At 40.3% G+C, this 72,089-nt stretch overlaps 2 protein-coding genes and 1 long non-coding RNA gene across 13 annotated transcripts; 1 reads left to right on the top strand and 2 right to left on the bottom strand.

The window, feature by feature from the left end:
* Positions 1–25,691: 25,691 nt before the first annotated feature.
* LOC142164909 (uncharacterized) lies at positions 25,692–70,346 on the bottom strand. The gene is made up of 6 exons (XM_075223611.1): positions 70,155–70,346; positions 27,080–27,231; positions 26,622–26,849; positions 26,237–26,351; positions 25,903–26,067; positions 25,692–25,774 (listed from the first exon to the last, which is right to left on the bottom strand). Exons 1-6 carry the CDS (start codon positions 70,256–70,258, stop codon positions 25,738–25,740), a joined length of 801 nt encoding a protein of 266 aa, XP_075079712.1. The 5' UTR covers positions 70,259–70,346; the 3' UTR covers positions 25,692–25,737.
* On the top strand, positions 40,076–57,209 carry LOC107801927 (uncharacterized). Of its 11 annotated transcripts, none has more exons than XR_012695742.1 (8): positions 40,076–40,570; positions 41,832–41,966; positions 44,308–44,374; positions 45,328–45,393; positions 51,867–51,933; positions 52,844–52,949; positions 53,595–53,859; positions 56,984–57,209. It is a non-coding gene; the product is annotated as an uncharacterized LOC107801927 (long non-coding RNA). The 11 variants fall into 11 exon arrangements; XR_012695744.1 differs by lacking the exon at positions 51,867–51,933 and adding an exon at positions 43,792–43,976; XR_012695745.1 differs by lacking the exons at positions 45,328–45,393; positions 51,867–51,933 and adding an exon at positions 43,792–43,976.
* LOC107820947 (uncharacterized) lies at positions 53,866–56,977 on the bottom strand. The gene is made up of 2 exons (XM_075223310.1): positions 55,009–56,977; positions 53,866–54,908 (listed from the first exon to the last, which is right to left on the bottom strand). Exons 1-2 carry the CDS (start codon positions 55,207–55,209, stop codon positions 54,681–54,683), a joined length of 429 nt encoding a protein of 142 aa, XP_075079411.1. The 5' UTR covers positions 55,210–56,977; the 3' UTR covers positions 53,866–54,680.
* Positions 70,347–72,089: the final 1,743 nt, after the last annotated feature.

Raw genomic sequence — 72,089 nt, 5'->3', positions numbered from 1 at the left:
TTTTCATGTCCTTTCCATTAGTGATTCCAAAAGAGGGGTATTGAAAGAATTTGCTTAAGGCTCAAAGGGGGAAGCAAGGGTTAAACAATGTTTGGGTAGAAGAAAGAATTGCCTCCGTCATCTCATTATCCAATAAATGCCAAATACAAACAAACAAACCGAATAATTGCCATACTTAAAGAAATTACGCATAATATCTCTTGACTGCCTCTGAATTGATAGCCATGTCGACACATCTACCTTCGACATCTGTCAAACACAAAGCACCGTTGGACAATATTCTGGTCACGATATAAGGCCCTTGCCAATTTGGGGCGAATTTGCCTTTTGCCTCGACCTGATGTGGGAGGATCTTCTTTAATACCTGCTGCCCTACTTCAAACTTCCTGGGGCGCACCTTTTTATTATACGCTCTTGCCATTCTCTTCTGGTACAGCTGACCATGGCACACTGCTGCCAATCTTTTCTCATCTATCAGGCTCAACTGTTCCAAGCGAGCTTTGATCCATTCATCATCATCAATTCCGGCTTCAGCGACAATTCGGAGGGACGGAATTTCGACCTCCGCTGGTATCACGGCCTCAGTTCCGTATACCAACAAGTAAGGAGTTGTGCCTATGGAGGTCCGGACGGTAGTGCGGTACCCCAATAAAGCAAAGGGTAATTTCTCGTGCCACTGTCTGGACCCTTCCACCATTTTTCGCAGTATCTTCTTGATATTCTTATTGGCTGCTTCGACTGCTCCATTTGCCTTAGGACGATATGGGGTGGAATTGCGGTGTGTAATCTTGAATTGTTGGCATACCTCTCTCATCAAGCTGCTATTAAGATTCGCACCGTTATCCGTGATGATCACTTTTGGGATCCCAAATCTGCAGATGATATGGGAGTGAACAAAGTCCACCACTGCCTTCTTAGTTACTGATTTGAAGGTTTTAGCCTCAACCCATTTGGTGAAGTAATCAATGGTCACTAGAATGAACCTATGACCGTTGGACGCTGCTGGCTCGATGGGCCCAATGACATCCATGCCCCATGCTACAAACGGCCAGGGTGCTGACATCGTATGTAACTCTGTTGGCGGAGAATGAATCAAATCTCCATGTATCTGGCACTGATGGCATTTCCTTACGAAAGTGATACAGTCGTGTTCCATGGTTAGCCAATAACACCCTGTTCGAAGGATCTTTCTTGCCAATATATATCCGCTCATGTGTGGCCCACAAACTCCGGCATGTACTTCCGCCATAACCGTCGTTGCCTGCCCGGCATCTATGCATCTCAACAATCCCAAATCCGGGGTTCTTTTGTACAATACTCCTCCACTGAGGAAGAAACCATTCGACAAACGCCGAAGGGCTCTTTTTGGTCCCCAAAAGCATGTTCTGGATATATCCCCACCCTGAGGTATTCCTTGATATCATGAAACCAGGGTTCGCCATCTGCTTCTTCTTCTACGGCATTGCAGTAGGCGTGCTGATCACGGACCTGGATGTGTAGAGGATCAACATACATTTTGTCAGGGTGGTGCAACATTGATGCTAAGGTGGCTAAGGCATCCGCAACCTCATTGTGAACTCTCGGGATGTGTTTGAACTTTACCGATCGAAATTTCTTGCTCAGATCATGCAAGCATTGTCGGTATGGTATGAGCTTTAGATCTCGTGTTTCCCATTCACCCTGAATTTGATGTACCAAGAGGTCCGAGTCTCCCAAGACCAAGACGTCTTGGACACCCATGTCAGCAGCCAAGCGCAGACCCAGAATGCAAGCCTCATATTCGGCCATATTGTTGGTGCAATAGAAGCGTAGTTGAGCCGTAACAGGATAATGCCGTCCTGTTTCAGAAATGAGTACTGCTCCTATTCCAACCCCTTTTGCGTTTGCAGCTCCATCGAAGAAAAGCTTCCAACCCGGTTCCTCGGGTAATTCCAACTCATTCGTATGCATCACCTCTTCGTCAGGAAAATACGTTCTTAAGGGCTCGTATTTTTCATCAACGGGATTCTCTGCCAAATGGTCTGCCAGTGCCTGGGCTTTCATGGCCGTCCTCGTCACGTAGATGATATCAAATTCTGTGAGCAGAATTTGCCATTTTGCTAACCTTCCCGTGGGCATAGGTTTCTGAAAGATATACTTCAACGGGTCCAAACGGGATATGAGATAAGTAGTGTATGAAGACAGGTAGTGCTTCAACTTCTGAGCTACCCAAGTTAGGGCGCAGCATGTTTTCTCGAGTTGAGTGTACTTGACCTTATGTACTGTGAATTTCTTGCTAAGATAGTAGATGGCCTGCTCCTTCCTTCTTGTGTCATCATGTTGCCCCAGTACACAACCAAATGAATTTTCCAAGACCGTCAGGTAAAGGATTAGGGGTTTCCCGGGCTTAGGTGGGACCAATACGGGTGGATTAGACAGATACCCTTTGATTTGGTCGAAGGCCTCCTGACACTCTGCTGTCCAACCTACTGCAGCGTCCTTTCTCAGCAGCCGAAATATGGGCTCACAAGTTGTTGTGAGTTGAGCGATGAACCTGCTGATGTAATTGAGTCTACCCAGCAAACTCATTACCTCTGTTTTGTTCCTTGGCGGTGGCAAGTCTCGGATGGATTCAATTTTGGAGGGGTCTAACTCAATCCCCCGTCGACTGACGATGAATCCTAGCAACTTTCCTGATGGAACCCCGAATGCGCATTTGGCCGGGTTAAGCTTGATATCATACCTCCGGAGTCTTTGGAAAAATCTCCTTAGGTCTGCGACATGGTCCTCCTGATGCCAAGATTTGATGATCACATCATCGACGTACACCTCTATTTCTTTGTGTATCATGTCATGAAACACAGCAGTCATTGCTCGCATGTACGTTGCCCCAGCGTTCTTTAACCCGAACGGCATTACCCGATAGCAGTAGGTTCCCCATGGCGTAATAAATGCTGTCTTCTCAGCATCCTCTTCGTCCATTAGGATCTGATGATAGCCCGCATAGCAATCCACAAAGGATCCGATCTCGCGCCCAGCGCAATTATCGATCAGGATATGAATGTTGGGTAGCGGAAAATTGTCCTTGGGACTTGCTTTGTTGAGGTTGCGGTAGTCGACACATACCCTGATTTTTCCATCCTTCTTAGGGACTGGTACCACATTGGCCAACCACTCGGGATATCGAGTGACCCGAATGACCTTCGATTGCAACTGCTTAATCACTTCTTCTTTGATCTTTACACTCATTTCTGTTTTAAATTTCCTTAGTTTTTGCTTGACCGGAGGGTATGCCGGGTCAGTGGGCAACTTGTGAACCACTAAATCGGTGCTCAATCTAGGCATATCATTATATGACCATGCAAAAACATCTTTGAATTCCCTGAGAGTTTCGATAAATCCTGCTTTGACATTCGGCTCAATGTGGATGCTAATTTTGGTCTCTTGGATGTTATCAGCGTCTCCTAGGTTCACAGCCTCAGTGTCATTTAGGTTAGGCTTGGGTTTCTCTTCAAATTGGCACAGTTCTCGATTTATTTCTTCGAAGGCTTCCCCTTCGTCACATTCGGATTCATTATCACAAACGACCTCTTGCATCATTGAGTCAGATTCAGATTGATTTATTAGACTAGGTCGAAGATCCGCTGTGCATGCCATGTCATTAGGACCAGTAAAAAGAGAACTGTTCAGAAAGAAAAAGAACAAAACAAGAAATTAAAACGGGACAAAAGAAAAGAACTTTATTAAATTTGCAGGATAAAAGGGTTCACACTTTTACAAAACGAAAGTAAAATTGGGATTACACCCTTGAATAATCCGATCAAACAAACAAACAAACAAAACATTAATCAAAGCCTACTACCAAGACTCCCCTCGGACAGGAAGAGGAGTAACCGTCCAATTGTTGGTCTTGGCCTCAGGTCCCACAAATTGTATCTCTGCTCTGCTGGAACCCTCTCCAGCTTCCACCATACTGACATCCGCGAATAGTCTCTCAAAACTCTGATCCAGGTCTTCACTTATGCCGATCAAGGGTCCTCGAATCTTTGGGATCGCTGACCCCTTGGCACTAGCTTTAACAAAAGACCTTGAGAGGCGTGGCACTGGTTTAGGCAGAGACCAGACCCTCTTTTTCATTTTTCGCGCTTGCTTCCTGTCTGCTGCGGTTGGTTTGAACCCCAACCCGAAAGTTTCCAGATTCTTAGGAAGGGAGACAGGTTGGACTATCCCTTGAAGTTCAACTCCCAGGCCTTTTCCCGGCACAAACCCATTACCCAGCATTTCTGATATCATCATGACTATTGCGGCAGCCACCCTAGGGTGCAGGATGATTTCTCCTTCAGAAATTTTGTTGGCCGACCCTGTATCGAGAATCTGGTAGACCCAGGGACCCTTGTCATCAGTGGTCTCTATGAAAGGCACAATGGTTCCGCCCATGGTGCATGTTGTATCCTCGCCGTGCAACACGACCTCTTGTCTTTCCCACTCGAACTTCACTGTCTGATGTAGGGTGGAAGGCACCGCTTTAGCTGCGTGAATCCAGGGTCGTCCTAACAGCAAGTTGTAAGATACCGTGGCGTCCAATACCTGGAATTCCATGGTAAACAGGACCGGGCCAATGGTTAGTTCAAGTACAACATCCCCCACAGTGGCTGTTCCGTTTCCGTCAAACCCCCGGACACAGATGCTGTTCTCCCGGATTCTTCCACGGTCAACCTTTAACTGGTCTAGGGTGGATAATGGACAAATATTGGCGCTTGAGCCGTTATCCACCAATACTCGGGTTACCACCGAGTCTTCACATTTGACAGCTAGGTATAGAGCTTTATTGTGCTCCGTTCCTTCCACTGGCAGGTCATCGTCTGAGAATGTCACTCTGTTCACCTCGAAAATCTTGCTGGCAATGGTTTCCAGGTGGTTTACAGAAATCTCACTGGGTACATGGGCCTCGTTCAATATCTTTAACAGGGCCCGACGATGTTCCTCGGAATGGAGGAGTAATGACAATAGTGAGATCTGGGCAGGTGTTTTTCTCAGCTGCTCAACCACAGAATAGTCTTGTACTTTCATCTTCCTCAGGAAGTCTTCAGCCTCTTCTTCTGACACTGGCTTCTTGGTCGCCACTGGGTTGGTTTTTCTTAACTCCACCGGAGCAAAACATCGACCTGATCGAGTCAGCCCTTGCGCTTCATAACTGACTTCTTCCACCTGTTTTCCTTGGTACGTCACCACTGCTTTTTCATATTTTCAGGGCACAGCCCTGCTGTCAAGCATTGGCAGTTGGACCACCGGCTTTATGGTCACTCGTTCTTTACATACCCCTTTCAACATGACTGCCGGTGTGGGCAGGATCCCTGGTATTACCAACTTGCTTGGCTCGGGTTTGCTTGCTATGATGGACGGGCTCTTCCCCAATATCACTACTGGCTTGACGCCTTCTCCCTGCGACGGTACATTTGTTCCTCCACTGGTTAAGACTTCTTTTGGGGCAGCTTGGATCATCATCACTGTTTGTGAGGGTTTTCTTAATTCTCCTCCCTCACACACCAACTCAATCACGTGAGTTTCGTGGTGCGCTGGCAGTGGGTTTTGGTTGATGTTAGGAGCCTCCGGTGTCTGGACCTCGATCTTATTGGTGTCAATAAGATCCTGTATGGCATGCCTTAACTTCCAACACTTCTCGGTATCGTGCCCGAGCATCCCTGAACAGTATTCACAACTGATTGAACGATCCAAATTCTAAGGTGGGGGATTTGGTTCCCGAGTATGGACAGGACTAACCAAACCCAATTGCTGCAGCTTGTGGAACACAGCGGTGTAGGTTTCTCCCAGTTCGGTGAAGGTTCTTTGCTTCCGCAACCTGTCATTTCTGGCATCTGGATTTCCCCGGAAACCTGCCTCTGAAGGATTTCTATATGCCCTTGGTGGAGGGTAAGTGTTTTGTGGTGGTGCATATATGTTCTGGGGAGCCGGTGCGCGCCATTGTGGGCGAACCGGAGGCTGAGTGTATACCTGGGCTTGGTGTACGGAACAATGTGGTTCTCGAGGTGGATAGAAATTTTGTGGTGGGTTGTATGGGTAATTTGACCTGTGAGGCCTGGGTTGGTTGTAGTGCGGCTTGCCAGCCCTGGACCAACTGCCTGCCTCGATCGTGGCAACCTCTTCTTTCTTTCTTCTTAGCGCACCTCCCGTGCCGCTTTGAATAGCCTGGGTTGTGGCCTTAAGTGCCGAATAGTTTAAGATCTTGTCCGACCTCAAACCTTCTTCTATCATGACCCCTATTTTGACCACCTCGTTGAAAGATTTTCCAACCGTTGTCACCAAGTGACCAAAGTAGGTTGGATCCAATGTCTGCAAAAAGTAGTCTACCATCTCTCCCTCTCTCATGGGAGGATCGACCCTAGCTGCTTGTTCTCTCCAGCGGAACCCGAACTCGCGAAAACTTTCCCCGGGTTTCTTCCCAGTTCTCAGTAACGTGAGACGGTCAGGAACTATCTCCAGATTGTACTGGAAATGACCTGCAAAAGCCTGCGCCAGGTCATCCCACGTGTACCACCTGCTGAAATCCTGCCTGGTATACCATTCCAGTGCAGATCCGCTCAGACTTTGGCCGAAATAAGCTATCAAAAGCTCATCCTTGCCTCCTGCCCCTCTCATTTTGCTACAGAATCCCCGCAAATGTGCCATGGGATCACCGTGCCCTTCATATAAATCAAACTTGGGCATCTTGAACCCAGCCGGGAGTTGGACATCTGGGAAAGGGCACAGATCTTTGTATGCCACGCTGACTTGACTGCCCAGCCCGTGTAAGTTCCTGAAGGATTGCTCCAGGCTTTTGAACTTTCTCAACACTTCATCCTGTTCAGGGGCCTTAACCGGCTTCTCGTCTTCTGCCGGTACTTCCAGATGGGGATTGTAAGCCTGTGGTTCTGGTGCGTGGAATGTGGGCTCAGGGGGATAGTATTGTGTATCGTGAGCCTGAAACAATGGCTCACTGGTCGTTCGCTGCAAAGGGGCTGATGCAGGTCCCACAAAAATGGGAATATTGGGTGTTGGGAGAGGTTGATGGGGTGGTGGAGCTTGGGAATCATGAGGGCTTCTTTCTTGATGATAGAGGGGATTTGGGCGGCTTGTGGAAGTGCCAGAGTGAGGGTGCTCCGGCACGTGTCCCAGTGTCTCAGGGCTCTTTTGCGTTTTGGCCAGGGCTAGCTGCATTGCATGCATCTCTAGTCCCATCCTTTCAATCTTTTCCATTGCCTCTTTTAGCAACTGGCTCATCGGCCTTTCTTCCTCATTACTATTCTCAGAAGTAGTCATGCTTGTTGCTACCGGTCCCTTGGATCTGGTTTGGTATGAATGTGTTGCCAGAATTCTTTAACAACTAACTGTCTGGTATCGGACAACAACAAACTTTGTTAGTGTTAGAGCTTAACAGATTTGATCATAACACATAGAAGATGCAATGCACTTAGGCAGTTAACCGTTTCTACATGCTTTGCTTCAAACCACATGCGTCATTCCGGCTCGTTCATTCGTCTCTTTAAAGTATTTTGCGAAACCCTGCGTTTTATTCTATTTACATTTTCTTTTCTTTATTTATTGAAAGCGGTCGAATCTTATGGGGATTGCCTACGTATCACGTCCCCGCGTGAATCAGACCAGGCGTAGTTCTGCCTTAAAGTAAAGAAACACACAATTCTTGTGAAATCATTAAATTCATTCTCAAAATTTTGCTATTACAAATTACTTCAAGCAAGGAATAGCAATAGTACAGACTCCACAGTTCTTAACCCGTTTTGAAGAAAGGAAAACAACATATGGAAAAGCGACAAAGCCAAATAAACAGGACTCAACCAAAGATTAATTTTCCAACTTAGGGACCCGCGAGGCATCATTCGGCCTTTCCGCGGCCCTTGGTGTGAGGTTCCTCTGCAGGTTTTTCAGCTCATTCATGATTCGGTGGACGCAACCCATGATGGAAACAAGGAGGGTCTTTCGAGGCTTTTGCTCGTATGCCAGGCATCTCATGTAGATGTAATGCCCAATCTCGTCGATCTTTCCCCGAATGTTGTCCCTTTCCGCGAACAACTGCCTTATCTGTCGGTTCTTCAATCCTAGTGTTTGTGCCTTGCTGGCAAGCTGGTCCTGGAACATCTCCATCTGCCTTTCCATTCTGGTCATTGCCTCGTAACATCGCCTTCTGTCGGCTTGGGCATCTCGTGTTTGCTTGAAGATCCTCTCTTGAAGAGAGGCATTCGTTTCCCTTAATGTCCCGATGCTCAGTTCATAATCCCTTATGACTCGCTGCAGGCGCTGCCTCCGAGCTATCGCACCCTTTGCCCACTTGGTTCGCAATTTCGCTGTGCTGTCCCTGGCTTTTTCCAAATCTTCTCGGCATTCCGCAATCTGATCCTTTAACCCTGCTATCAATCTTTTATCTGCCTGGCTTCTCAGCTGGCTATTAGCCTCTTTTTTCATTCTCCGGATCTGAGCTTTGATGATCTCGCCTTCTCTGATTAACTGGTTCTTTTCTCCTTTGTGTGCAGCAGACTGTAATTGGCACTCAAACTTTATATCCTGGATTTGTTGCTTCAGTTTGCCTACTTTGGCAAGATATTCCTGCTCTTTGGCCAACCAGCCCCACTGTTCTTGTGAGGATTGGGCAAATTCTTGCAGGTGAGGTCTTTTGGTCGGTCTTCCAGGTGATGTCTCCCCTTTGTACCAGGCCTGATACCCGGGCGAAACTTCCCCTTTTGCCTGATTCATTACACAAGTATTTGCTTCTAAGTATTGACATTGGCTCCAAATTTGACGAACCCTTGCTTCAGGAAACTGGCCGTCGGGACTGATCTCGATTACCTGGATGCTCAGATCCTCGTCTTTTGGCACTATCTGATACCTCCCAAGTTGCCTTAAAACCCGATGCGGCGCGTATGGTTGAATGCTCTTAAGTCCCATTAAGAGAAAATGGGGCCTGGCTGCTGGCATGTATATGACTTCGTCGATCGGTAACCATCCTAGCGCCCACTGTATTTGACTGGCGTTGAGGGTATGGAAATATGAGGTCCATGTTGTGACTCCTTCTGGTAGGTAGGTTTCATTAACTCTGGTATAGAACTCCTCTATGCAGGTCTTTCCAGCGGATCCATGGCTCAGAAACTGGGCTCGGTGACATAGGTGTTCGGTCATCCACATTTGCAACAACAAATTGCAACCCTCGAAAAAGCTTCCTCCGGCTTTGCAAGAAGTGAGTGCCCGGAATATATCAGATACTATCATGGGTGCCAACGTACTATCACTCTGTGTGAGCAACGTACTGACGACCCCTGCTATCTTTATGTCAATATTCCCGTCTTTTCTTGGGAATACCAGTAGTCCTAAGAAAGCTATCATGAAAGCAATCCGTCTATGTTCTTCCCACTTTTGGCGATTACCTTTGCTGCACAACTGGTTTTCTGGCTTGTCGAATCCTCCTATGTGACCATATCTTTGATATACGAAACTTATGCTGCAAAAACCTTTTGCCAAGTCAGGGTTATGAATTGTTCTGACTATCTTTAAAGAATCCAGGAACCTGTGTATTGCTATAGCTCTTGGAGCAATCAGATATTTGTGCCTCAAAGGAGTCTCAGTGCTGCCGATATACCCTGCTATTTCTTCTAAAGTTGGGGTAAGTTCAAAATCTGAGAAACGGAAGACATTGTGCGCAGGATCCCAGTGGGGGACTAGTGCCCTTATGATATCTCCTCGTGGCTTGATATCCAACAAACTCGTGAGGCCTTTCAGATACTTCTTGATTTCGTCATTCCCTTCTTTGCCCAAATCATTCCACCAGAGCCGCAATTGGAGGGGGATTTTATTCATGATTGAAAAGGGTTCATTCGGAATCGTGCTCATTCTGCACATTTATTAATAAGATTTAACAAACGACACTTATCCTGATAAAAACAAAAATATATGCGATTTTTTGTGAATTTTGAATTTTCGTATATATATAAAAACTTTCCAAAGAAGTCAATAACGGAAAATATTTTGGATTTTTGTTTCGAAAACTGGGAGCCTGAAAGGACTTTTCTAGACCTTTAGCAAGACAAATATTTTGCCACAAATAAAGATATATATACATTTTGAAGTAAAGCAAAACTTTTGAATTTTTCATATATATATATATATATATACATATATTTGCAACAAATAATAAAAGTAAAGACAACACAAGACTCTTTTTATTATTATTTTCATAAAAAAACCATTTTAAAGATAGGGTCTTTTTTTGACAAGAGAAACTATATATTTCTATTGATATTTTATTTTTGAAAGACAGAACAACGACTTTTCAAAATTTTGGCATAGTTTTGACAGTATTTGTTTTTTTTTTCTTTTTTTTTTTCAACAATAAACAATCAATTCCTAACCGTTATTTCCCTTTTTTTCACAATATTCCAAATATTCAAACACCGGTCAGCATGCGGGTATGAGACAAATAAATGCACGGAAAATAATAGGATGCATCAGAATGGTCTTTTCATATCAGGTTGCTAGTCCTAGACGGACCCAACCCCTGTGTTGAGTCCCCTAAGTCATATGCAACATGATGCAAATAAGCGTTCCTACTAGGGATCCGGCATGAAGTCACGTTATTCTATGCTCAAAACCTGGGTCGGTGTTCTAGACAGTGTACCCGAGCGGACAACTCGAGTTGAGGAAGGAGCTCCTTTCCGGGAACCAAAAGGCCAGCCGGCTTAGAAACTTTCCGAGCCTCTTTTACTTAGGGTATGACACTAACAGAATAGGGAGTCTCAACCAGTGAGCACATCCCCGGAGGTAAGAAGAGAAAGGTTCCGGCACAGTTTATATACAGTTCAAATAATATCAAAGCGGTAACAGCAGCATTTAGCACATTAGTCTCAAAAACATGTAATAATCAGATAATAAATAAAGCCAAATAATAACAATTTATTCTAAGCTCGAATACTTAACCCTAAACCATTGGTTCTGGGTTAAGGAATCCCCAGCAGAGTCGCCAGAGCTGTCACACCTCCTTTTTCCGCACCAGAGAAGGTGCAAGGGAGTTTTTCCAATTAAAGGACAATCGAAACGGGATTTATTTATTTATTTCAGAGTCGCCAATTGGGAGATTTAGGGTGTCCCAAGTCACCAATTTTAATCCCGAAGCGAGGAAAATAATGACTCCATATTACAGTCTGCGTACCAGAAATCCGGATAAGGAATTCTGTTAACCCGGGAGAAGGTGTTAGGCATTCCCGAGTTCTGTGGTTCTAGCACGGTCGCTCAACTGTTATATTCGGCTTGATTATCTGATTTTATACAAGTCTGAACTTATGTGCAAAATTTAACTTTTAACCGCTTTTATCATTTACTGTTTTTATCAAGAATTGCAACATTGTGAAAATGTATCTCGAACCGCGTTACAATCAATGTACCCGTGGTCGTCGACACACTTTGACTCCGTTGAGATTTGGATTTGAGTCACATCAATGTGCACCCGAGTTTAAGGAAATTAAATTATTAAAGGCGCACCTAAAGCGACTAGCGTATTTATTTTGGGTAGGACCGTGGAATTTTACTAAACGGTCCATCCCGAAGTCTAAATAATTTTTAAAGCAAATATTTACTGAGGGCCCCGCAATTTGTATTTTATTTGGCGAGGCTCATCTCATTCTTATTTTTTTCAAAATGAATTTGCAACGTCATGGACACGCATCTCGAACCACGTCACAATCAATGTACCCGTGATTAGAAACACATTTCGAATCCGTCGAGATTTGGATTTGGGTCACATAAATGTGCACCCGAGTTTAGGAAGGTAAGGTTTATTAAAGCGTGTCCTAAAGAGACTAACGTGTTGTTATTTTAGGAGGGTTGTGAGATTTGCTAAACAACCCGTCCTGGAAACTAAATGCTTCAATAATTTACATTTAACAAGGGCCCCGCATCTGCGTGTTTTGTTTATTTTCATCGAGGCTCATCTCGTTCTTATTTTAAAAGGATATCCTATAGCAACTACGTTTCTTGTCGTGTTCGTCTCTATCAATTGAAAACGGTAGATAGTCCTAATTAATTACATGCTTGCAAGTTGTTTGTAATGGAATTCGGAAATTCTTAACAACAAGTCGGGACCGAAGCTGCGTGCACAGTCGGCCAAACAAATAATCCTGGGCCCAAATCCAGCCCACGCGCGGTTGGCCAGACCTGGGCCACTGCTCGCTCGATGCGGGCCTGCCTGATCTGTCCTCGACCTGGGCTCGACCCTTGTGAGGTTGAGGCCGTGAACTTGTTCTGGGTTCTATTGGCGTGGTTTGTCAGTTATAAAAGGATCGCCTATTAAAGGGAAAGAAATTAACTAGTAGTGGATAGTTTTCATGCTTGGCCTACATTAAAGAATATACTGCACAGTTAAACTAAGTCTAAGATACAACCTATTACATTGGGAATATTTTCACCTAACAACATACATATATAAACTAACATTCAGCTAATCTACATTGATATATACTGGGCATACAGGCTACTTCCATTATCAAAACAGGAATGAAAACTATTATACAGTACATGATATCTAATGTAACAATCTGTGTATAAAAGTCACTCTTCAGGTCTTTTCTTTTGTATTCATGCTCAACTTTCCAATTATATTTGACAGAGTATTAGTCATGTACCTGGTATAGAGAAACAAAAGAAGAAGGAAATGATCAGCTGAGTGGTACGCAACAAGCACAGCAGCAGCAGATAAATGGCACAACACAGCAACAACCAAACAACCACAAAGATGAAGTTCACACGTTGGTCGAGCAACAGACTAATAATCCCAGGAAGACAGGATAGGAAACAAAACCAGTCGAGAAAGGAAACAGAATATTTTGTGCTATAGCCACAGAAGTTCGATAACCACCAAGGCTCAGCAAATAACCAGCACAGTTTCGACAATCAAGGAGACTAAATCTCAAACCAACAGCACACAGAAAGCTCAGTGTAGCAACAATCACAGCAGAAGAAACACAGACTTCTCTTAATGGAACAAAGAACAATCCCAGTTAGGATAACCAACTTGGTTTCTTTGTGCAATTCTTGGACAGTGTTCAGTTACAGTATTTCTGGAAATTTCTTTCTGTTTTTTTTCAGTTTTCTTCAACTCACAAGACCTCTCTTCCAGACTAAAATTTCCAGCCTTTTCTCTCTTTTTCTGAAGACTAAAAGTCTAGCCTAAGACTCCAAACTCCAGCCCTCTCTTATGTTCTAAAACAGCTTCTTTATAAGCTAATCGACCTAGTGCAGCTAAGTTGCCTGCATCCTCAACTTTGCAGTCTGCCCATCCCTATTAAGCCCATCCTAAGCATCTTTTGATGCCAGCCCTTTTTGTTCCCCACGCCTGGCTTTCTTTAATCAAGAGTTATGGGTTCATTTTAGTATTCATTTTAAATTTCCATGCTCTTATGTCTTGTTCCCCATTGGCATTAATTTAATCCCAAATTAGTACCCTACTTGTCAGCTCATTTAAACTAATCATTTTTGTTCTTTTCAAACCCCAGACTACCCTTGCTAGCCCTTGATTATCACTGCCCTGCCCATTGCAGTATCAGGGCACTTTGGGCTTTAACCATTCGATTTCAGAATTGCCCCAGCCTGGCTTTTTTAATTGCTTACAAGGTAGTTACAAACTAATATTCATAGGCAATGCCCAATTCAAACCACAATACAGGCTTATTAGTCATGCGACATTATTAGTTCGTTCGTTTCATTAGTTATAGAAAACTAATCGACGACATTTATCGAGTCGACTATACTAATTATAGCAGGTAATAATCAATCGCTCACATAAACAATACATTTAGGGACCTAAAGGGCATCAGTCAATTTTTGTTCAATTACTGGGGCCTATATGAGTTAACTTATCTGACGATTAAACTAATCGACGATCATGTTTATCACAGAGTACATTCAGAATCATACACAGAACACAATCGACCAAATAAAAAGGTCTTTACAGAGATGAAAGAAATCCGAATGAAAAAATAACAAAAAAAAATAACAAACAAACATAATGACACATGCTGACCACTTAATCAAAACTATCACAAAAGAAAGGAAAACTTACCGAAAATGTTTAAATCAAACAGACCCAAATCTGATTCAACTTCGAACTTTTGAGGCCGAACAAACTTTAACCAGGGTGTTCTCACATGAGAACACCTTGATTAAGGTCTATTAGACCTCAAACCCTTGTCAAGACTGGCCGGGTTCCCCAGGTGCATGTGTTTCAAGTTCTGGATTTTCAGATCTGGATTTTTAGGAGTTGTGGGTAGATTCGGACCAAACCAAGCTTGGTTTGGTCACGGGGAAGGTCAGGGGGGTGTCTGGTATGAAGATGGGGTAACTTGGCATAGGTACGGGTTCGACTCAAATCTTCAAATGAAGATTCGAGACGAACGAAAGTGATTAGAGGCAAATGGATAGTAGATCTATGTTCAGGAGAGGGAGGGGGTCTTAGGGTGTTCAGGAGGCGGTCACCGGCGTTCGTGCCGCCGGGTTCTGGAGAAAGGGAAGCTAGGGCGGCTGCTAGGGTTTGGGGGGGCTTCAGTGTTTGGATGAAGACGATGAGTGGGGGGTTAGAATAGGGGGCGTGGGGTATGATAGGAGGCTTATATACGGGGAGGCTGATTCAATCCTGGCCGTTGGATTGATTAAAATTGATGGCCAGGATTGGGGAGGCTAGACCATACGGTGCCGTTTGGTTAATCGAGGGGTCGGTCAAAAAACGGGAATGGGTCGGGTCATGAGGGCTAATAAGGGCCATCGGATCAATGGAAATGAACGGCCCAGATTAACCGTCCCTGAAACGACGTCGTTTCAGGAGGTGCCTGGGCAGGCCTGGTCTGGACCGGACTTGTGCTGGTTTGGGCCCATTTTTTGTTTTATTTCCTGGGCCTAACCCGATTTTCAATCCCTCTTTTTGTTTTCTATTTTATTTTTTTCTTTTAAAACAAAAATGAAATAACAAACAATAAAATAATGAAATTAAAACCAACAACAATGCAACATTTTAACACAATTATCACAAAAAATATTTCGGTAAGTTAACTAAAAGCCTAGAACGAACGATGCACATATATTTTTTGAATTTTCTTTTACTGACCGAATTATGGTTTAATCACCCTGACATGCATATTTTGTATTTTGTTTGTTAATGATTAAATGCAAAATGGACAGATCCACAAATGACTAACAACACATGTCACGAAAAACTCGAACAATTGTACAGCGAAATCATTTGTCACTATTTTTATTTTCTTTTGGAGCGATTGCTCGTAAAGCAAAAATCACGTGCTTACACCAGGTCGTAGGGCTACGAGAAGAGTGAAGGCTCCTACCCTCTCTTTTCGTCAATCAGGTGCATCGTCGGGGTCTCTACTCACTACGACTACAGGCAAGTCTATATAGATTGTTGCTTCTTCTCAGACCCAGTCCCTACGCAGACCTAGACGGCTGGCGGTTGCCTCATCTGTGGAGACTTCGACTTCTACTGTACTACACTTAGTGGACAAATCATCGACCAGTGAGGAGGAGAAGGCTCCGCTAAAAAGGCGGAGAGTAGAGGTCAACGACGTGACAGTTGGAGCTGAAGGGTCAACAAGGGGCAATCATGAGCTGGCCACGGCTGCATCTGAAGGCGACGTGAGTTTGAACATTGAGACTTTGCCACCTGTAAATATTGTAGAAACTGCTCTTTCGCGCGAAGTCATCGTCAAAGAAAGGGGCGAGCAGAGGCGGCGGAGGCCGTTCCGAGGAGCTATCCGTCAATTTCAGGGTAGGCTGACGTTCCTTCATCAGTCGAGGAGAGAGGGAAGGCTATGGCCTTAGACGGCTATGAAACCGGTTTCGACATCGACCCCGAAGAAGTACAGATGTTCAATGAGGGGTTTACTCGGGTAGACCTGAGGACGGAAGGATCTACTCGCACCATATTCATTCCCTTGGACAGCGACTTATTGGTGAATACAGAGAGCGTGGTTCCTTCTTTGGGTCCTCTTTGCTCTAGCGCCGAGGACAGGACTTTACATATATTTGATGGTGTCGCTCTATCGTTAGGCATATCCGGAATGGCTTTGAGGGAAAGTTTTTGTTGTTGTTATTTGTTCTCGCACCTTGCGTTCTTTCTCTTTCTTTTTTGTTTTTACTGACTTTTTATTCTGTTCTTCCTTTTTCCATTAGACCCTCATTTTGGAGATTGAGAGCACCCGCTGAGAAGAGAAGTGGAGGGCTATTTTCAAGAGAATAGAGTCGAAGTATCAAGAGTACCTCGCCAAGCACCGCGAGATGTGCGCCCGATTTGGTGCCGATGGTAATTTCCAGTCTCTTAGGGACGAATTAAAGCTGAAGGATGATGAACTCGTGAGGGTCATTGGCATTATAGTGAGCTTGAGGAGGCGCTTAGATTCAAGGAGGACGAGCTCGAAGTGAGCAAGGGGGTCGTGGTTGAGTGTGTCGACCTTCAAGCTTAAGTGGCATCCCTGCGGGCCGAACTTGACCCGAGCTCGATCAGAGCTAATGACTTAAGTGATGGGTTGGTCAAAAAAGAGGCAGAGTTGGAGAGGGCCAAGGAGGCCAGGGCAGCGTCTGTGGTGAAAGTGGCGGCACTAGAAGATACTATCCACATCTTCCGATCTAAGCGGACAAGTGATGTAGAGACGGTCAGGCTTAGGGAGGCAAGGCTTGACGAGCAGATTGGTGGGCTTGAGAAAGAGGTTTCAGACCTTAATGAGTGGATCGACGTTCTTGAGGCCGTAAAGGTGCAGCTACTGGCTCGACCATCTTCATCTAGCACTTCCACCTATCCCGATGTTCCACGGGCTCAATTGGACATATTCAGGGACTTGATGATAGCGGGGAGAGTTTCCGAGGCTATGTTTGAGGATGCTGGCGCTAAGGCACGCATAGCTCGGGTCGCATGTGGTTATGATCCTGCTACGCCGGGGGTAGTAACGGTGAAGATGACTTGGACGGCTTTGAGTCAGGTGACTGGTATAAGGACGAATACCTAATGACAAGGACGATGGTGGGGGCGATACTGCCGAGTAATGCATTTTGTAATCTTTTGTGTTTACTTTTGTGGGCGTCTGCTCGGCCCTTGTAAGATACCTCTTGATTTGAAATGCGATTTTTGCTGTTTATTTTCGAGTCTTCTATTTTTTCCTTGAATATTTACCTTAATTGATTGACTTGATTAAAAGAACTGTCTTGGTAGGTGTTAGCTCGAACGTGATCGAGTGTCTTTGATTAGTTCGAGCAAAGTCAAACGTCGCCATAATTAACTCGAACAAGGTTAACTGTTAATTAAATTCAAGCTAGGTACGAGCGAGGTTGAATGTTACTCTTAATAAATTTGAACGGGGTCGAGAGCGAGTTAAATTCGAGCGAGGTCGAATGTTACTCTTAATTAATTCGAAGAAGGTCGAAAGTGGGCTAAATTCGAGCGAGATCGAATGTTACTCTTAATTAATTCCAACAAGGTCGAAAGCGAGTTAAATTCGAGTGAGGTCGAATGTCACCCTTAATTAATTCAAATGAGGTCGAATGTGACTTGATTCAAATGAGATCGAATGTTACTCTTAATTAATTCGAACGAGGTCGAAAGCGAGTTAAATTCAAGCGAGGTCAAATGTTACTCTTAATTAATTCGAATGAGTCGAAAGCAAGTTAAATTCAAGCGAGGTCAAATATTACTCTTAATTAATTCGAACAAGGTCAAAAGCGATTTAAATTCGAGCAGGATCGAATGTTACTCTTAATTAATTCGAACGAGGTCGAGTGTGCATTGATTCGAGCTAGATCGAATGTTACTCTTAATTAATTCAAACGAGGTCGAAAGCAAGTTAAATTCGAGTGAGGTCAAATGTTACTCTTAATTAATTCGAACAAGGTCGAAAGCGAGTTAAATTTGAGTGAGGTCGAATGTCACCCTTAATTAATTCGAACAAGGTCGAATGTGAGTTGATTCGAGCTAGGTCGAATGTTACTCTTAATTGGTGCAGCGTTAAGCTTGGTGGAGACATAGGCGAACATCATGTACTTCTATGCTTTGCTTATGTATACTGGAGAAGTTATACATGTTTTTTGGGCTGGTATTCTCGTCCCAGTCTATCTAGTCCCTTCATCGGTTGATCTGAAGAAGTGTTCAAGTGGTCGGGCAATAAACTGACTAACTTACATTCTCACCCCGCTCGTGCTTAGCTTCGAAATGTACTCCTCATCGCCTCGTTAAAAACCACCCCGAGAAAACCCAATTGGGACAAAACTCGGATGAGGAAAAAAGAGTACGGCTTGGAGAACATTTTTCCTTATAAGTTGAAGTACTTGAGGTGGGCGATGTTCTAGTTGTTTGGTAGTAGTTTTCCTTCCATCATTTCCAATTGAAATGACCCTTTGCTTGCTGTTGGTGTAATTTTGTATGGGTCGTCCCAGTTTGTTCCTGGCTTTCCTTCCCGTGGATCCATGCTCGCTTGTGTTTTGGCCTTGAGTACGTAGTCCCCGACTTTGAGTGTTCTGACCTTAGCTTTTTTGTTGTAGTATCGCTCTGCTTGTTGTTTCTGGGCGACCATCCTTATGTAAGCCATGTCTCTTCCTTTTGCAGCCTTATTGAGGTCTTGCCTCATGCTCTCGTAGTTTCCGGACCCTCTCTCACGGGAGTACCTTAGACTTGGTTCTTCGACCTCGACTAGTATTACTGCATCAGTCCCATAGACTAGTGAGTAGAGCGTCTCTCCTGTGCTTGTTTTTGGCGTTGTGCGGTATGCCCATAACACTTCCGGCAGTAGTTTCAGCCATAGTCCCTTGGCATTCTCGAGCTTTTTCTCCATAATATTCAGTATTGATTTGTTGGAGGATTCAGCTTGCCCATTGCCCGTGGGATGGTATGCATGGAGAGTATCCTTTTGATATACCATTTCTCGAAGAACTCGGCGATCGTTTTTCGAGTGAATTGAGGTCCGTTGTCACAACTGATTTATTTGGGGAGGCCGAAGCGGCACACAATATTCCTCCATATGAAGGCGATCACCTCTTGCTTGTGTATTTGGGCGAAGGCACCTGCTTCTACCCACTTGAAAAAATAGTCAGTTAAAACTAAAAGAAATCATACATTACCTCGTCCTGCTAGGAGGGGGCCGATGATGTCCATTCCCCATTTGATGAAAGGCCAAGGCGAGGTGACTGAGTGGAGGTGCTCGTTTGCTTGGTAGATCATGGGGTTGTATTTTGGCATTGTTCGCATTTTTTTACGAAGTCGGCGACCTCTTTTTTCATGGTGGGCCAGTTGTAGTCTGCTCGTATTGAGGCTTCTGACTAAAGCTCAATTGCCAAAATGAGCTCCGTAGTGACCTTCGTGGACTTCTTCTAGAACGCGTCGTGTCTTGTTTGGATATAAGCATTTTGCTAAGGGACCACCATATGTTCTTTTGTACAGGTCGTTGTTTATGACGTTGTACCTGGCCGCCTGCATTCGAAGCTTTTTGGCTTTTTTTATCATCTGAGAGCATGTCGTCCTGCAAATATGTAACAATATAATTATGCAAGTCCCAAGTTAGGTTTATAGTTCGTACCTTGATTTGATCGATCGATGAGTGGAGGAGAGTGACCACGTTCCCTTCTCCATTTTATGCGTTTAGTGGCTGCTGCTAGTTTGGCAAGGCCATCTACTTCGATATTCTGCGCTTGAGGGATTTGGTCGAGCTGGCATTCATCGAATTCGGGCAACAGTTTGTAGATCTCGGCCTGATATTTTTGTAGTCTTTGTTCCTTGATTTGAAAGTCCCCGTGACTTGATTGACAACGAGCTGAGAGTCGTAGCGTGGGATGACTCACTTCGCTCTGTACTTGAGTGCTAATTTTAGTCCTGCAACTACAGCCTTATACTCGGCCTCATTGTTAGTCATATCTTGGCATCTTATGGACTAGCGAATTACTTCGCCTGTTGGGACCTCGAGCACGAGTCCCAGTACAGACCCTGATGCATTAGAGTCACCATCAGTGTAAAAAATCCATAGGTCATGTATTTTGGGAGAGGTACAGGCGGCATCTCTTTCGACTTCAGGTATTATTTTTGTGCTGAAGTCGGCGAGCACTTGTGATTTTATCGTCATTCGCGACTGATAGGTTATATCATGCTCGCTCATATCTATGGCCCATTTAGCTAATCTGCCCGGCAGCTCGGGTTTATGCAGAATACTCCATAGGGGAAATGTTGTGACCACCGAGATGGGGTGGCACTGGAAATAGGGTCTAAGCTTTCGTGAAGCTATGACCAAAGCCAGGGCCAGCTTCTCGAGGTGTAGATACCTCGTCTTAGCATAAACCAAGATTTTGCTAATATAATAGATAGGAGATTGCGTACCTTTGTTTTCTCGAACCAAGACCGCACTCACCGCCACATCGGACACGGGCCCGGTAAATGAGGAGACGTTCTCCAGGATCTACTTTAGCGAGTAGTGGGGCAAAGATAGGTACGCCTTTAACTCTTTCAAGGCATCGACACACTCGGAGTTTCATTGGAGTCCATTTTCCTTCTTGAGTATGCCAAAAATATTATGGCACCTGTCGGAGGACCATGAGATGAATCTTGACGGGGTGGCTATATGACCGTTTAGCTTTTGTACCTGTTTCTTACTGGTTATTCCTTCTATAGCTTTGATTTGGTTGCGGTTGACCTTGATGCCTCGTTGTGATACAAAGAAGCCGAGGAACTTTCCTGAGGTTACGCCGAGTACGTGTCTAAGAAGCTTAATAGTTCGTGCCCGACCGTTGCATCAATGAGCTGGTCAATATGGGGTAGTGGGAATGAGTCTTTCGGGCATGCTTTGTTCAGATCCGCGAAGTCCACGCATGTCCGCCATTTTTCGTTCTTTTTTTTCACCATGACCACATTAGCAACCCATTGAGGGTACTTTGATTCTTTGATAGAACCATTTTCCAGCAGTTTTTCGACCTCCTCGCGGACCGCATCATTTATTATGGAATTGAACTTCCGCCTAACTTGTCGTACTGAGGGGTACAATGGGTCGACGTTCAACTTGTGTGTCGCTATCTCTTTCGGGATGCCCGACAGATATGCATGGGAAAAGGCAAACAAATCTACATTGTTAGCTAAAAATTGGTGGAAGTTACCTGGCTCCTGAAGCTTGTGGCCGGTGTAGGCCTTTTTGCTGTGGTCCTCTTTGTCGAGTTGTACTGGGTCAAGATCCTCTACGGTTGATCCCGTGGCCTCTATGATTCCGGGGTCCCTGATGACATATTTCCCTTCGTAACCACCCGACCTCGACCCTATTAATTGTTATGCTTTCTTAGCTTTGCCCTTCAATTGCTGGGTGTATGTGCAATCTTGGGCGATGCGATAACATTCTTGGGAAGTGGGTTGCTATCCTCGGATGCTGAACACTCCCCAAAGGGGGGGAAATTTAATGACTTGGTATAAGCTGGAGGGGACAACTTTCATGGCATGTATCTAGGGTCGTCCTATGATGGCGTTGTACGCCGTGTCTTGATCCATGATGTGGAATGTGGTCTCCAAAGTGACGCCGCCAGCCAGGATGGTTAGCGTAATTTACCCAGACATCTGCTCAACTGCATTGTTAAAACCCATCAGTGTGATGCAATGTGGCACTATACTATTCTTGAGTTTCATTTGCGCGAGAACTAGAGAGTGGATAATGCACGCGCCACTTCCATCATCGACCATAAAACGTTTCACATCAGTATCTAAAATGCATAAAGTAATAACAATGGTGTCATAGTGAGGAAAGACCAAACCGTGGGTATCCAACTTATCGAAGATGATACTTTCTTTGAGTTCGTCGTACCGTTCATAAGTGATTGTCCATTTTAGCTTGTGGGTGGTCATGAATTTTACACTATTGATTGACGCATCGTCGCCCTCTCTGATGATCATTTGGATGGTTCGAGCTGGAGAAGGCGATTTTGGCAGACCCTGGTGCTGTTTACGTCCTCGAGCAAAGTTTGCCCTTTCTCGATCGCTCAAGAGTTCCTTCAGATGTCCTTGGTGAAGCATATTCACGACCTCTTGCCTTCAAGCGATGCAGTACTTGGTTTTGTGACCTCGTTCCTGGTAGAACTTGTAGAGGGCATTTGACTTTCTGGTGTTTGGGTCGGATCTCATCTTCTGCGGCCACTTCACTTTTGGGCCGAGCCTCTCCAGGGCATAGGCTATTTCTGAGGGAGAAACACAAAAATTTTGTAGCAAGGGGGCATAGCTCTCTTACTTCGGTGAGTCCCTATTTGTGGCCTATATGGGCCGTCTCCGTGGTGGGGAGGCGGGATGATTGCAGCTCTGACATATGGTTGTTGTCATTTACGGTGGGGTTGCGAGCCTGCATGGCCCCTTCTATTTTTGTTTTTCCGATCTTTATTGGATTCCATTTGCATTGAGGTCAACCGTTGAGTTGACCCGTTGAGGTCGTCTTTGTTAGTTCGTACTTCGGCGCAGTAGGAGTTGTGTATCTCGTCCCAAGTGGTCGTGCGATATTTCATGAGTCGGCTCAACAACGTTTTGGTCACTTTTGAGTCGCTCCTGTTTAATCCATTCTAATAAGCTGCTACTGCCATTCCTTATTATATATTTGGTAAGGTCATCCTCACACAGTTGAATCGGGCGAGGAGGTCTCTCAGCATTTCACCAGGTGACTGTTTAATGATGAATATGTCATTCACCCTCGCCTCTGCTTTCTTAGCCCCGGCATGGGCAGTTACAAACTTGTCGGCCATTTCCTCGAATGTCTCTATGGAGCGTGCAGGCAGCTATGCATACCAAGTTAAAGCTCCCCCAATGAGGGTTTCACCAAACTTCTTCAACAATATGGAAGACACTTATTTTTTAGTGAGGTCATTGCCTTTTATTGCGGTGGCGTAGTGGGTCATATGACCCTCACGGTCCGTCGTACCGTCATATACTTTTAGGTACGACAACATTTTGAAGGTTTTGGGTACAGCGTGAGGTGCAGCTTCATCACTGTATGGCTGCTCAACAAACCGACTAGCATCCTTTTATGGTAAGAGTTTTGGGGCGACTGGTATTTTGTCTACCCTTTCTTGGTGCTCTTTCATTTGGTCACGGAGCAGGTTGTTCTCATTTTCCATCTCCTCCATCTTTCTCAAAATGGCCATGAGGGTGTTGTCACATGTATTATTAACGTTGTGAGTAATACCTGTTACGGGAAGAGGGTCATGCTGCTCATCTGTCAATGGTGCGATGCAAACTCTCGCATTCTATCTATTCGTCCTTTGGGCGAGTTTTTCAAGGATACTGGTTAGCGTGTTCGTCAACCACGCTTCGAGCAGCTTTTTCACCGCTGGTGGTGCCTCTTCCATTGTGGACGTAGAGGACCCCTTTCCGTGTGAGGTTGTGATGCTACCGTGTGGAAGGGGTGAACCACTCCACATGGGGGAGGCGTTTGGTGTCACATCCTCAGCATCTATTTCAGTGACCTCGTTGATGGTGTTTAGGAGGTTGGCAGTAATGTTGGCCACTGCCTTCATCCTTTCTTCTCCATTACCTGCCATGTTAAACTATGCACGCAAGAAAAAACAAGATTTGGTGTTGTGTTCTTTTAGATCTGAATGGCAATAAGACTTTGACTAGGAAATCCCCACAGGGGGCGCAAAATTGTTTGACCATAAAATAATAATCTTTGGTTAAACTAATTAATCAGTTATTAAAGCTTATTAATCCTAGTTAAAGCTAGTAAGTACAGATCTTAGACTAATGATGTGAAAAGAAAGTGGGCAGTGGAGAAACAAATTTAATGTGTAAGTATTAAATGTGTTGAATTTAATAATATGTTATAAGTATCAGGTGTTAAATAGCAATAAATGACACTAAATGTAAATAAAGATGAAGATTCACCCAATATTGAATGAGGGGGATGATTCTTTCCTCTGACAATGATGAATGACAAGAATATAACAAAAATAGTGAGCACTTTCTCTAATCTGGTGAAAATGACAATGGATAATCCAAAAAGGTCGAATCTCTTCAGAAAGTTGTTCCTTGTATTTATCTAGAGAGCTTGCTTTTCAAAAGAGTTATTATCGTATGGAATATTACATGACTTTTGTCTTATCGCGGATACTCCCTCCGTTTCATATTAGATGAGGTACTTTCCTTTTTAGTTTGTTCCAAACAAATGATACATTTCTAAATTTGGAAATAATTCAACTTTAAACTCTTCAATTTACCCATTTACCCTTAATGAGGAGCTTTTATAGTCACACAAATGTCATGGCCCCACAAACCTTTTACCCCTTAAGCTTTTAAGACCACAAGTTTCAAAAGTCTTCTTCTTTTTTCTTAAACTCCGTGCCGAATCAAACTACCTCATCTAATGTGAGATAGAGGGAGTACTATTTATATGGGATATTCCCAAAGAACCCTAAAAAGTACAAATAGAGAGAAATATTCTCTCTGAAGATGCCAAAGTAAAACTAGTCGTTACTTCTATCTATGCTACTCGACCTCGGCCCTGATGAACTATTCAACGGCTTGTTCTGTTGATCAGTGATCGACCTCGGCCAAACTGCCCATATTGGTTTGCAAGTCACTAATGACAATCGTCTGCGCGTGCCAAATTTCTTTAGTCTGATTTTGACCCATACAGTAACAACAGAGTGAACTTATGTTACTAGCAAGGCGGTCTCCAGGTAGTTGATTTATTCTAATTAAATCAATGTTTAAAACTTACACTAGAGTATATGAACAGTAAACTCATTCGCTGTTAAATTAAGAGAGCTTTTTACTACAACAAATTATAGAATATTGGTTCTTAATTCAAGATAATCCATAAACTCCCCAAAAGGGAATCGTAAACTCCCCGTATAAGGAGACCACCCCCTTCATTATCGATGTGGGACTCAACACTTTGAAGCATTCATGTGGGGTACTACTATCTTTTGGTTACGAGTTAGAAAGAATGGTGCGAGGTTATCTTCTTTTATAGTAGGGCATTTGCGTTTGGTTTGTATTAAGAGTGGACTGACTTTAAATAATATAGTAAGAGAGAGTGAAAGACTTGCTTTGTTGTGTGAGCTTTAACTTAGTTCCAGACTGAAGCGAGATTGACTATATTAGCCAATAAGAGAAACAAACATTCTTGTCAAATCCAACCACTAAGTACTGATTTCAAAACAAAAAAAAAAAAAAAAAATGAAGGCATTTCCCGAGGCTCAAGTAATTCTTTCAATATTCTTGAAGAATTCTTGAAGAACGGATATTTGTATATTTGATTATGAGTTATATCCCGTGCATTGACAGTGTAAAAAGTTTTACGTTATCAAGTTAGGTTAATCTACAACAAGTATAGTTAACTCTCAACATCAAGCCTGATATGGTGAATTGAAAAATAGAGCAGTAACTTACTATAGTTGATTGAATTCTACTAGCAGTGAAAAAATCTTTGCAGTATATAGCTCAAAACTCTTTGATTTTTTGTGTACTAACTAACCATACAAATTCCCAAGGCATCAACCACATGAAGGATTATGTATATACTAATATGGATACTAGTGTAGCATTACAAGTGCAGCTCATAATCCATGGCATTTTACACTAGTTAGATAGCATGTGATCGAGTACATATACATGGTTCAGTTGTACGTACAATAAATTCTGTTGCTTATCCTATTTTTCCAATTTATATTTTACAAGTAGATATGTGGCTTGATTGTTTGCCCTGTTTCTCAAAGTTTTGGGATAGTAATCTGTAAAAGTCCGTCCCTGCATTGTAAAACACTCATGAATTTCAGAATTTTGATACAAATATTTATGTAATGAAACATTCCAAAGATCTTTCTTCTTGACTCAAAATAACAGGTAAATGATACTAACAAGTTTTGACAACTTACACAAATTCAGCTGAGACGCTATCCTTGTTGGCATTAGTTGGAAGAGGCCAGAAAACCCGATAAGGTCCCTGTACAATCTCCCTTTTGTGATAAGACGATACGGAGCCATTCGAGTATGTTGCCACTTTTGACCATTGTGTTGAACGATTTCCAGAAACTATTAAGCTGTCGAGGAAATAACACTCGTCTATTAGACGAACACGAATTCTGAATTCAACGCTGCCTCATTGCAGAAGATGCACTTTTAAGATGAACTTTATGTAACATGATCATCCCTTATAATTAAGGGATGACAGTGGAACAAAAGACTAATGGATAATTGCAAGTTATTTACCTTTTATCACTGATTTCTACCTTTATATCATTGATATTGACACCAGGAAGTTCTATCAATACGATGTACATGCATCCAGATTCTGCAACATCCATCCTAGGACACCATTCACTTCCTGTATTAGCAAAACAAAAAGTGAACTTTTAAACATTCTGAAGAGGCTGTACGTAACAGCTCAGCCCACACGACTTTAAAACGCGTCCCTAGGGTCTAAGGACTGTCTACTTATATATCCAACATCTCTCCCTCCCGTGTTTTGTCAATGTGGGATTCGCCTAGGGTGTCACATTGTACCCTCAATTTCCAGAACAAAAAAGCACTACTGCAATACATTATTAATTCCAGCAAAAAACGCCAATCAAAGCAAAACATCATCTTTGTTTACCATTGGATTGAAGTCCATTTCTTCTTTCTTTCAATTGGGAGCGCGACTTTTCATTAATTCCTGTACTTGGCCTAGATAATTTTGGAGCTTCTGCTGCAGTTTGATTGTATTTGCAACCTTGTGCAACATACTGGAATTCCTTATTAGTAGGTCTAGAATACATTGGTCCTTCAGAAGTAATAGAACTCCTTTTTGTACAACCATTGGGCTTTAAAGGAGATGCAGATTCTTTTTTTCTTTTTTTTATCAAATTCAGTACCACTTCCCTGTCCCACGACAGAAAACGAAGTAAAACATATATATAAGGTTGCTGAAAAGATTGCATAAAATCATTGAAACTGAGGAATGATGTTTCCATTTAGTTATGGACAAAGTAGTTCGGACTCTCCGAAAATATGGCCAGATACGTGTCGGATCCTCTAAAAGTAGTGCATTTTTGAAGGATCCCACGCAGGTACGGCTATATTTTAGAGAGTCCGTGCAACATAGGTTACGGAACTGTTCACTTGAATTGAGCCTCATGAAACAAGCTTGAGAAGTGGAACTTTGTCGTGCATAATTCATTCTGTTATCATACCTAGGAATCGCAGAACTCAGACTATTGCTACAGCTCCGACATTTAAGAAAGTAAAAAAGCCAAATATTACATAAACAAATAACATAACAACAGAGAAAAGAGAGTAGATTTCATTAATAAAATACAAGTTGATATTGCTTTCATTCGATTTTGCTAATAAGATGAAAAGCCTAATACTAATTTGCCACTAACGCTTTAAAAAATCAAAAATCAAAATGAAGAAAGAACCTAGAGCACGTTCTGGTTTCTTACCTAGAGTTTTGGTTTAAATTTGGCCACACTAAGTGCACCAATACCCCACTCTTCAACCATCATGTGTCAAATAATATTTAATTAATACTTCACTGAAATAAGTTACTGAACTAACATGTTTAAGTTTGATCAAGTTCATGAAAATTGAATTCATAACAGAAAACTAGAATTAATGAAGTCAAAGGGCAGAAGAATGATTTAAGTAGACAGGGGAAACGAACAATTCTAGTATATTTACCCAAATAGCCGGTCATATTAATGGTTTATTTTTTCTAGCCATATACATGGATTATACACAATTATATATATATAAATTATGCTTATATTAAACATTCACCGGTTATATTTAGTTTAAGCGGTAGGGTGAGTGGCTATTTGGGTTAATTCTTCTAAATTAAAAGCAACTTTGTTTGGTACTCGTTATAGTTTTTTAAACAAAACTAGGGGTGGCAATTTGAGCACAAACTCATTCAACTCGCCCAAGGTTAGGCTGGTTATTGACCCATTCATTTGTTCAACTCAGGCTGAAGTTTGACTGATTTTTAGGTCAAATTGATTCACGAATAACTTTTGGGCAGCTCATTGACTCATCAATTTATTGACTCAGTCCATTTGGACTCCCCCAAATCAGTCCAACCGGCACATTTGGCACCGATCTAAGGGAAAAAGAGTTGATAGAATATATGAGTCCACCAAACTATATAGAGACCAGGTCCTATATAGGTTTCCACAAATAAGGCTAATGCAACTGTAGATAAATGGAACATGGAACTTTTACGTGGAAAAATCCCTGCTCAAGGGGATCAAAAAATCACGACCGACATTGGTAGGATTTCAACTTCACTATGAGAAATCTTTAGATTACAACCTATGCAACCTAGGAATTAAACTCTTAATCTCTCACTAACTTGTAATACACCTATTACAAGCCACTTTGCAATACACCTATTAGAAAGACTTCAACTCATGACTAACTCTAGTCACGACACAAACGCTAAAGGTTTATGGTTTACAAAGGGTTCCGAATTAAAGCTTCTAGATAATCAAAGTAGGAATTACAATGAAGAACAATTACAAAGTTACAACTCAACTAAGGACATACAAGAGACTTGCTGTAGGAACTGGTCCGTAGTGGTGTTGTACTTTGTTCTTGATACACTTGAGAATTGAATGCTTGATTGACAAATGCTTAGAATGCTTGAATGAATTCTCAAGTGTTCAAGTGATGTTTTGTTGTAATATTTATTGTTAATACAACTTGGATGATATCACTTGAATGATGTAAATACTTGGTTTGTACAAGGTTCTTCCCAATGAGAAGTGACTGCTACACTATTTGCGTGTACAGTACAGGCAGACACTTTCCAGCTGTAGAGAGTTGACTTCGTACTGCTTTTAGGGGAACCCAAGGGGATCAGGTCCCTGTGTTGATTCTTTATCTTCTGAAGTCATAGCAACTCACATTAGCTTGAGTTCGTTGATTGAATTGTGTACCAAATGTATCAGGTTCATTATCTAATTCTTTGACAGTAAATTTATTACATCATCAAAACATGAGTCTATAAACCCATAAATTTCCCTCTTTTGATGATCACAAACTTAAAAATTGACAATCATATTTAGAGCAACAAAAACCAAATAAAGTAACAGGAACTTTACAAGTTTCCCCTGACTTTGTGCTTCCTCCTTTATCAGTCCATGCTTCTTCTTTACTCCTTCAATTTTATCTACTTACTTTTCCCCCTTTTGGCATCATTAAAAATACACAAACAAGCAAATAACATAAAGAAGTCTAGCCTAATTAACTCATATCACTTATGTGCACACAAACATGATAGAAAAGAGAAGCAGAAACACATAAGCATTTACAGCAAAAGAATGAGAGTATTCATTAAACAACAAAAAACATAAGCACTTGCCTTTACAGTAAAAACAGATTTGGACTGTTTACACGGGAGCAGCACTAGTGATTTCTATCCCTAAACCAAAAAAAACAGCCACCAGAATCATCATCAAAACACTGTCAAGAGAGATAAACTGGACACTGGTCACTGAGAGATATGCCTAGGGGACACTAGAGGAAGAGGGCTTGGAAGAGGCAGCAAGCGTGTTAAGAACGAGATCTATCCGAGCATTGGCGGGCATTTGCTCAGCAAGCAGTTTCTCCCTCAGGTTCTCAATGTTGCCTGAGATCAACATTCTCCTTAGTCGGACGAGCAACCTCTGCATCTGAAGAACTGAAGGACCCTGGTGCCTCTTGGGCCTGGCTGAGCTGGGTCTCTAATATGGCATTCCTTGCTTTCAACTTTATAATCTCTTCAGTAGCACTATTTAGAGCATTTATAAGCTGGGAGATCGTTGAAGTGCTTCCTACCCCTCCAAATTTTGTCTATACACTCACATTCCTCTAGAGTAGTTTTAGAGATAGTCTGCTTCTTAGTCCCCATCTTAGGATGTCCCAAAGGCACTTTAAAGAATTTGAAGACACGCGTGAGGAGAAATCCATAAGGGAGACCATGATTTCCATCTTTAAATGCTGCCACCTTTTGCATATGCTCAATCATTATGGCTGGCGGATTAACAGTTTGGAACTCATTCAATGCTTCTACCAGATACAGATCAGCCTTGGATGTGATGGACCTCCTCTCAGCGCGAGGAAGAAGGACCTTGTTCACCAACTCAAAAAGCAGCTGATAAACAGGAAGCAAAGCTTTCTTATGCATCTGTTCCCCCTGCTGCACTGCTCTCTCCTTGATTATAGCATGCCTAAAGTTTGAGCCACAGGCACCACTAACAGAAGATAGACCTTTAATAGGAACTTTAAGTATGTCTCCTAACACAGCAGAGTCCATAACAATGTCTACGCCATTTACCAGTGCGCAGATGTGATCAGATTTAACGGTAAAGAGGTCTGCATAGAAACTTTGAACCTCTTCCTCATAAACCTTGGGCACATCCACCTTGAATAGGTTTGTCCACTGTTGGAACTCAACCATCTCAAGCACTTGACACATTCCAGCCATCTCAGTGATCTCAGGGTCAAAAGTATGACCCACAATATTTTCTGATACCTCAACCTTTCTTTACCAGATATACTTCCACTTCTTGCATTCTTCACAGAACTAGGTTCTTTCACATCCTCCAGTTTCCTTTTCACAGACTTTTCACTAGACTTAACTTTCCCACTATACTTCACTTGCATATCGCAGACACAGACTCTTCTACCACCACTTCCTTCAACTTGCCACTATCCTTTACTAACTTTTTACTGGGTGTTCCAACAACATCTTTTGAAGTACTCTCAGTAGATTGCTTCTTTTTCTGAGACTTCTTGATCAAAGAACTTGGTTCCTTTGTGGCTTCCTCATCAACTTCCACAACTGGGATATTCTTGTCACAAACAACTTCACCATCCTTCACTAGCCTTTTCTTCTTCTTCCTGTTACTTCTCTTACTCTTCTTAGCGCAGACTCAAGAGTCTCCTTCTTCTGCAACCTTGTGGTAGGTCGCTTAGAAGGGGGATCAGGAGTTGCTACTGGACTCCTTACAATAATGAACGCACTCATAGCAACATCATCTTCATCATCATCATTGGACCTCATAACAGGAACCACTACTTTCAAGGGCTTAGCATCAAAGTGAGGAGAAGAAGCAGGGTCAAAACTGACCTGGGAAGATGATTCCTGACCTATTTTCCCAGAAGAGGGGTCAGGTCCATCAAGAGGGGTCCCAGTAGCCTCTTCTGGTGCAGGTTGTTCAAAAAGCACCATTACTCCTTCTCCCACCAAGGAATGAGTTTCTTCCCCCTGAGACTCAGGCATAGTAGAATTTTCCTTCCCAATAATTCCCTCAGCAGTAATAGCCAACATATTTTCTATGGGCATCCCTCTCTTGAGGTTCCATAGGAGCAACAACAAAAGAGATAGGAGTACCTGTAGATTGATCAGAGTTTTCCTTAGAATAGAACCCTTAGCACTTTTAGGACTGATCGTTGAAGCTTTTTCTATTGATGGAGACTTACTTTTTTCCTTTAGAACTGGAATGTCATCTTTACTCTGGTCTTTGAGTGTCTCAGGCAACAAGGAAGACAAGCTTTCATTCTCAGGGTTGTCTGAGTTCTCAGCACTTAGAGGATGAGTAGAGTCGGCGGGAGTAGAGAGAGGGATGGAGGTTGAAGGAGAAACTAGTTTAGGGTTATCTATTTGAACAGTGGTGGAAGAAGGGATGACTGGTGTTGTTTCTATAGAAGAAGACTCGAGGTGTTTCTCTTTAGTGGTAGGAGGGATTGTTTGATCCTCAGCCATGGTAGAGGATTTAGCTTGAAGGTTCTAGAGAGACTGAGGTGACATACAGAATCTGGAAAGGTTGATAATGTGGCATTATTTTTGTTTTCTTTTGAGATATGTATGAGAAAAGCAAAAGACTACTAACCTGTGGCACAAGAACCGGGTTGTTGACCAGTCTTTACAAAATGCTCAACCTTCTTTTACCGCCCATGCATTACCTCAGTAGCTTCTATAATCATCATGCGTGTCTACTTGTAATAGTATAGAAGTGAGTTAGACTTGGCCGGAAAACACTTTAGCTAATCTTACCTATATGCGATTTTCATAGTATATGGTAGGAATCAGGTTCTCAATTAGGCTTTATTAGCCCAGTTCCAGCCTGTTTCTCTTAAAGTATTCTTTGCTTAGGGCTTTGGTGAAGATATATGCAATTTGGTCTTTTGTGCTGCAAAACTTCATACAGATAAGCCCTTTTTCCACATTATCTCTGAGAAAAAGATGTCTCACATCAATGTGCTTGGTTCTTTTATGCTGGACTGGATTTTTGGCCATGTTGAGTGCACTTGTGTTATCACACAGAAGAGGTACATAGTTAGTATACACTCCAAAATCTTCCAACCGTTGTTTGATCCATAGAAACTGAGCACATCAGGAGGCTGCAACAACATATTTTGCTTCAGTTGTTGAAAGAGCTACTGAATTTTGCTTTCTTGTGCCCTATGAGATAAGACATGATCCCAAGAAGTGAGCCATACAGATGTGCTTTTCTTATCCACAAGATAACCTATATAATCAGTATCAGCATATCCAATAAGATTAAAATTATCACCTAAAGGGTAGTACAGAACCATGTCCTGTGTTCCCTTAAGTATCTCAGGATTCTTTTGGTAGCCTTCAGATGAGATTCCTTGGGGTTTGACTGAAACCTTGCACATAGTCCCACACTAAAAACAATATCTGGCCTACTTGTAGTAAGATAAAGGAGAGATCCAATGATCCCTCTATACATTGTTTGATTCACAGAAGAACATGATAATTATAGACCTGAACGAATCCGGTCTACTTGTAAGTGATTGACACTTACATTGCCACTGCTACTTGTCAATTTTTCCTCTTGCAAAACCATTTTCTAAGCGAAACTTTGACAACCTCTCATACCAAGCTCGAGGAGCTTGCTTTAACCTATACAGTGCCTTGTCCAATTTGAACAAATATTCAGGGTGTTCATGACATTCAAAACCTGGAGGTTGCTTTACATAGACTTCTTCCTTGAGGAAATTCAGAAGTGCACTTTTGACATCCATTTGGAACAGAGTGAATTCTATATGTGATGCAAAGGCAATGAGGATTCTGATAGCTTCCATACGCACAATCGGAGAAAAAGTCTTTTCATAATCAATTCCTTCCTCCTAATTGTAGCCTTGGACCACTAGCCTTGCCTTGTTCCTTATAGTATTTCCATGTCCATCAAGTTTATTCCTGAATACCCACCTGGTCACTATGATGGTCCGATCCGAGGGTCTGGGTACCAGGTGTCATACTTTGTTCCTTTTAAATTGATGCAGCTCATCTTGATTGGTTGTGATCCAATCTGCATCTTTTAAGGCTTCCTTAATATTTTTGGGCTTTATTCGGGAGAGAAATATTGAGAAGGTAAGTAAATTTCTGCTTTTGATTTGGTTTGGACTGTTGAATCCAGAGGAGTAGTTATGTTTTCGAGAGGATAGGAGCTTTTGTGTTTCTAGTTGGGCACTTGAATTTCATCTGTAGAGGAGCTGGGTAAGCCTGACTGGTTCCCTTGTATCTTTCTTTCTGCTACCCGTGGAGTACTTTGAACTGCATCAACCACTCTTTCTTCAGCTTCAATGGTTATAATTGTAGTACATGGTTCCTCTCCGGCTGATGAGGAAGAGATTGCATTGTCTTCACCTGTCTCCTTCACTTGACTCATCATATTTACCTTTCCATTTGCTATATCAATGACCTCTCCTATAACCAGCAGAGGCTATCCATCTTGATCATCCTTCTTGCTCTCCTCACATGAGAGATAGGACTCGTCAAAGATTACGTGTATACTCTCCTTGTCACACCTAGAACCTGGGAGGCGAGACCGGCACTCGGTGCCTCACTTAACCTAGTGTACCAACTTGCGACTGATGGACTCTGAATATATACAATGTCATACTTTGGCCATGGGGCCACATTGCAAGACAATTTTCGAAGCAAAATATAAAACTGAATGGAAACTAGCGCTGACTAAATATCAATATAAAGTCGAGCCGACAAGGCCGTCATAGCTACTACAGTTGACAATCCAACAAAATATACAAACAAGGCCTAGAAGCCCAATATACTGCACTAACTAACAGGATATGTCTACAAGCCTCTACTGATGGATGTACAGTGATTAGAATAGGGCCCCGACCTACCCATAACATATATACATATATACACAAAATGTACACAAAAATCTAGACCCGACAACTCCGAAGGACGTGGAGTTTACCGATCAGGTTGAACTCGGGCAACACCTACTGAGGAGGTCTACCCATCTGTTTGTCTGCACCTGCACGCATGAAATGCAGCACCCCTAGAAAAGGGACGTCAGTACGAAATAATATACCGAGTATGTAAGGCAATAAAATAACTGAAAGCTGAAACTGAACTGATAATATGATAACTGAAAGTAACTGGGAGACAAAGATGATCTGGAGATATACTTACCTACTGATAATGAATCAACTCTCTCAATATAGTAAGTAAAATAAATGTCCGGCCCTATAAGGCTCGAAACGTGTAACTACTCTAACGTAGTAGGCTCGCTCATAGATGCTCGGCCATACTAGGCTCTGTATCTCGGCCATTCTAGGCTCGCTCATAGGTGCTCGGCCATACTAGGCTCTGTATCTCGACCATTCTAGGCTCGCTCAGAGGCGCTCGACCACAGTAGACTTAGTATATAACTTACGATCTAATCGGAGGTTGCCCAATAGGGGCCTGCCCACCGATTATAGCTCGATGGTGGTGAAAATATTGTAATAATATATATATATATAGACTCTCTGCTCTCTTGGATGAAAGAAGAAATTACTAAACAAAATATAAAATCTCGATAAGGGAGAATACTATACACACCCTATGATCTCTTGACTGGAAGAAGACAATACTCAATTGAATATAATGTCCCGATAAGGGAGAATATTGTAACTTATGAGACTAGGATAATGTATATAAATTCGAGAGTATGAACTTCTCTTTATGCCTCATCATCAAACACATCTAGTTACGAGATCATGCCAAAATGAAGGAATGGCTTAGCCTTAACATACTTTATCACAATTTTTCCAATCACCAAGTTGAACTTGCCTCTTCTCACCTTAATCTACAACAACGATAATAATAATATCATTAAGTTGCAAAAGGTACAACTATCGCACAACGAACGACAAGCTTATTTTTTATAAAAACGGGCAGTATCTCCCCTATAATCCTTACTTCCTCCAAATTCAAGATAACACAAATAACACAACAAAAACATATATACATTAATTTCCAGCTTTATATACACCATAAAATACTACAAAACATCCCAACACATCACAATCTCTTCATACAAAAAAAAACGACCACCGTAGTAGTGTCAAACGACCAGGAAATATATTGACGAACGACCAGCCCACAACTCTACATATATATGGTGTTTCTCCACACCCTTCCTCCTCCAAAACTCCACAAAATAGTAGTAAAACATGTAACCCAATTGCAACACAAAACAGTCTGCTACAAGTGAATAACTCGAACTCACGGCTACCGATCACCATTCCTAGATTTCTTACAACTATAGAATGACTTACCATGAATTTACAGCAGAAAAAATGGATGAAAGAGAGCAGTAAACTTACTTTGTTTATCAGATAACTCAGCTCCTATCTTGGTTCTTAAAACTGTAGGTTTTGCCTCTAATTAGAACTTGAAAGGGAGAGAAAACCAATTAGGGTTTGTGGGTAATTTTTGGGAGGAAGTTTGCAGGGGTTTAGGTCTATTTATCTGTGATATATAATGAAGTTTATATTGCAGGAGATAATCCCTTAAATGGGATCTTCGGCTGACCCGAACTTGCCTCTTTTTGGGCTCTCATTTAACCAAGTAGGTGACACACCTACTTGTCACCAAGCAGCCTGCACAGTCTCGCAAAAATGCATGTATCTCTCTCCGATGTCGTAATGATAAACGGTTTAATGCGTTAGAAAATAGACTCATAGAGCTTCAATTTGATGGGTGGAACACCCTATAAATCTAAGTATATTAGGAGAAAATCATAGTTACATTTGACCCAAATTTTCAGTAAAACTTATGAATGTAACTTGTGATGATTTTCATCAACTTTTGTTCCACAACTCGCTTGAATTCAAAACAAAACACACGACTACCATACGACTAACCTAATTCATAACATAACCTTCTTATCGTGTTAAAAACCCTAGTCTCACCCCAAAAGTACATGTTATAACATTCCTATCTTGTCGACTTTCGACGAAACATTATTTTCTTCAATTCCTTTAGCTTCTGAACCTTCCAACCCTCTTGGTACTTGTTGTTCATGATCTTCAATATATGTAACCTCCGAGGTAGCATGATTAACTTACTTTATCTACTTTCAAATATTATCATCATTTTTAGTCCTACATTAGCTTGCTTACGATGCACTTTTACGTATGAAAGTATAGGGTATAACAGCATTCCCCCCTTGGGAACATTCGTCCTCGAATATTTACTCTTGGAGACTTTGGAAAATTCTGCTAGGGTATCATCTGTACACTAGACTAAAACCAACTTGCACGCAACCAGATAACATACTATGCTGGCCACACATGGCCAATGTCTTTAAATAACAACACTTTTCCTCACACAACCGTAAATCATAAATACTGAAAGTCAAAAATAAGAGCTTACCTGATGACCTTATAGCGTGAATAGAGTTGTGTTGTAGCATCCTATCTCGAGCCATATCTTCAGTTTGAAATAGATGGGGGTATTTAAACTTCATTTCTTCCTCTGCTTCCCACGTCATCTCTTCCATATTGTTGCTTCTCCACAAAACCTTCACGGAGGCTACCTCCTAATTTTGTAGCTTACGGATTTGTCGGTCTAGGATGGAAACTGGAATTTCCTCGTATGACAAGTCCTCTGTAATCTGTACATCATCCGTGGGCACCAATCGGGTAGGAATGCCAGTGCACTTTCGTAGCATAGATATGTGAAAAACTGGATGGACAAACTCCAATTATGAGGGCAACTCTAACTCATATGCTGCTTGGACCACTCTCTGAATGATCCTATAAGGCCCAATATACTGTGGGCTAAGCTTGCCTTTCTTGCCAAACCTCATCACGCCCTTCATAGATGATACCTTTAAGAATACCCAATCACTAACCCCGAACTCTAAGTCTCGTTGGCGCACGTCAGAATATGACTTCTGATGACTTTGAGCTGTCAACAGTCGCTCCCGGATAAGATTTACTTTCTTTATAGCCTGCTGAACCAGGTCTGACCTATGTAACCAGATTCTCCAACATCAAACCACCCTATAGGAGATCTACACTTACGCCCATGCAAAGCCTTGTACGGAGCCATCTGGATACTGAAGTGGTAATTGTTATTATATACAAACTCGATAAGAGGTAGATGTTCATCCCAACTTGTAAAATCCAACACACATGCTCGTAACATATCCTCGAGCATATGAATTGTGTGCTCGGCTTGTCCATTTGTCTGTGGATGAAAAGTTGTGCTGCGATTCACCTAAGTCCCTAGACCTCTCTGAAATCACCTCCAAAAATATGCTGTAAACTGGGCCCCACGGTCAGATATAATAGATACTGGTACTCTATATAGCCTCACTATCTCCTTAATATATAACTTTGCATAGTCTTCTGTTGTATATGTAGATCTAACCGGCAAGAAATGGGCTGATTTCATGAGCCTATCGACTATCACCCATATAGAATCGAACTACGATGAGAACGAGGTAAACCCGTGACAAAGTCCATGTTTATTGCCTCTCATTTCTACGTCGAGATCTCTATAGTCTGCATTAGCCCTCCGGGCTTCTAGTGCTCAACTTTCACTTGCTGGCAACTAGGACATTGGGCAGCAAACTCAATAATGTTCTTCTTCATATTGTTCCACCAGTACATATCCTTAATGTCCTGATATATCTTCGTCGACCAAGGATGAATGGAGTACCACGAATAATGTGCCTCTGACATAATCCTGTCTCGTAGCCCTACTACATCTGGAACACACAGATGACCTCTGTATCGGAGAATCCCATCTCTTTTGAGCTCTAACAACGGATTCTTCTGCTGCGGAACTCGCTCTCTCAACTCGACCAACTCTGGGTCCTCGTACTGCATGTCCTTGACTTCAGCTATGAGAGATGATTTTGCTGTGTTTTTTAGTACAACTCCACCATCGTCAGAATCTACTAACCAAACCCCCAAACAAGCCAATTGATGAATCTCTCTAGTTAATTGTCTTTTCTCGGCCTCTACATGTGCTAAGCTACCCATAGATCAGCGACTTAAGGCATCTGCTACAACATTAGCTTTCCCTGGATGGTAGAGAATGTTAACATCATAATCTTTCAATAACTCAACCCATCGCTTTTCTCACAAATTCAACTCTTTCTGCTTGAAGATATATTGTACGCTTTTATAATCTGTAAATACATCAATATGAATACCATATAAATAATGTCGACATATCTTAAGTGCATGGACAACCCCATCTAACTCGAGGTTGTGGGTCGGATAATTCCTCTTGTGCTTTCTCAACTACCTTGAACCATACACAATTACCTTCCCATGTTGCATCAGGACATATCCTAACTTGACACCTGAGGCATTACAATATACGGCATAACCCTTTGGACCCTCTAGAAGTGTTAGAACTGGCACTGAGGTTAACCTGTTCTTAAGCTCTTGGAAACTCCGCTCGCAAGCCTCCGTCCATTGAAACTTAGTTGCTTTCTGCGTCAACTTCGTCAATGGTGCCGAAAGGGAAGAAAAACCTTCTACAAACCTCTATCGGAGTGATAGGTCTAGGCCAAGATTTCACGTCCTCAATCTTCTGAGTGTCTACTTTTATACCTTCATCGGATACAATATGCCCCAAGAATGCTACAGACTTCAACTAGAACTCATATTTAGAAAACTTAGCATACAACTTATGATCACGGAGGGTTTGGAGTACTGCTCGCAGGTGGTCCGCATGCTCATCCTTTGAACGTGAATAAACCAGAATATCATCAATAAATACTATCATGAATAGATCTAAAAATGGTCGGAATAGGCTATTCATCAAGTCCATAAATACGCCGGGTGCATTCGTCAACCCGAAGGACATGATAAGGAACTCGAAGTGCCCATATCGGGTCCTGAAGGCTATCTTCGAAATATCTTTCTCCCGAACTCTGACCTGGTGGTACCTCGACCTCAAATCTATCTTTGAAAAGCATCTAGCCCCTTGCATCTAATCAAACAAGTCATCGATCCTTGGAAGTGGATACTTATTCTTAATAGTTACCTTGTTTAGCTGCCTATAATCGATACACATCCTCAGCAAGCCATCTTTCTTCCGCACAAACAGTACCGGTTCATCTCAAGCTCCACTGGGCCTAATGAAATCTTTCTCCAGCAAATCTTTTAACTGCTCCTTCAACTCCTTCAATTTAGCAGGTGCCATTCTATACGGAGGGATGGATATTGGTTGAGTTCCCGGAAGCAAATCGATGCTAAAATCAATCTCTCGCTTTGGAGGAATACCTGGAAGCTCATCTGGAAACACATCTGCGTACTCTTTGACTACTGGAATAGACTGAAGTGTAAGTATCTCAGCATATGCATCTCTAACTCACACCATATGATAAATGCACCCTTTTGCGATCATTTTCCTCGCCTTCAGATAGAAAATAAACATACCTCCACTACTAGAAAATGGGCCTATTGGAACGGATGTTTTTGTGACGGTTCAGAAACTGTTCCTACATATCAGTTATTGGAACAGTTCTAACCGTTGTAATATTACATAGGTGATACTAGCACACTTTGGCTATAAAACCGTTGCCATTAATTAGCAACCATTCCCATAGGGGTTTATTTTTTGCAACGCTTATGCTAACCGTGCAATAAATAAATCTGTTGCCATGGATCTTGAAAAAAATGCAATGGGAACGGTTGTTATTTCCCTCCTAAAATTTTGGCCCCTTTGAATTTTCGTAAAACTCGCGCTAGAACCCCTATTTTTACATAAATTTCTTTTTGTCTTAATTAATTTCTATACCTTATAAAATTATAAAAACTAAAGACTATCGAAAGGTCATCCCTCTCAAAAAGGACTTCACCCAGAACAACGACACTGTAACAACCATCAAAAGGCAGCCATCAACCGCCGAATTTGCCACCATCCCACCGTCAACGTCCGCAGTAGAACCTCCGACTATGTAACAGCTATAGCCATCAACAACCACCTCCTTCTACTGTCGTAAAAAAAAACCACCATCCCACCATCAACAAAATCGTTCCAGCTCTTTGACTAGTTCTAAGATTTGATTTTCTTTTTTCTTCACCCATAAACTTTATCTCCTCCGCCTGAAAAAACCACCTCCTTCTATTAATCCAAGCTCCACATTTTTAAATAGCCTCAAAATTTTAGGGTTTTTTCTCGACTAAGCTCGACCACCTCCTTTTGCAATTTCTCAATAGTTGAGCCATAATTTGCAAATTTCATTAGTGAGGAAGAAATTGCAACTGATAACCGTGGGATAAATTGCGGTAAGATTTTTTAATCTCTTTTTAATTTAAATTTTAGATAACTGCATTCGGTAGTTGTGTTTTTGAATGAATATTTTAGTATTAATGTTCGTTATTATCCGATTCAACTGATTTTTATTTTTCGGAGTATTTGAGCGACATAGTATGATTGAATGGAGATTAAACACACTGGTGCATGTCTTCTTATTGTCTTGAAATTGTGAATTTCATTGAAATTATGCTTTACGTAGGTACAATTGATAGGTTTTGATTCTATATTTTGTTAGATATATCATTGTTTGATTTAGTTGTCTTTGTTAATTTTTTTTTCTTGTTCAACTTAACAACTTTAAAGCTGTGAGTTTTTTTTACTGAAGCTTTTAATCTAAGTTAGAGTTCTATTAGGTTTTTATTGTACTATAATTTCTCCCTTTTTATTCTTGATATGTATGAGTTCTTAGCATATATGTGACCTTACTTAGCACAGTTTAATATCTTTTCATTATATTCTGAAGTCAAAAGGTGAGCAAAAACCTGAATATGCTTGTTTGTTACAGGTAGATATCCATATCCCTTATTTTGCCACGCAAATAATTTTTCTCATTGTTAGCAACCATAAGCCAGAAACTAAGGGATATAGTTTCTCATTGTTAGCATCCATAAGCCAGAAACTCCAATTTATGTGTTTGTCATTGTAACTTACCTTCAATTGATATGTTATAATGTTGTCCGAATAAGTTGTGTTAACTGGAAAATGGTAATGGCTTTCAATCGCGAAATCTTTTTTTGATATAATGTTGACTTGGAATTTGCTAAGGAGCAGATATATGCTGCTGCAACTTTCTTTTATTTTAGAACACTCTGAACTCATAGCTGATATGATTTCTTATTGTCGAAGTAACCATTAAAATTGTATACACAAAGTAATACATATCTCTACGTAGGTTAAACTGATCATATGTTTTCTTCTCAATGTGGAAAGTACTAACACTATTTGGAAATCATGAGCTTCTTGATCAGTTTTAGATTCCATCCGGAGTTATTTTTGGGCTAAATTTTGTAGGCGAATTGTGGTTATTTATATTACATGAACTCACTTATAGGTGAGTATCTGATATAAGCACATCTAATTGCTATCTAGTACATCAAAGTAAATAAAGAGTCCAAGTAATCAGGTGACTATCTAGGTTTTCGCATTATACTTAATTTGAGCCTAATATGGATAAGAGTTAACTTTGCTTACCTTGAATATTAATTTTGGTGATTTGAATATGTTATATAGGATAATTATGGATTACGGTGACAAAAGTTAGATGAATCTCCTAAGATGGACAGATAAGTTGTAACGACCCGATCGGTCGTTTTGAGCTCTGGCGCGTCATTCAGCAGTTTGAGGCCATGAGCGGCTTCATCTCAGGTATGTTGACTTGTGTGTATGGTCAGAATTAAAATTCAGGAAGTTTGGAGTCAAATCTAAATAGAAATTCTCATTTTGAAAGCTTAAAATTGAAGAAATGAACTAGGATTAGAATTTTGAGTAAACGACCTTGGAATTGGGATCTGAAAGTTCCAGCATGTTCGTATGATGATTTTGGACTTGGGTGTATGTCCGGATTGGGTTTTGGGTAACCCGTGAGCATTTCGGCGTATATTGTGAAAGTTAGTACTTTAGAAGAATTTCATAAATTTGGGTTGGAAGGCATTTCAGTGTTATAGATGTCTGTTTGGGATTCCGAGTCTGGGAATAGATCCGTATGGTGATTCTGGAGTTGGGAGCGCGATCAGAAGTGAATTCGGATGTCCGGAGGTCATTTTGAAGTCATTTGGCTAAATATAGAAATTTGAAGGTTTTTGAGAAAATTCGACCGGAAGTGGAAATTTTGATATCGGGGTCGGAATGTGGTTCCGAAAGATGGGGCAAGTCCGTAATGTCGAATGTGACTTGTGTGCAAAATTTGAAGTCATTCCGGAATGATTTTGGTAAGGTTTGAGACACTTAGTCTCTTTTAAGGAGGTTTAAGTTGGAAAAGTCAACCGAACGTTGACTTATGTGTTAGAGGGCTCAGATTTGAATTCCGATGATTCGGTTAGCTTCGGGGGATGATTTGTGACTTAGGAGTGTAATCATAAGTAATTTTGGAGGTCCGGTGTAGAATTAGGCTTGAATTGGCGAAGTTAGTATTTTGGCGAATTCCGGTTGATAGGTGAGATTTTGATCCGGGAGTCGGAATGGAATTTTGAGAATTTCTGTAGCTTTGTTATGTCATTTGTGATGTGTGTGCAAAATTTCAGGTCATTCAAACATCGTTTGGTCGGGTTTTTGATCGAAAGTGTATTTTCAGAAGTTTTTGGAAACTTAGGCTTGAATTCGATGAGTTTTGGGTAATTTGATGTTGTTTGAGGTGTTTTGATAATTTTAGCAGGTTTTAATGATGTTATGAATTATGTTGGCATTTTTGGTCGGGGTCCCATGAGGCTCGGATAAGTTTTGGAAGAGTTTTTGGAAGATTTTTGTCGTTTTGAGCATAAGCATGTAATGATCCAAGGGTCCATTTTTAGTTCTAGAGATCCAAATTTGATTTTGAGACTTCCAGAATTTAAATCATGAATTATAGGACTGATCTGGAAATTTTGGTTTAATTTCATCAAGTCGCGATTGGGTTTTTGACGTAAAATGTGAGTTAATTGTTTAACGAGCGAAATGGGTATTGAACTGGGCAAACGAGCTTCGAATTGAGTTTCGATTGAAGGGTTGTGTTTGTATTATTATTTGTGACTCATAGGAACAAGAATCGTCTAATTCCAAGTTTGTATGATGGAGTTAGAGCCTTTTTAGTGAAAATAAAAGCTGCTGCAATTTCTGCTGCTAAGCTGTCTTTGGACAGCAATGTGCAGTCGTGGAGCGTACTTCGGAGACCTATATCTTTTGATATATAAGGAATTTTGAGATGATTCAAAAACAGAAGTTGTAGACCTTCGTATCTAATTTCCAGAAAGCTAAAGAAATTGTAACTTGGACATTTGTAGAGAATGTTATGATTGATTGAAGATGACTGGTGGAGCAGTTTCTCCAGAAATTTTCAGATTTCATGGAGCCGATTTAGAAGCTCATATCTCAGGATATATAAAGAGTTATATGGTGTACAACCTATCGAATTAAAGATCGTTTGAGTCTAGTTTTTAAATCTTCAAACCGTTTGTCATTTGGATATTTATACAAGACGTTATGGGTGTTTAAACAGAAGGTGTCCGACAAGGAACAATTTTAATAGGATGTACAACTTGTATAGCACAAGTGCAAGGTACAACTCGACGAAGCACGGGCAGATTCTTTTAAACACGGATTTGGCTTATTTCTTTCATTTCTTTCATTTGGCTTGGATTATTTTGGAGAGAATTTCAAGGGGGATTTCATCAAGCATCAAAGGTGAGTTGTTTCTACTTATTTCCAAGTTAAATACATGGATTAAAGCTGAAAACTCAAGTAATTTATGGACAAAAATGGTGGTTTAGGGCTTGAAACTTAAGAGAATTAAATGGTGATTTGAGGGGTCAAATGAACTCCGATTTTTGTGAATTTGGTATGTATAGACTCGTGGCGAGATAAGGGTCCTATTGATGTAAAAATTTCTGAATTTCGAGACGTGGGCCCGGGCTCGGGTTTTGCTAATTTCGGGATTTTCGACATTTTTCGAGTCTTTTCGATTGGGTTATATTCCCTTAGCCTATTGTAACGTATTCGTTGTGGTTTTGACTAGATTCGACGCGCGAAGAGGTCTATTCAAGAGGAAAGGGCATTGCGGACTAGTCTACGGCCGGTTAGAGGTGAGTAATAGATGTAAATGCTATTTCTGAGGGTTTGAAACCCTGGACTTTCACATTGTAACGCTATATTGAGGCGTGACACGCACTCCATGGCGAGTAATGGGTCGGATACTACTGGGGATTGTGACTTGGTCCACCCCGTGTGATGTTTATACTATACTGGTGATTGATACACATACTTCATTGATATTACTGGGCTTGATGCCATGTTTGGGGCCTTGTGTCGATTTGTAAAATCCTTCGAGGATTGATATTACTGCTTAGCATGATTTGCATATCATTTAATTTCAGTCCAAGGTTTTAAATGCTGTTTTGCAAACTCAGCCATAATTCTAAGTGTTGAAAACTTAAATGATATTTTTAAATGTATTCCGGGCTGGGAACTTCTGTTTTGTAAATGCCCAAGGGGCTTATTATATTATTTTCTGGACTGATTATAAAGTGACTTGAAACAGTGGTAACAATGACACTGTGTGATATACTTGACACAGTGGTAACAATGACACTGTGTGATATAGTTGAAATAGTGGTAACAATGACACTGGATGATATACTTGAAAAGTGGTAACAATGGCACTGTATGATATAAATTGGTCAGGTAACAATGGCTGATCGGTCAGGTAACAATGACTGACCAAGATATTGCGCTTGGGCTGTAGGAGCCCCTCCGGAGTCTGTACACACCCCTAGTGAGCACCGTCGACGATAAATAAATATGGATGGCTCGGGCTGCACGCCGCAGTGGGTACTGGAATGTACCATCATATGCATTGCATTGCATTCATGTATTTGTATTTATACTGGTGTTTAGCTGCTCAGTTCCATATGTTGTTGTATATTTGGATTTTAGCTTACTTTGTGTATTTACTGGATTTTCTTATCTTCGGACTGTAGTTACTTTTATTGCTTACTGGGTCAGAGTACTCACTTTACTCTCTGCACCTTGTGTGCAGATCCAGGGCAGTCTCAGGCTCAGTAGATCCAGTTGATCAGCAGATCCAGCCTCTGGGAGTATCGAGGTAGCTGCACGGCGTTCGCAGCCATTGATCTTCTCCCTCCTATCCTATCTCTTTATTTCCGCATTATCAGACTTTGGATATACCATGTATTAGGATGATATTCTGTATTCTAGAGGCTCAGATTCGTGACACCGGGTCCTAGTGAGATTATGTTGTGTATTTTGTTAAACTCTTCAGTACTTTGATCTTGAATTAATTGATATTTCCATCCGCTATTTTTGATAAATTGGGTTAAGTATTGAATAATGGTCGGGTTTGCCTAGTAGTGTGTTGGGCGCCATCACGACCGGGATTTGGGTCGTGACAAGTTGGTATCAGAGCCTAGGTTACTTGGTCTCGCGAGTCATGAGCTGGTTTAGTAGAGTCTCGCGGATCGGTACGGAGACGTCTGTACTTATCCTCGAGAGGCTGCCGAACCTTTAGGAAAACTTCACATTCTTGAATTCTTATCGTGCGTCCTTGATTCAGCTTGAAAAGAAACTTTTGAAATTCCTTCCGCGTGATCGTATGCACCAACGGGCGCTCAGTATCAGATGTGTCTCGATGGCTTTGATTCCCCGATCGAGGGGCGAGGTGTAATCTCTGTGAGTTTGAAGTTAGACCAGTCTGGAGGACTTGAGGCCAAATCTTTGCCAATGGCTTGAGCACCGAGGTGCTGATTTTGTGAGCAAGTGTTTTGAACTCATATGTTCATTATTGTCCTTGTTAGCCGGAATGGCGGTTGGATATCCACGTGATGAGTATGTTAGTGTTGCGAGGTGTATTTGTATGACTTGGTAGTGGCGAAGAAGCCTACTGGATAGTAGATGAACTGTTAAGTGATTCGTTTCTTATTGTGATTTGTTGAGTAGCCCGAGTTATGGGCGCGTGAAGAATATTTTTCGTGTCTCCTAGTTAGATAAGTCTGGGAGCTGAGATCGCTTCCGTAAATGTATTATGACGAAATCGTTGAGTCAAGGAGACCACCTCGAAGGTCGAAAATATTAAAGGAAGAATATGTTCCTACTTGGTTGAATAGCCCAATAATGGAGGGTTGAAGGGTATTTTCTATATGTTATGATTCAAATAGGTGCAACGCATGTCCATGTATCAATTTAGATTTATGTAATTGATATGCATTGTGATGCTTTGTCAAGTTGTGGATGTGTTGTTAGGATGGTTTTGGTGATTCTCTGGCAGGTGGATAGGACCAATTACAAAGGAGGCTCTGCCAAAATTTTTGAAAAATTTAGGACTTAGTAAGTGGGCTTAGCTGTTGTGTGAGTAAATGCAAGAATTGCAGAAGAGTTAAAATTCCAGATGATTCGTGTTTCCACGAGCTTATGATGGAGTGAGTTTAATCTCACCATGATATTACGACAGCAATAGAGTATATGTGTTGTGATCTATGGCTTCGAGCCAAGTTGGGGAGCTTGCTGTTGATTAGCTGATTGCATGGTTTATTACCTGCGTGAATTCTGGTTATTGGCGTATTGGTGGGTTATTGCAGCTACGGAAAAAGACCATGAGTGGTAATTTGAGTAAATGAATTGTTGGATGCATGCTATGGTTAGCCTTATTGGCTCATGTTCAGACTTGAGGGAAGATTCATGATTTATGCCTCGTATAGGTGCAGGCTTCGAGGGAAGTGATCCCTCTGGGTGCTTTATCGAGAGGGTATTCATATGTTATAAAATTCAGTAGAGTTGGTTGCATTCGAGGCCAAGTCAGAGCTGGGTGGCTCTCAATAGCGGTCCTAGTTAATTCAAGAGGTAAAGTGTGGTGCCTAATGATTTTGAGTCTATAAGTACGGTTAAGAGTCAAGCTTTTGAAGCAGCTTATGAAGAAAGGCACAGAATGTTCTATGATGTTTTGACTTACGGTGTAGCATTTGAGAGACATGAAATGGTCATGGTATTTGAGACAGCATGGTCTCATTATTTAAGGTCACTCGGGGTGAGTTTAGTTGAAATAAGTTAGGTGTTAAAGGGAGATATTATTATTTCTAAGGCAATCAAGGATAAATTGGAAGGAAGTAGATTGATTAGCCATAGTTGAGTTGGTATACTGGTGTCAGTGATCGGTTCGTCCAGCGTGATCGAGTTATGCATGTGAGGCTTGTCGGCCGCAGTGATTGATATTATTCTGAAGCATGCTTTTGTTAGGGCCTATTATGAGTAGGCGGATCCCAGAAAGTGTTATGGTGGCTTGGAAAACTACTTAGAGATTGGCATATTCGACGATTATGAGGATTCGCCTGTATGCTGCTATAGTTCTCCTGAAGTGAGTTAAATGAAAAGTCTTATGTGATGAAGTATTAGCCTATCGGCGGTTCCAGAGTTGTGATGGAAATCGCGTCTATCGTATATTGGCACGTGAGGTGCAGTGAGTGGTATGGAATTTAAAGTAAGGACCAAGGTTGCAGTTTGGTCAATGACTGTGATGTCACGATCTCGGATGAGCAGTATATGAGTTTCAGTGTTTTGAGTAAGATGTGTATTGACGTCAGTATCAGCTGAGGTCGGTGTTCTGTGAGAAAGGCTTTGCATCCTGGTTAGGGATTCTTGATCGCTTTTCAGCGTTAGTGCAGTCGGTGGTTTGAATGTGCAGACCCGTTAATTATTTCGGAAGATGGTGGGAGCTTGTCCCACAGGAATATTGTATAAGTGTGACATGTAGTCACTTGATTAATTAGAAATTTAAACCAAGTATGAGGATTTTGGTAATATCATCCATTTGAGAATTTATGCTTGGAGGACACTCTGCTTATTGGGTTATGGACCTGTGAAATATTATTGGCCTAGCTTGGCACGATCAGGATCGACTAGAGATCGGTGGATAGATTTAAATGTGGAAGTGAGCCTTACGTCAGGCCAGTTGTGTTTATTTCAGCAATTCTCTCTTTATGAAAGGATAGTCACGGTCTTATTTCGTGGTCAGCTAATTTATGTAATGATATATTGCGTCGTATGAGTTGTGAGACAACTTGATAAATTCCTTTTGTGTTGAGGTTCCGCTCAGCGGTGATATTATATGAGCAGGATGGCTCTTGAGACTTAGATCATGTATCGCACAGTTGTGCTTGAGTTTGTAGCCTATATAGCTATATGTTTCCTTGGGAATGGTATTATGCACCTTAGTGTGTTTATGACCGATATCCGGTGTTTTGATGTGATGAGCTTTTCAGCTCAACGTATATCTCTTTATGTGAGTTCTATATGTGGATCGGGTGGCACGCCGCCATGGGTATGTTGTTTGGATCGGGTTGGGCGCCGCAACAGTGTGATGTTCAGTTCATTGCCCATATTTGCTTTTATGTGTTCTGTTTCCCTGTTTTCTGAGGAAGTCCATGTTAGTGTGCGAGTTGAGTAGTTCCTCCCAGAGTTCGCCTTCCTTTTGTATCGCGTTTGAATTGGTAGCCCACTGGCACATTGTGGCGTCTTGTGGGATTTTTGATTATGTCTGAGGTGACTTATTGCCTGAGCAGTTCGTACAGGGTAAGACGAGGTTACTAGATTTAGGGTCAGTGCAAACTGATTATATGAAGTATATTATGGAGCAAAGATCATTCTTTGGTTTGAGACAAGGTAATGGAACTTGTCAGGAGTATAGATCCAATGAATTGTTGATTCAACGGTTGATTATGAATTTCGGCACATCTCTTCAGTCGTATCGGTGTTGTAAAAACTAGAGCAAGACCTATGTAGGTCATGAGATGCAATGGGAGCATCAGATTTGTGGAATTTTGACTATTATGTTTAAAGAATGTTATTGTGGTCCTATGAGTAAAGTGATGCAAAGTGTGAATTCAGCAAAGTTATGCAGTCATGTTGGGTACAACGTGTGGAGATTGATATGGTGGTCGTATGATGGAAACAGGCTTGGCAGGAAATTCAGGATGTTGGAATTGGACCTAATGGCTTATTTGCTTGAATAAGAGAGTATACCTACAGAGTTGTCGAGCTAATGTGCTCAACTGAGTGGTGGTAGCACGGGAAGGTGCATGAGGTGTTAAACAAGTGATTTCAGACTACTTTAGTGTAGTTCTTAGCACATTCGAGGACGAACGTATGTTTAAGTGGGGGAGATTGTAACGACCCGATCGGTCGTTTTGAGCTCTAGCGCGTCATTCAGCAGTTTGAGGTCATGAGCGGCTTCATCTCAAGTATATTGACTTGTGTGTATGGTCAGAATTAAAATTCAGGAAGTTTGGAGTCAAATCTAAATGGAAATTCTCATTTTGAAAGCTTAAAATTGAAGAAATGAACTAGGATTAGAATTTTGAGTAAACGACCTCGGAATTGAGATCTGAAAGTTCCAGCACGTTTGTATGATGATTTCAGACTTGGGTGTATATCCGGATTTGGTTTTGGGTAACCCGTGAGCATTTCGACGTATATTGTGAAAGTTAGTACTTTAGAAGAATTTCATAAATTTGGGTTGGAAGGCATTTCAGTGTTATAGATGTCCGTTTGGGATTATGAGTCTGGGAATAGATCCGTATGGTGATTCTGGAGTTGGAAGCGCGATCGGAAGTGAATTCGGATGTCCGGAGGTCATTTTGAAGTCATTTGGCTAAATATAGAAATTTGAAGGTTTTTGAGAAAATTCGACCGGAAGTGGAAATTTTGATATCGGGGTCGGAATGCGGTTTCGAAAGTTGGGGCAAGTCCGTAATGTCGAATGTGACTTGTGTGCAAAATTTGAAGTCATTCCGGAATGATTTTGGTAAGGTTTGAGACACTTAGTCTCTTTTAAGGAGGTTTAGGTTGGAAAAGTCAACCGAACATTGACTTATGTGTTAAAGGGCTCGGATTTGAATTCCGATGATTCGGTTAACTTCGGGGGATGATTTGTGACTTAGGAGTGTGATCAGAAGTAATTTTGGAGGTAAGTGTAGAATTAGGCTTGAATTGGCAAAGTTAGTATTTTGGCGAATTCCGGTTGATAGGTGAGATTTTGATCCGGGAGTCGGAATGGAATTCAGAGAATTGCTGTAGCTTTGTTATATCATTTGTGATGTGTGTGCAAATTTCAGGTCATTCGAACATCGTTTGGTCGGGTTTTTGATCGAAAGTGTATTTTTGGATGTTTTTGGAAACTTAGGCTTGAATTCGATGAGTTTTGGATAATTTGATGTTGTTTGAGGTGTTTTGATGATTTGAGCAGGTTTTAATGATGTTATGAATTATGTTGGCATTTTTGGTCGGGGTCCCATGAGGCTCGGATAAGTTTTGGAAGAGTTTTTGGAAGATTTATGTCGTTTTGAGCATAAGCATGTAATGATCCAAGGGTCCATTTTTAGTTCTAGAGATCCAAATTTGATTTTGAGACTTCTAGAATTTAAATCATGAATTATAGATCTGATCTGGAAATTTTGGTTTAATTTCATCAAGTCGCAATTGAGTTTTTGACGTGAAATGTGAGTTAATTGTTTAACGAGCGAAATGAGTATTGAACTGGGCAAACGAGCTCCGAATTGAGTTTCGATTGAAGGGTTGTGCTCGTATTATTATTTGTAACTTATAGGAATAAGAATTTCCTAATTCCGAGTTCGTATGATGAAGTTAGAGCCTTTTTAGTGAAAATAAAAGCTGCTGCAATTTCTGCTGCTAAGCTGTCTTTGGACAGCAATGTGCAGTCGTGGAGCGTACTTTGGAGACCTATATCTTTTGATCTACAAGGAATTTTGAGATAATTCAAAAATGAAAGTTGTATCGCTTTATATCTAGTTTCCAGAAAGCTAAAGAAATTGTAATTTGGACATTTGTAGAGAATGTTATGATTGATTGCAGATGACTGGTGGAGCAGTTTCTCCAGAAATTTTCTGATTTTATGGAGCCGATTTAGAAGCTTATATCTCGGGATATATAAAGAGTTGTATGGTGTACAACCTATCAAATTAAAGAACTTTGAGTCTAGTTTCTAAATCTTCAAACCGTTTGTCATTTGGATATTTATACAAGACATTATGGGTGTTTAAACAGAAGGTGTCCGATAAGGAACAATTTTAATAGGATGTACAACTTGTATAGCACAAGTGCAAGGTACAACTCGACGAAGCACCGGCAGATTTTTTTAATCACGGATTTGGCTTATTTCTTTCATTTCTTTCATTTGGCTTGGATTATTTTGGAGAGAATTTCAAGGGGGATTTCATCAAGCATCAAAGGTGAGTTGTTTCTACTTATTTCCAAGTTAAATACATGGATTAGAGATGAAAACTCAAGTAATTTATGGACAAAAATGGTGGTTTAGGGCTTGAAACTTAAGAGAATTAAATGGTGATTTGAGGGGTCAAATGAACTCCGATTTTTGTAAATTTGGTATGTATAGACTCATGGCGAGATAAGGGTCGTATTGATGTAAAAATTTCTGAATTACGAGACGTGGGCCCGGGGCTCGGGTTTTGCTAATTTCGGGATTTTCGACATTTTTCGATTGGGTTATATTCCCTTAGCCTATTGTAACGTATTCGTTGTGGTTTTGACTAGATTCGACGCGCGAAGAGGTCGATTCAAGAGGAAAGGGCATTGCGGACTAGTCTACGGCCGGTTAAAGGTGAGTAATGGATGTAAATGCTATTTCTGAGGGTTTAAAACCCCCGGACTTTCACATCGTAACGCTATATTGAGGCGTGACATGCACTCCATGGCGAGTGCGGGGTCGGATACTACTGGGGATTGTGACTTGGTCCACCTCGTGTGATGTTTATACTATACTTGTGATTGATACATATACTTCATTGATATTACTGGGCTTGATGCCATGTTTGGGGCCTTGTGCCAATTTTTAAAATCCTTCGAGGATTGATATTACTGCTTAGCATGATTTGCATATCATTTAATTTCAGTCCAAGGTTTTAAATGCTGTTTTGCAAACTCAGCCATAATTCAAAGTGTTGAAAACTTAAATGATATTTTTAAATGTATTCCGGGCTGGAACTTCTGTTTTGTAAATGCCCAAGGGGCTTATTATATTATTTTCTGGACTGATTATAAAGTGACTTGAAATAGCGGTAACAATGACACTGTGTGATATACTTGACACAGTGGTAACAATGACACTGTGTGATATACTTGAAATAGTGGTAACAATGACACTGCATATACTTGAACAGTGGTAATAATGGCACTGTATGATATAAATTGGTCAGGTAACAATGGATGACCGGTTAGGTAACAATGACTGACCAAGATATTGTGCTTGGGCTGTAGGAGCCCCTCCGGAGTCTGTACACACCCCCAGTGAGCGCCGTTGACGATAAATAAATATGGATGGCTCGGGCTGCACGCCGCAGTGGGTACTGGAATGTACCATCATATGCATTGCATTGCATTCATGTATTTGTATTTATACTGGTGTTTAGCTGCTCAGTTCCATATGTTGTTGTATATTTGGATTTTAGTTTACTTTGTGTATTTACTGGATTTTCTTATCTTCGGACTGTGGTTACTTTTATTACTCACAGGGTCGGAGTACTCACTTTACTCCATGCACCTTGTGTGCAGATCCAGGGTAGTCTCAGGCTCAGTAGATCCAGTTGATTAGCAGATCCAGCCTCTGGGAGTATCGAGGTAGCTGCATGGCGTTCGCAGCCATTGATCTTCTCCCTCCTATCCTATCTCTTTATTTCCGCATTATCAGACTTTGGATATACCATGTATTAGGATGATATTCTGTATTCTAGAGGCTCAAATTCGTGACACCGGGTCCTAGTGAGATTATGTTGTGTATTTTGTTAAACTCTTCAGTACTTTGATCTTGAATTAATTGATATTTCCATTCGCTATTTTTGATAAATTGGGTTAAGGATTGAATAATGGTCGGGTTTGCCTAGTAGTGTGTTGGGCGCCATCACGACCGGGATTTGGGTCGTGACATAAGTATATCTGTGGAGTGAATAAAATTAACTAGCAATAGTGATTGATGATTATCTTTGCTTTGTACTATTGTGGAGTGAAAGAGTGCAAGCAAATTGTGCTAAATCAGAACAATCAACCCATAGGTCCTACTGATGAAGAGGTAAATGAGTTGGGTAGCTTCCTCGGTACACTGGCAAGGAATGCAACCTTTTGTTCTTTTAATGTGTTTAATTGGAGGAAACTTGAGACAAAAGAAGATATGTGGAAATATATCAAGGTTTGAAGTTCACAATATTTAATAGGTGTGTGTGGATATTTCATATTGTTTATACTAACCTAAATACATTAAATTTGTAGGGAAAATATGACATTCATGAAGATGCAAAAAAGTGGATTTTTCAATCAATTCAAAATGCTTGGAGAAAGTATAAAAATCAGTTAAAGAAAGACCATTTTGAACCCTATGAGAATGACGAGCTTCGAATGGAGAATGAATCCAGGGTTACGGTTTGATCCTAACATGCTAGCTTTCAATGCTCGTTCACCTAGAGAAGCTTCCTTTGCACAACAAGCTGCTATGTAACTAATCAATCGTCTATATCTACTGGGACTAACAATCAAGGTCAGTACATACTCCAAATGTTACACCCTTTCTGTTGCTTTTCTACCACTACTCTCTCGCGCTCTGTTCTATTTTTTTAGAGGGAAGTTAGTAAGATGGATAAGTATGGTTAGTTTAGTCATTTTCTAACTTCGCCTCTGGCCTTTTATCGTTGCGTAGTTCTATGGTTGCCTTAACGACTCTTTGTTATTGTATACTTGCAAAGAAAGATGTCACCTTTCTCATCCTATTTTAGCTCCCAATCACTACTTAGCCAAAAGAAACAGAGGATGTTAGCTTGAAGAAGTATCACAATGATCAGTCCTAGTGTTTTGAAACTTTTTAAAGAATATGATCTTTCAAAGTAAAACAAAATCTAATGCAAATATCATGATGCCTTAACTTTTGTTTCCTTCAAATTGTAGAACGTACGGGTTCATAATGCAGTTTCTTCCCAATCTATTAGGGAGAATTCTACTTCTAGAACTAAAGAATTGAAATATGAAATTAATATTAGGAACTCAAAAGTAAATGTCTATGGGAACAATTTTTGTCTCCATAAAGTTATCAGAATAGAATACTGGAAAATACATTTTATATTTATCGAAATTTCTCCTCCCGTATATTTGAATTTTGGTAGTTTTTCATAAAAGCTGAAGTGTTCTACATTAAATAAGTACTTACAATTATAATCTACTAAAATTCTCTAAAAGACTAGTTGTATCATGTAGTAAGTATAATGTATCAAGATTTAGGCTTCAATCACTCTCCTTCGAGGAGATTTTACTCTGTATACATGTTCTTCTCCTATGCATTTATCTACCTTAACAATCCAATGTCCTCTATTTTTCATCCCCTGAGTCGTAACCTTTTTTCGCCTTTGCACCAATTCTGGTCAGCAGCAGCCCTTCTCCTACGACACGTCCTCCTGTTTGTTGAGCTGCTGCCGCCAGTGCACGGGTGGTGGAGTCTGCAACATTTGCACAAGCAACTACCATAAGTTGTACATTATTTCCTACGGCGAGCGCGGAGATGAACTCTGCTTCGTTTGGTTCTATAGCTCTCTTTCCCTGAATCAGATCAACATAACATTAGTAACAACTTGAGGAGAAAAAATCATTTGAATTGTATATCAGATTACAGATATGATAAGTTCATAATTGTACTTACCATGTTCATAGTTTTAAGAAAAGCTTTAGTGGCATTTTCAGCAGACCAACAACCCATTTTCTGTTTCTTTGTAATTTTCTCTTGATATATTTTTTCCAATTTTTGAAAGAAGCAGAGAGCTAGAGATGCATTTAAGCCTACTTGGGTTAGTTTGGTAAGGCATCTACATTTATATATAGGGCAGGTAGAAACTATGTCCATGTGGATTTTAATTAGTAAAAATTCTCCAGTTGGTGTTACAAAATAAAATATACTGGATATTAATAAGAAAGGACGGCTTTTTCTTTAATATTCATGGAATTAAGATCCATAGGAGAATTGCATAATGTCAAAATGTCATGTTTCTTTCTGATAATGTCTTGTTTCTTCCTATTTAAAAACCTAATAATGTCCTGTTTCTTCCTAAGCTGCAACGTAACAGTAGAACTACAGCAATTAAAAGTTGAAATCTAGGCTGTTTCTTAGCGGTTTTCTGCAGTAATTTTGGTAGCAAATCTGCACGGGTGAGCTCTCAAGTTAGCTGTTTTTTTAAGTCAAATCTGCACGAGTGGATATGGTAATATCCTTTTTTCTTCCTATTGATGTGCCTATTTCAGTATTATTAGTATCCAACTTCTCTATGTCCGACTGAGAGTCAATGGTTGAGGTTTTAGTTGTGGTTGGGACTTGGTACTTATGTGTCAAACTTGATTGTCTTGTTTGGGGTTCCTACATTTTCGGGCATTGTACATTGCTAAGAAGTAGCTCTAAGGTTCATTCTTGTAGCAATTTTGGATTAGTGCTGCATTATATGTTTAGAATTGGACAGTGATATAGATATGTGTCTAAGTTTGTTGAGGACTTCACTGACTTGGTTAGAATGTGTATCAAAATCACACCTTCTAATTGGTATGTATCTTAATAATCATATCCAATATTCTTATCTCCACCACATATATCTGAATAACAAAACGTTTGAACATTTAATTTAACATTAATTGACTGAAACACTAAGTTCTTAACAAATTAAAAACTACAACATGTTGCAGACTTTCTATATAAAATTAAAAGTCATAGTATAAATGTGTTTTTGTACTTAAATAGTCTCCAACACATAGGAATTACTTCACTTGGAGAAAAAATATACCTCTGACCTTTCCTAAGCTCCTTTTCTTATCCCTCTTGTGAGGTTAGTCATCACAACAGATCCCACAACCGTGGCTTGACCACCAGAGTAACCTGTAATTCATAACAACAAGAATGGTAATAATGCTAGGATATATAAAGAACAACCTCCAAATAAAGCCATTACCCAAAATTTAAAGTTTACTCTTAACATTATCTGCAGGCTTTTCAGCCTCAGCTTTTAATAAGTACTACTGTAAAGTTGCTAGTTGCTGCTTCATTTTTCAAAATATTTTAAGTCCAAAAGTTGTTGCCTTTACATATTTAAGTGGATAAGTGTAATAATCTTGATTTCTTGCTTCATGTTTTGACTTGTTTTAGAGGTTTCTAACTTTGTCAAATGTAATCTTGGAATAATATTGGAAGAAATTGAATTTGTAAGTTGCTTCTTCTATTGTCTAATATATATAGTCCAATGACTTGATGTCTTTATATATTTACCTGGGTAAGTTCAAAGATCTTGATTTCTTGATTCATATGTGCCCTTTCTAGATGTTTATTACTTAGTCAATATACTCTGTATCAGATTGGAAGACTTGATTTCTGAAGCTATTTTTTTTAATTTTTTAATATATAGTTCATAAAAGCTAGCTGCTTTTACAACTTAGTTGGGTGTAAGTGTAGTGATCTTGATTTCTTGCTTCAAATGGAAGAAATGTACAATCAGATCATGTCGTTTTATTCATAAAAGTTAGCTGAAGTTGTTCCATTACTTTTATTCCTTTGAAAAAGTAATGGAAGTACAATCAGATCATGTTGTTTCATTCAGAAGTTTAAAACTGTTAATAACTTTATTTATTCTCTTTTGTAGGTGGAGTAGATCAAGAAATGGATGATGAAGAAGAACTAGACCTTACTTGAGATAGAATTTTAAATTGTTATAGATGAATGTTCTAGGAATCTTTTGTTATCAACATTTTTGAAACTTACTCTCTTGAAATGTACTAAACTTATGCACTTTGGGTACAACATTTGCTTTATGGATATTATTTGTTTGAAGGATAATTTTATATTATTAATAGTTTTATTTTATGATATATTTAAAAACTAGTGTTATTATTATTTTGTTATATATATATAAATATTTATTTATAACAGGTGTTATATTTTTGTTTTAATTGAACTGATACAATAGCCTACCAAAACCGTTGCAATAAGACACAAATGACGTTCCAGTAGACAATGTATACCATTGCAATAGATCCTATAAAATATTCCAAACTGATCTATAAACCGTTCCAAATACAAATATAACTGTTGTGATAGCTTACAGAAACTATTGTTATATCCATACATAATCTTAAAATAGCTTACATAAGTGTTGTTTTAAATAATATGGTAACGGTTAAGAACCGTTGTGCAAACAATATAGTAACGGTTTTAAAATGTTCAATTGAAAAAAATAAACGTTCCAACAGAGAAGGTGAAAACCATTGGGATAGACGTATCTATAATCACGATGATGCAAACTGTTACAAGCACCGTTCCAATAGGCATATTGGCATGCGAGCGGATGTAACGGGTTATAAACTGTTCCAATATACCTATGGCAACGGTTTGAAATTTTATGGGAACGGTTGTCCAACTGTTACCGTAGACCAATTTTTCAGTAGTGCTTTGGGTGTCGCTGTATTACCTACCCATTCAAGGACTGGCTTACCCGGAAACTGAAATTTGGCTGCCTTGCTCGACAATCAACTATGGCATAGCAAGCTGCCAACCAGTCCATGTCCATGATAGCATCAAAATCCAACATCTCTAGATCAACTAAGTCGGCTGAGGTTTGACGATTGCAAACTGTCACTGTACAACCTCGGTAAACCCATCTATCAATAATCGGTTCTCTGATCGGTGTAGATATTGCAAAAGGATCACTTAGTATTTCAGGTACTATACCAAACTTCCGCACGACAAATGGGGTAATATATGATAAAGTAAATTCTGAGTCTATCAAGGCATAAGCATCGTGAGAGCAAATGGTCAATATACCTGTCACAATGTCCGGTGAAGACTTTTGGTCCTGTCGACCTGCTAAAGAATAGATACAATTCTGATTACCACTTGAACTAGAACCTCTACCTCTGCCTCAACCTCTACCAGCCAAAGACTAAGACTCTTGCCCTGAAGGATGCACGGACATAGATGATCTTGTTGCTAAACTCGATGGTTATGCCATCCCCCAGAATCTCTATTTGGGAAATCTCGCGTCATATGCCCTGGACGCCCACATGTATAACAAGCATCAGAACCTGCTCGGCATTGGCCCAAGTGTCCTCTACCACAGATGTCACACCGCAGTGGAAATGACCATATTTGCCTTGAACCTCGTTGTCACTGCAAACTTGACACTCGTGAGCATGATTGAGCATAATGGTCATACCTGTAACCCTGTAACTGAGGTGGCGGAGGCCTAGGTGGTCGTTCGAAGTACTGGGGCCTATAACTACCTTGAGACTACTCTTAAGACCTGGCAAATCATATCCTATTACGCTGCCCTTGCTCAGTCCTCTCTATACCCTGCTGCCGATGCCTACCCCTTTCTATATTCTAGGCGAATGCCTGAATCTGGGAGATATCCATACTATCCTATAATGAAGCGGTGGCACGTGCCTCGGTCAACTCTGGGGACAACCCCGCTATAAACCTATGAATCTTATCCCGCATAGTCGCAACTATGGATGGTGCATATCTGGCCAATGAGTTAAAACGGAGACTATACTCTCGAGCACTCATATTGCCCTGCTTGAGGGCTAAAAACTGATCGATTCGAGCCTGTCGGATCTCCCACGGTAAGTACTAGTCAAGGAAGGCATCTAAAAAAATTTCCCAAATAGCTGGAGGTGCATCACGTCCCCTAGACCTCTCTCATCCCTCGTACCAAAGGATGGCTATATCTCGGAGTCAGAAAGCTACTAGCTCAACTGCCTCTTTCTCCGTGGCATGCATAACCCGAAATATCCTGTGAAGCTGATCTATGAAACCTCGCGGATCCTCCCTCTAATCTGTCCCCATGAACTCTGGGGGACTCAAAGCAATAAACTCTTGGACCCTTGAACTCCTAGACCCCTCAGAAGATCCAGCACTAGTTGATGCCCTAGCTTGTTGCTGGGTGGCTACTAAATGTGTCAACAAATGCACCATACTCCTCAAGTCCTGATTTGATAGACGTGGAGAGGGAACTGGATGTGCGACATCCCTAGGAATCTCCTCTCAAGTAGTGGAGGAGCCGGTAATGGCTGAGTAGGGGTCTCGCCTTGGACCTCATATTGGGCCCCATCTACTAGGGGTACCCTGTTGTCCCCCTCAGCTATTGTTGTATCTCTCCTCTAGCTAGCCGTAGTCTTCCTAGTCATCGTCATCTATGCATGCAAATACCAACACGTAAGTAGCACGATTTAGATTTGAAACAAGGGTAACCAACTTCTAAATGGCATGTAGTTCCCTGCTTATATAATGTGGTGCAATACACATCTATAAACAAGGCTCTACTAGACACGACTTATAAACCCTCTAGAACAGAACTGCTCTGATACCAAGTTTGTCACGCCCTGAACCTGGGAGGCGAGACCGGCAATCGGTGCCTCACTTAACCTAGTGTACCAACTTGTGACTGATAGACTCTGAACATACAATGTCATACTTTGGCCATGGGGCCACATTGCAAAACAATTTGCGAAGAAAAATATAAAATGGAAACTAGTGCTGACTAAACATCAATATAAAGCCGGGCCGATAAGACCGTCATAGCTATTACAGCTGGCAAACAAACAAAATATACATACAAGGACTAAAAGCCCAACATACTGCACTAACTAACAGAATATGTCTACAAGCCTCTACCGATGGATGTAGGTGATCGGAACACGGCCCCAACCTACCCATAACATATATACATATATACATAAAATGTACACAAAACTCTAGACCCGGCAACTCTGAAGGACGTGGAGCTTACCAATCAAGCTGAACTCGGGCAACACCTACTGAGGAGGTCTACCCGTCTATCTGTATGCACCTGCATGCATGAAATGCAGCGCCCCCAGAAAAGGGACGTTAGTACGAAATAATGTACCGAGTATGTAAGGCAATAAAATAACCGAAAGCTGAAACTGAACTGATAATATGATAATTGAAAGTAACTAGGAGATAAAGATGATCGGGAGATATACTTACCTACTGATATTGAATCAACTTTCTCAATATAATAAGTAAAATAAATGTTCGGCCGTATAAGGCTCGGAACGTGTAACTGCTCTACCGTAGTAGGCATGCTTATAGGCGCTCGGCCATACTAGGCTTTGTATCTCAACCATTCTGGGCTCGCTCATAGGCGCTCGGCCACAGTAGGCTCGGTATATAACTTACCATCTGATCATAGGTTGCCCAATAGGGGCCTGTCCACCGATTATAACTCGATGGTAGTAAAAATATTGTAATAATGTATATATATATATATGTGTGTGTGTGTGTATATATATATATATATATATATACTCTCTGCTCTCTTAACTAGAAGAAGACAATACTCAATTGAATATAAAGTCCTGATAAGGGAGAATATTGTAACTTATGAGACTAGGATAATATATATAAATTCGAGAGTATGATATTCTCTTTATGCCTCATCATCAAACACATGTAGTTATGAGATCATGCCAAAATGAAGGAAGGACTTAGCCTTAACATGCCTTATCACAATCTTTCCAATCACCAAATTGAACTCGCCTCTTTGCACACAACAACGATAATAATAATATCATTAAGTTGTGAAAGGTACAACTATCGCACAACGAATGACAAACTTATTTTGTATAGAAACGGGTAGCATCTCCCCTATAATCCTTACTTCCTCCAAATTCAGGATAACACCACCAACAACAACATATATACATTAATTTCCAGCCGTATATACACCATAAAATACTACAAAACAGTCCAACACACTGCAATCTCTTCATACAAAAACCGACCACCGTAGTAGTGTCAAACGATCCGGAAATGTTTCGACGAACGACCAGCCACTGCCCTACATCTATATGATGTTTATCCATGCCCTTCCTCCTCCAAAACTCCACAAAATAGTAGTAAAAAATGCAGCCCAATAGCAACACAAAACAGTCCACAAAACAGTCCGCTACAAGTGAATAACTCAAACTCACGACTTCCGATCACCGTCCCTAGAGTTCTTACAAATATAGAGTGACTTACCATGAAGTTATAGCAGAAACAATATATGAAATAGAGCAGTAAACTTACCTTGTTTGTTGGATAACTCAGCTCCTATCTTGGTTCTTCAAAGAATAGGTTTTGCCTCCAATTAGAACTTGAAAGGGGGAGAAAATCAATTAGGGTTTGTGGGTAATTTTTGGGAGGAAGTTTACAGGGTTTTAGGTATATTTATTTGTGATATATAATAAGGTTTATATTGCAGGATATAATCCCTTAAATGGGCTCTTTGCCTGACCCAAATTGCCTCTTTTTGTGCTCTCATTTAACCAAGTAGGTGACACAACTACTTGTCACCTAGCAGCCTGCACAGTCTCGCAAAAATGCATATATCTCTCTGTTCCAATGTCGTAATGATAAACGGTTTAATGTGTTAGAAAATAGACTCATAGAGATTCAACTTTATGGGTGGAACACCCCATAAATCTAAGTATATTGGGAGAAAATTGTAGTTACATTTGACCCAAATTTTCAGTAAAACTTATAAATGTAACTTGTGATGACTTTCATCGACTTTTGTTCCACAACTCGCTTGACTTAAAACAAAACACACGATTATAATACAACTAACCTAATTCATAACATAACCTCCTTATCATGTTAAGCACCCTAGCCTCACCCCAAAAGTACATGTTATCGCATTCTCATCTTGTCGACTTTCGACGAAACATTATTTTCTTCAATTCCTTTAGCTTCTGAACCTTCCAACCCTCTTGGTACTTGTTGTTCATGATATTCAATATCTGTAACCTCCGAGGTAATATGATTAACTTACTTTATATACGTTCAAATATTATCTCATTTTTAGTCCTACATTAGTTTGTTTACGACACACTTTTACGTATGAAAATATAGGGTGTAACACTCCTCAACACACTGAGTCCGTTTTTTGTATACCTTATAGGCTTTACTTTGAGAAGAGTACCCCAGAAAAATTCCTTCATCACTCTTGGCATCAAATTTTCCAAGCTGATCCTTTCCATTGTTGAGAACATAACATTTGCACCTAAATGTTCTTAAGTGAGTCAGCTTGAGCTTCCTTCCATTCAGCAACTCATAGGGAGTTTTGTTCAAGAAAGACCTGATCATGAACCTGTTCACCAAGTAGCAGGCAGTGTTGATAGCTTCAGACCAGAAGTTCTTAGCAATCTCACTATCGATCAGCATTGTTCTTGCCATTTCTTCAAGAGTTCTGTTCTTCCTTTCCACAACTCCATTTTGTTGTGGAGTTCTGGGGTCTGAGAAGTTGTGGGCGATGCCATTCTCGTTGCAGAATTTATCAAACTTAGCATTGTCAAATTCTGCTCCATGATCTGATCTAATGCATGCTACTTTTGATTCCATCTTCACTTGAATTTTCTTCACAAAGGCTACAAAAACTTCAAAGGTCTCATCTTTTGTTCTAAGGAACAGAGTCCAAGTGAATCTGGAATAGTCATCCACTATCACAAAAATGTATCTTTTTCCTCCCCTGCTTTGCACTCTCATAGGACCACGTAGATCCATATGAAGGAGATCAAGTGGTTTTGAGGTGCTGACATCCTTCTTTGGCTTGAATGAGGATTTCACATGCTTCCCTCTAGCGCAGGCATCACAGATTTTGTGTTCTTTGAACTTTGACATGGGCAGACCACAAACCAGGTCCTTCTGAACCAGCTTATTCAGTAGAGAGAACCTTGCATGCCCCAGCCTTCTGTGCCATAGTTCAGCATCATCATCAACTGCTTTCAAGCAGCTCAGATCATCACTTTGTGGGGACTCAAAATCAGCAACATAGATATTCTTGTATCTTTTGGCCACAAGTACCACTTCACTAGTTACTAGATTTGTAACTGTGCATATCTTTGACAAGAACTCCACCTCGTTTCCTTTATCACATATTTGAGAAAAACTCAAGAGACTATACTTAAGACCATTGACAATTGAGTGAGTGAGTGATTTTCCAATTTTTCCAACACCAAGAATGTACACCTTTATCCCATTTCAAAAGGATACACTCCCTCCTTGCAGGGCTTTTAGTAAAATAAATTCTATGGTATTCCCAGTCATGTGCTTTGAGCATCCACTATCCATGAACCATTATTGACTGCTTCCTTTCACTGTTCCCTACACAAAAAAATCAAGGGTTAGATTTAGAAACCCAAATAAGTTTGGGTCCTTTGTAATAAGGAAAGGGATCAATAAGTGCTCTTCTAGTCCATGTAGGTAACATGCGCTTTTTATGGGTGGCACCTGGTCCTCTTTCAGCAGTTACTCCTTCAGCAAAAACTTTGTTTTTCTGAAGAGCACCTGACTTGGCGATTTTCTTTGAAATGCCCATTGTTCCCACGGTAGGTACAAAACCAAAATTATCATGCACAGTGACGTACTTGTTATGAAAGTTATAAGGAGTTCTCTCCCTTTGAAATCCTATTCCCTGCATGTTTCCACCATTGTTAACATACATGGCATCCGAGAACCAGGTCTACTTAAGAGACTTCTCAAGATCACTTTTTACTCTTTCCGATTCTGCTTGAAGCTGTCTATTTTTCTCAAGTTAAGCACACAAACTAGTTTTTACAGCATTTAACTCATTTTCAAGTTTAATAGTTGCCTCACTAGCCACTTCTTTCCCTTTTTCAGAATTCGCAGGCCTACATTCAGCTTTGAGTTCCTCTATTGTTTCCTTTAAGTCTACAATCACCAAAAAGAGGTCATCTCTTTCCTGCTCAATAACAGCCACTTTCTCTTTTAAGGCATCTTTTTCTTTACTGAAATTCTCAATGGTTTCTTTTAGGTCAACTACTACTACCATCAGATTATCTCTTTCGTGTTCTACACTAGTGATTTTCTCAGTGAGAACCTCCTTTTCATTTTCTAGATTATTTATAGTTTCCTTCAAATCAACCACACAAACTACCAAGTCATCTCTAGTTTGCTCAGCATCTCCTAACTCTATGGTTAAGGCGTCCTTATCATTTACAAGACTATGGTAAGCATCAATTAACACATTAGCTAATGACATGAGTTTTTTAGGAGAGAAGGACTTCAGATTTCTCTGAACATCCCGAAAGTTTACCTCATCATTGTCGTCGTCTTCATCATCATTTGATTGAGCCATCAAAGAAAATATTGAGTCATACTCATTTTCTTCACTTTCAACTGCCATCATGTAGTTGTCACATGCATCATCTTCTTCTTCAGACTCGCTGTAAGAATCTCCCCATGCTGCAAGAGCTTGCTTCACAACATTGTTAGCGACGTTCTTTCTTTTGAAGCGTTTATCAAGAATCGGGTTCCTCTTGGCTGCTTTGTCAGAGTTATGTTTGAAGCGTTCTTGCTTCAGGAGAGGCCAATCTTTGATGAAATGCCCTGGCTTTCTACACTTATGACAGAAGTCATAATTCTTTGACTTGCTAGAACTGTCCCTCTTTCGTATACCTCCATTCCTTCGAACCATTTTCTGAAACCTTCTGTTTAAGTAAGCCATGTCACTATCCTCGCCACTTGAGTCATTTCTTTCTGCCTTGAGTACCATGCCCTTTTCCTTCTTTGGTTCTCTTCTCTCACTGTCTTTCTTCTTTTTTATTTCATAGGTTTTCAGATTCCCAACCAGCTCATCTATAGTCAGTTTTTGTAAATCCATTGCTTCAATAATGGCATTCACTTTACTCTCCTAGGAACTAGACAAAACACTAAGAATTTTCCTCACGAGCTTGTTCCTAGGAATGATTTCACCAATTAAGTGTGGCTCATTTATGATGGAAGTGAATCGAGTGTGCATGTCTTGAATGGATTCATCGTCCTTCATTCTGAAGAGCTCATACTTAGTGGTGAGCATGTCAATCTTAGATTGCTTTGTGTCACACCTCATTTTTCTACCCGAAAGGGTATAGGGGAATTTTTCCAATTAAAGTGACAATAATCGAAACAGGATTATTTATTCAAATTCAGAGTCTCCACTTGGGATAATTTATGGTGTCCCAAGTCACCGGTTTAAAATCCCGAATCAAAGAAGTTTGACTCTATTTTATAGTCCGCGAAACACAGAAATCCGAGTAAGGAATTCTGTTAACCCAGGAGAAGGTGTTAGGCATTCCCGGGTTTTGTGGTTTTAGCACGATCGCTCAACTATTATTATTGGCCTAATTATTTGATTAATTAAATATCTTATACCTATTATGCATTTTTAACCTTTGGCCGCTTTTAATTATTTATGGAATTATTCTGGAACAAGTTACGTTTGTCATGCACTTATTTGTTTGATACACATTGCGAATCGTGTCACGGAACCGTACCCACAATCTACAACATGTTTAATTTATTAACATTATTAGAAGTTATGGCCGGGTCACATGAAATGTGCACCTGAATTTTGAAAATTATGTATGACAACTACGTCACGGGAACTGTACCCGTAGCTATGATGATTTATTATAGCACGCCTAAAGCAAACTACGAGTATTCGTATTTAAAACTAATTCGACATTCAAATGAAGGCTACTAATTTTAACTATGTGTTGGGTATAATTAGGTTGGACCTTTAACTATATTGGGAAAAACCTTGGGCCAGCAGTAAGCCCATTAGGTTATTTGGTCAGAGAAAAAATCAATGTTAAGGCTGCTTGAGCTCGGAATTTAACCCAGAAGTAAAAAAACTCAAAGGCCTTGCCAGGTCCAATTTTGACCATGGCTGTCTTGTTTTGGGCTAACGTCAGCCCAGCAGCTTTAATGGGAAAAATCTTTAATATGCTAAGGCCATAAATGAAGCCCAATCTCTTCAAACACAAATAACAAAATATTTTTATCAAAATTCTGAATATCAAAATATGCTGAATAGCCGTGTTATGGACTTTAACTCATTAACATGCCATTAGTAATACAATATTAGCTTAAACCCCTTAAACTACTAATTAATCACATTGAAATTAGACATGTAAGTACTTTAACCATAACTGAAAATCTAGGATACAAACTGGATATCACTCACTTAGTGATTACATACTGAATTTCTTTTGAACGTGAATAAACTTGGACATCAAAAACTCAAATGAAGTACCATGACCAACATAACAACCTCTACTCTTTAACAAATAAACAAGAACAAGCTAATAACAAACATCAATCAACTTGAACTCTTGAACAACACACGAAAGGCTAAAACATTTTGAACATTTAAACATGAGAGCCCTACTAAATTATTGACTAATAACAGATCCAGCATATTCATCTCAAAAGAAGAAATTAAAAGGCCAAATGACTTGTAAGAACATATATAAAACTGAAATTCAATATTTGAATATTAACTTCAAATCATTAGTGCATTCTTCAAAATATGCTTGCACTCCATTTTGTCATTCAAAGTTCAGGAAGTACCTGGTTATAGAGAACAAAACAAAGAACTTCAGCAAGAAATCAGTAGAGATCAGCAGCAAAAAACATACAACACAGCCTCAAACTTAATCCATGTTTCGGTTTAGAAGACCAGAAATCCCAAAGAAATTTGTTCTAACTTTTACCAAAAATCAGAAAAGGCGTCAGCTACTAGTGAAATAGTAGAGCTAAACTTTTGGGGTATTTTTAGGGTCTGAAAAATCTCCTTTACTAAATGAGGAAAGTGTTCTATATATACCCTAAGAGAGCTATTGTGTGCTCTCCAAGTCAGGGAATAATTCCCTTTGAAAGCAGCCCTCAAAGAGCATCTTTTTAACAGAATTGGACAGCTGGCTGTTTCTCATCGGTTTAAATATTTTGTACTGGCCAAATAGGGCCAGCTGCCCATGTTATAGAACCCTTATCTCAATTTCTATTTATACACCCTTCCGATGACCCCCTTTAAGTTTTTTTTTGTCCAATTAACCCCTAAAAGTGTCTAATGATTTACAAACCATAGCAAACATTAACAAAACCAACAATCATCCGAAATTAAATCAAAGAGACTGCCAAAGCTCAGAAATAATCATGTTAATCCATATTAATATAGGCAAGACAAACAAACACATAACAATAGAATACTGAAAATCCTAAAGCATGCAAACTAAATATGAAATAATCTTGAAGAAGAGACAGGGAAGAACAACAGAAGAAATGACGGAAAATACCACAAAGATCTACCTAAAATAGTTACGAACTTGGATTAAACTTAATTAATACTACTGACCCATAAGCTAACTTATTGGCTAACAAACCAAGAAATTAAACGGAATAAAACAGAATAAAACAAAACCTAAATGAAACAGTAATCTAAACATAAAATCTTAATTAAAATAACCATCTCTTTTTTTTAACTTTTTTAGAACAATTAAAGCAAGACAAAGAAGGACAAGTGAATACCTAAAAAGAAAAAGACGGGTTGAGGCCGGATCTATGGATGGATTTTGAAATAGCTCGAAATTGACCCCAAATGATTGTTCTTGTCAAGAAAAATCCATTTGGGGTGAGTTTCGAACTACACGAACATAAAGAATTGTAGAGAACCGGAACATGCAAGAACAATGCTTTTTTTTTTATTCTCATATTTGAGATTCGACGGGTTCAAAGGGGATTCAGGGAGAATTGTTTAGGGATTTGGAAAGGAGGGGGAAGGGTGATTGTAGGGTGAAGATTTGGGTGAGTTTGGAGATCGGCCGTCGCCGTGAAACGATTTTCGGTGGGCGGCGGCTAGGGTTTGGGATGTTTGGAGGGAAATGGGGTGTTCGCTTGGGTTTGGAGGGTTCCGACATATATAAGGGGGAAGGAAGGCCAGTTCCCAATTGTTAGATCAATGGATGATCAACGGCTGGGATTCAAACTAGGTAAAATGATATCGTTTCCTTAAGTGGGGGGGTGCTGGACCGGGTAAGGGATTGGGATGGGTAGTTTTTCGGAGGAAAAGGGTTTGGGCCTAACTCAGAAGGCCCAAATAGGATTTCAAGAAAAATCACTCCCCTCTCATTATTTGACTTAATTTTAATACTAATTAATACTAATTACCAATCACTAATAAATTTAGTTGGACCTAAATTAAATTCTAAACAAGACCTAATAATGAAATTGACTTAATTATCTAATTCTAACACTAAAATAATTAATTTATTTTAGAACTAATGAAAGAAAAAATACTAAAACTAAAACTAAAAAATGGAACAATGTATTTTTTTATTTTTGTTTTGTTGACGCGATTAATTAACAATTAAACTAAAAGGCAACTACCAAACTAAGAATTCAATGCATGAAACTTGAATATATATTTTTGGGTATTTTTATGCTTTTAATATATGTAAAATGCAACTAAAATGCAAACAATTAAGCAAATATTCCTAGAAATTCTATAAAAATTAAAGTAATCTACAAAAATATATTTTTATGATTTTGTAGGAGTATTTTGGTCGGGAAAAAATTATGTGCTCACACTTTACTTGAGTAGTTCTTTCGTGTGCTGTTTGTAAAGTTTCCCATATCTCTTTGGCAGATTGGCAAGCTGAAATCTTGTTATATTCATCAGGATCTATACCACACGCCAAAAAAATTTTGGCACGAAAATTTTTCTCAACAACCTTCCTGTCAGCATCGTTGTATTCTTTCCTCGTCTAAGGCACTGTCACAGCAGGATCTCCGATCATTTTTGTAGGGACATAAGGACCATCACATATAACATCCCACAGCTCGGAATCTTCATCCATGATAACGTTATGCATCCTTGTCTTCCACCACCCATAATATTAGTCATTGACCTGGGAGGTTTGTAGGTAGACTAACCCTCTTCGAAGTTTGGTGGAGCAGCCATGAGAATCCTTTCTAGGTGTTAACCTGATAGAAAGAACTCTCTGATATTAATTGATAGAATATATGAGTCCACCAAACTATATAGAGACCAGGTCCTATATATGTTTCCACAGATAAGGCTAATACAACAGTAAATAAATGGAACAGGGAACTTTTACGTGGAAAAATCCCTGCTCAGGGAGATCAAAAAACCACAACCTACACTGGTAAGATTTCAACTTTACTATGAGCAATCTTCAGATTACAACCTAAGCAACCTAAGAATTAAACTCTTAATCCCTCACTAACTTGCAATATACCTATTACAAGCCACTTTGCAATATATTTATTACAAAGACTTCAACTCATGACTAACTCTAGTCACGACACAAACACTAAAGGTTTATGGTTTACAAAGGGTTCCTAATTAAAGCTTCTAGATAACCAAAGTAGGAATTACAATGAAGAAACTAAGGACATACAAGAGACTTGTTATAGGAACTGGTCTGTAGTGGTGTTGTACTTTGTTCTTGATGCACTTGAGAATAGAATGCTTGATTGACGGATGCTTAGAATGCTTGAATGAATTTTCAAGTGTTCAAGTGATGTTTTGTTGTAATGTTTATTGTTAATACAACTTGGATGACATCACTTGAATGATGTAAACACATGGTTGGTACAAGGTCCTTCCCAATGAGAAGTGACTGCTGCACTGTGATGCATTGTTTGCGTGTACACTGCAGGCAGTCACTTTCCAGCTGTAGAAAGTTGACTTCGTAGTGCTGTCAGGGAAACTCAAGGGGATCAAGTCCCTATATTGATTCTTTATCTTCTGAAGTCATAGCAACTCACATTAGCTTGAGTCCGTTGATTGAGTTGTGTACCAAGTGTATCACATTAGCTTGAGTCCGTTGATTGAGTTATGTACCAAGTGTATCAGATTCCTTATCTGGTTCTTTGACAGTAAATTTATTAGATCATCAAAATACGAGGCTAAGGTACTATAAACCCATCAAGAGTGATAGAAGAAAGACATTATCATAGGAAAGAGATGAGTAGCGGCGGTGGAAATATCGTCATGGGCAGCCAAATGAGCAGCAATCATGTTCATTCTTCGTCTCACAACTTGCCTTTCCATTTTTTTCTCTGCTTCTTCAAAGACACTGAATATAGAGGTGGGATTTTAAGATGCAGGATTTTGGATATGGTGATGACGATATGGGCAGATTTTTTTCTGGTGTACAATTGTACTTTTTGGTTGAAAAGATCTCATTCCAAAAATATCGGCACTTAGATGCTACGGTTTTTGCATTAACGTCATTTTCTTGCCATTTGGCGGCATCTATATATGTGCAACTATTGTTTTGGGCAGCTTCGGCCTGGATATTTTTCCTTTCTTTTGTTTTTTTTCCTTAGTATATTTAAAGATGGTAAAGATGACTGATTTAACACGATTTGAATACTAAGTTGGACTTGGGAATTGGTTCAGCAACAATTTCTTTAGGCATGTACAATACACTTCATTTCATTGTTTTAACTTTCGTGGTTTAAATTCTTGTACTCTTTCAGCAACATTCGATATTCTTTATTGGGGAAAAAAACAAGACTGAGTTTAAATATTTTATTATCCATTTAATTCATTTATATTTTTGCACTTACACAATCTTTTAGTTTGAGTTCTGAAAATAAAAAGAGGGAGATGTCAAGATAGAATGTTTAAGTGATCCCTATTATATTATTTGAGAGTATGAGATGTTGTCTCTTTGACACAACCCTTCCCTTGTAGATGTCCTCTATCAAATAGAACTAGCACTCCTATGAACTTCAATATTCAAGAGTTAATTTCTCAAATAGTGATTGAGCTTATATTTGTGATGATTTTGTCATGATTTTCTTTCTATATTTGAATTTTACCTTTTCTTAAAGGAAGGAAAATAATTTACTATAAGTGATCCCTAACAAGAAGGTATATATCTCTTTCATATTTAACACATCACTTTGTTAGAGAAAAAAGTTGTGATCTATATAAATTGAGAATCTTTCATTCATACATGGCAACACAAGATCATCCACAATGTAATCATTAAAAAAGTTTTGTTTACGGAGAGATTTTTCTCTCCATAATTTTTTTTTTTAATATTAGTTTTATCATATGTAGGTTAATTGACCAAATCATATCAAGTATTAACCTTCTTTTAGTATATGTTTCTTTTGTCGTCTCATTTATCGTCGTCAATGACGCTTTGTTGCTTTTGATCCCAACAACATTTTCTCTACCGAAAAGTCCAAATTAAATTTATAACATTAAATTCACTGCATTATGACTTGTTACCCAAAAAATAAAATTGATCGGATAATTCATTTAACTTTGACCGAAAAGTCTAATTAATTCATTAATTCTGACCGAAAAGTCTAATTATGGGGCATGCCAAATCAGTTAAAATGTCTATATAGCCTTTTTTTTCATACCCGGTGTCCGGTACCTGCATTGGAGCCCGACTATATCCGGATTCGCGCCGCGTAATGCCCCATTAGGGGAAAGCGCTCCCTACCAAGGATTTTTCCATACCCAAGGCTCGAGCTCGAGCGCGAGACCTCTGGTTAAGGTCTATGTAGCCTTAAGTAACCAAATATATTCTTTTTATTTTTTTTCGTTAGCAAATATATTTACCCACTAAAAAATAAAGAGTGCAGAGTGGATCGTGGGGAAGGAATAATCAAAGGAAAAGATTCCTTTCAGATCTTGCAGAAGCCGAAACTGTAGACTTCGGGAGATAGAAACCAGAAGTGGGTCGTGGGAAAGGGATAAAAGTCAAAGGTTTCATGTGTAGTGTCATGGGCTGCTTTCCAGACATGCCCCATGACCCCTTGGCTGCGCCCCATGGCGGCCTAGCAAGCCTCACAATGCCTAGCGCCATGGTCGGCCCCGTGGTCTTGGCTGCGCCAAGTGACAAGCGCGCATGTGCCTC

Source organism: Nicotiana tabacum, chromosome 10 (genome assembly GCF_000715075.1).
Source record: "Nicotiana tabacum cultivar K326 chromosome 10, ASM71507v2, whole genome shotgun sequence".
Lineage (NCBI taxonomy): Eukaryota > Viridiplantae > Streptophyta > Magnoliopsida > Solanales > Solanaceae > Nicotiana > Nicotiana tabacum.
This window is presented reverse-complemented; position numbering and strand designations above follow the sequence as displayed.

Bases quoted from the DNA above. Each gene is read 5' to 3' on its own strand.
- LOC107820947 (XM_075223310.1), bottom strand. From the start codon at position 55,209: ATGGACATAGTTTCTACCTGCCCTATATATAAATGTAGATGCCTTACC. The intron at 54,909-55,008 runs GTAAGTACAATT...GATCTGATTCAG, and splicing joins TTCTTAAAACTATGAACATG to GGAAAGAGAGCTATAGAACC.
- LOC142164909 (XM_075223611.1), bottom strand. From the start codon at position 70,258: ATGGAAAGGCAAGTTGTGAGACGAAGAATGAACATGATTGCTGCTCAT. The intron at 27,232-70,154 runs GTCTTTCTTCTA...TAAATGTCGGAG, and splicing joins CATCTCTTTCCTATGATAAT to CTGTAGCAATAGTCTGAGTT. The intron at 25,775-25,902 runs GTAAGTTGTCAA...TTTACAATGCAG, and splicing joins AGCGTCTCAGCTGAATTTGT to GGACGGACTTTTACAGATTA.